The sequence below is a fragment of the Notolabrus celidotus genome, chromosome 14 (assembly GCF_009762535.1).
Source record: "Notolabrus celidotus isolate fNotCel1 chromosome 14, fNotCel1.pri, whole genome shotgun sequence".
Lineage (NCBI taxonomy): Eukaryota > Metazoa > Chordata > Actinopteri > Labriformes > Labridae > Notolabrus > Notolabrus celidotus.
Window position 1 is genome coordinate 320676 of NC_048285.1, and position 56783 is coordinate 377458.

A 56783-nucleotide genomic window follows, 5' to 3' on the forward strand; every position below is an offset into this window, starting at 1 on the left:
GGAGTCAGGAGTTAGGAGTCAGGAGTTAATAGTCAGGAGTCAGGAGTTAGGAGTTAGAAGTTAGGAGTTAGAAGGCAGGAGTCAGGAGTCAGGAGTTAGGAGTCAGGAGTTAGGAGTCAGGAGTCAGGAGTTAGGAGTCAGGAGTCAGGAGTTAGGAGTCAGGAGCTAGGAGTTAGGAGTTAGGAGTCAGGAATTAGGAGTCAGGAGTTAGGAGTCAGGAGTCAGGAATTAGGAGTCAGGAGTTAGGAGTTAGGCGTCAGGAGTCAGGAGTCAGGAGTTAGGAGTCAGGAGTCAAGAGTCAGGAGTCAGGAGTTAGGAGTTAGGAGTCAGGAGTCAGGAGTTAGGAGTCAGGAGTTAGGAGTCAGGAGTCAGGAGTTAGGAGTCAGAAGTTAGGAGTTAGAAGGCAGGAGTCAGGAGTCAGGAGTTAGGAGTCCGGAGTTAGGAGTCAGGAGTTAGGAGTCAGGAGTTAGGAGTCAGGAGTCAGGAGTTAGGAGTCAGGAGCTAGGAGTTAGGAGTCAGGAGTTAGGAGTCAGGAATTAGGAGTCAGGAGTTAGGAGTCAGGAGTTAATAGTCAGGAGTCAGGAGTTAGGAGTTAGAAGTTAGGAGTTAGAAGGCAGGAGTCAGGAGTCAGGAGTTAGGAGTCAGGAGTTAGGAGTCAGGAGTCAGGAGTTAGGAGTCAGGAGTCAGGAGTTAGGAGTCAGGAGCTAGGAGTTAGGAGTCAGGAGTTAGGAGTCAGGAATTAGGAGTCAGGAGTTAGGAGTCAGGAGTCAGGAATTAGGAGTCAGGAGTTAGGAGTTAGGCGTCAGGAGTCAGGAGTCAGGAGTTAGGAGTCAGGAGTCAAGAGTTAGGAGTTAGGAGTCAGGAGTTAGGAGTTAGGAGTCAGGAGTTAGGAGTCAGGAGTCAGGAGTTAGGAGTCAGAAGTTAGGAGTTAGAAGGCAGGAGTCAGGAGTTAGGAGTCCGGAGTTAGGAGTCAGGAGTTAGGAGTCAGGAGTTAGGAGTCAGGAGTCAGGAGTTAGGAGTCAGGAGCTAGGAGTTAGGAGTCAGGAGTTAGGAGTCAGGAATTAGGAGTCAGGAGTCAGGAATTAGGAGTCAGGAGTTAGGAGTGAGGCGTCAGGAGTCAGGAGTTAGGAGTTAGGAGAGTCTGTTGAAGGTAGCAGAGGGCGAATCATGTGCATCTCATGGAGCTGTCACCAAAACCCCCGAAGGATCTCCATGCCCAGGGTTTCTCTGAGATGCCTAGATTCAGCTGTGTGTGTGTGTGTGTGTGTGTGCATGTGCATGTGTGTGTGTGTGTGATTGAGTGTGTGTGTGTGTGTGTGATTGAGTGTGTGCGTGTGCGTGCGTGTGCGTGTGCATGTGCGTGTGTGCGTGTAATGGAGATTGATCCCTGTGTTGTCTGTACCCTGCCATCTGTGCAGAGAGGGGAACCAGGCGTTCAGGGAGGCCATGGCCGTTCTGGAGAACCATTCTCGAGTCCGGGGTCTGTCCTTCACCTCGTTCCTCATCCTTCCTTTCCAGAGGATCACCAGGCTGAAGCTGCTCATTCAGGTACAACACAAGAGAGTTCCTTTACCGTCAGCACGCAATACTAAGCATGTCCACACATTTAAAACTACAAAGTGCTCTGCTCAAGGTGGATCAAGATCAGACTGAGTCCTGTCTGTAAGATGGGACTGGATCTGATCGGGTCTTGATGTTGGGTCTTTGTTAATAATAGAACATAGAGGATGGTCTAGACCTGCTCTGTTTGGAAAGAGTCTGAGGATCATATTTGTTGGATTATAAATAAAGACTGATAAGAGAGAGGAACAGATTCAGGACGACCGGGTAAATAAAGAGTTAATAAAGACTTCTGAACTTCTGCTGTGTCTGAATGTTCCCACAGACACGTAGCACAGTGAGCAGCATACATACTCAGGTATGTTTGGAATGAAGACATTAAGCTTTATGAATATAACTGTAATTATAGAGTGCTGATTGATCCTTTTCATAATGTTGTCAGACACAGGCTGCTCACACATGACCTGCAGAGAAACTCTGCTAATGGTTTTATCCACAGGTAAACACTCTGCTTCATTCTGCGGAGCTCCTCAGCTTCATTCTGCAGAGCTCCTCAGCTTCATTCTGCAGAGCTCCTCAGCTTCATTCTGCAGAGCTCCTCAGCTTCATTCTGCAGAGCTCCTCAGCTTCATTCTGCTGAGCTCCTCAGCTTCATTCTGCAGAGCTCCTCAGCTTCATTCTGCAGAGCTCCTCAGCTCATCTATCTCTGAGCACGCTGCTGCTGACCTCTCAAACAGCGTCAGGACGTCGGGAGAGTCTCCTAGAGCGCCCCCCGTCTTCAACTTTACACACATGGTGAAAAATAAGATGGATGGTACTGAGACTGTGAACTAAAACATAAAGTCCATAAGGTTCAAGTTTTATCAGGACTGCACATAGTTTTCAGATTTATTCATGAACATTAAAGTATGAAGCTGAGATCAGCTGCGGTCAGTCAGAGGTCTGCTCTCAGTAAATACGCAGGAGCTGTTTGTGTTCCTTTAACACTGAAAAATACAATAACAAGGCCAACACTGCGTCTGCTGCTGCATCTGAGGGAACAGCATCATGACATTTCTTATTCTGTGCTCCACTGTGAGAGCAGCTGGAGCCTCCAGGCTCCTACGAGAGAGCAGAGTGACGGTCTGAGCCGGACAGACACTTTGATGGACCAACACATCACATACATGTTGCAGCCCTCATTTCATGGCTGCAGGCTGAACCGGTCCGCTCACACTATCCTCAAACTGTGTTCTAATTTGTTCCCTGACGTGTATAGATAGAGCCTGGGTCATGATTTTATGGATGTTTCCACCAGAGGGCAGCAGATCTCAGACCTCCTCCACAGTCTCAAATCCTCTGGTGTGTCAGAGCACTGGTGAAAGTTGAGGTCTGGTTGTACTGAAGAAGCTTTTCCTCTCTCAACAGAATATCCTGAAAAAGGCAGAGGAGAACTCGGAGAGAGAAGCTAATGCTATAAAAGCCCATCAGCAGCTGGAGCAGGTAAGGCTCAGCTGGGTGTCAGAGTGTGGGAAGGGTTCACAGATCAGGCGCGTAGGTGTCTCCGTGTCACTCTCTAGTTCAGAGCAAGCGGCAACCTCCGGTCTCAAACGATGAAGCCTATGCGGAAGTGTTATAAACTGCAATACATCAAGAATCTGCTTGAGGCTGGCTGCAGAAACACCAGAAACCACATAGACATGAATGGGAAAAAGACGATCTTTGCAGCATTAATAAACATGTTTACAGTCTGGTTCAAAAAACGGCTTGGCCCTGCAAAGCTAATCTCTCTATCAGCACACACTGTACGGGGGTGAATTTTTTTCTAACGTGACGGTTCAGAAGATATTAAGATTTTAGTTTTTGCCCAAACAAGGACATGACTGACGTGACTCCCAGTCGGGAACACATAGCTGTTGGCTAGGAGGCTCACACTACGTCACACTCTGCCTGGTTGAGTTTTATTAATAATAATAATAATAATAATAATAATAATAATAATAATAATAATAATAATAACAATAATAACAACAAATTTTATTTATAACGCATTTTATAACACATCTCAAAGTGCTACAGGCACACAGTAAAAACAAACTGGAACATTTTTTAAACAAAAGCTGCACAATATATGGTAACAATTGACTCCAACCTAAATTTTAAGAAACATGTAAAAAATGTCAGCAGAAATGTAAGAGCCAGCCTTATGAACTTCAGACATGTCAGGCATCAGTTACCTTTGGCCGCTGCTAAACTGTACATGCACTCAATGATTTTTTCTCATTTGTCTTATTGTGCCACGAGCTGGTCTCAGGCTGGAGCAACCACTCTAAAACCATTATACACCCTCTACAAACAGTCACTGAAAACTCTAGATAAAAAACCAAGGAAGTACCACCACTGTAAAATCATTACGAAATATAACTTAATGACCCTTGACAGTTTTCTTTGTTATGTAGATATGTGTCTGATGTATAAACTAATTAATGATCAGGCCCCACCACCACTTAAACAATGTGTGTTACTCTGCAGGAACAATCTTAGGGAGACCAGGGCATCAGCAAGAGGGGACTGTTCAGCTAAACGTAGGAAGACTGCATTTGGACAGTCTGCATTTTCAGTCAGAGCAGCAGGAAAATGGAACTCAATCCTGACCCACATTAGAGACTGTACAAGCCTCAGTGTTTTTAAAAGTACACTGAAATTATGGCTCAAGGAAAAACAATCATGTGATCATCTGAATGCATCAAATTAGAGACAATGAAATGTAATTTTAAATGTGTTGTTATTAGTGATGGACTGTGTTGAGTAGTCTATGTATTGTTTTAAATGCTAGTATGTTTTTTTCGTTAGTATTGTACATTTGTTTACATCTTCCTGCCCAGGGACCACAGATGAAAATTAGCTTATAGCTAACTCTGGCTTGACAGTTTTTGTTTTGCATGGCCCCTGTCAAATAAACTAATAAATAAAAATATTTCTGAGGAGACGTGGGAAAAATATTGTGAACTGCAATGGAAGATAACAAGCTCAGTCTCATGGAGGTTTTTGGGATGGAAATGTCTTATCCGATATTTTATAACACCACTTCAGAAATGACACCACACAGGTTCTTCCAGCTGTTGGAGGAACTGTGGCAGTCAGCAAGCAAATCATGATCACCTGTTTTGGTCCTGTCCCAAAATACACCCTTTTTGGTTTGATATACAAAAAGAACTAAGGGAGGTGTTTGAAACAAATGTGACTTTTAGCTGGGACCAGCTCTTTGTTGGACACCTCCACACATCCAATAATAGAAAAAGTATTTCTTTATTTGGAATATTGAGCATAGCTGCTAGGGAAAGCAATAACCAGAAAATGGCTTAAACCTGCCCCACCATCTATCGGTGACTGGTGTATAATTTATGACATTTTTATTTTTTTTGACAAATATTTTTATTGCATTTTCTCGAAACGCAAAACACACAGAACTGCTCAGACACGACAGAAAAGAGAAATGTGGGTACAGTAAATAGAAAATAATTATGAAAATAAAAATAAATGACAGTGGGCACATTCTCCATCCAGCCCCTTTCATTCTCCTGCAGCAAGACAGGGTAGCTTCCAGATGACAATCAATACAGAGCATACACACATAGCAAGGCTAGAAGGTGTTTGTCAAGTAGTGAGCACTTAAAACAAAGTCACAAAGACAGGCTAGGCTGATCTGGGAAATCCACGAAGCAAAGAGGATGACAGCGTGGGCCTAATATGCTGCAAGTAAGGGTCCCAGACCTTATAGAAAGCATCTATTTTGGAGTGGAGCATGCATGTGATGTATTCACTAGGAATGCAGTCCATAACAATGTTGTGCCATGATTTTTTTGTTGGAGCAACATTCTTGATCCAGAAGAGTAGAATGTTCTTTCTAGCAGCAAAAGTCAGTATATTGAAAAGTCTCCTGTGTTTGCCGTCAGTGATCTGATCATCCGGGAGACCAAGTATCAGGCACATAGGGTCCATCCGTATTGAGACACCAAAGATAGCAGTCAGTTCATTCACAATACTAGACCAATACCTTTGTAACTTCACACATGACCAGAGGCAATGAACATAATTACCAGTCTCAGAATTGCATTTCCAGCAAAGCGGGGAATTATTAGCGTCCATTTTGTTCTTGACAACAGGTGTTATATGCGTGCGATGTACAATTCTGAACTGTATGGATTTGGTGCGGTTACACACAGAAATGTTCATGGCCTGAGACCAGACTTCCTGCCAGTCAGCATCATCTATAGCAACTTTATGACATTTTTAAAATGGAACGGATTATCTTTTCTTTGAAGCTTCAGAGAGACAAGTTTGAAGTGTGGAGTAAGTGGATGTCTTCTACAAAAGACCTTCTTTTGTTTAAGGTATTCAAACTTACTTCTGTGACTCAAAGTATTTGTATTTATTCTTTCCTTGTGAAACAGACACCCCACGTTCTGTCATTGTCCTTGTCCTTTTCTTTTTTGTTTGTTTTTGTTTTCATTGAGTTCTGTCTTGTAACATTAAAAAACAAGGTGGATCACTATAGATGATAAGTAACAAATGTAATTTGTACAATTGTGAACTCGTGATTCCAAAAAAAAAAAAAGAAAAAAAAAAAGCTGCACAACAAAATCTTGGATATCAAGACTATCAAAAAAGGCACAAACAGACAGGTCGCACAAAGAACTCAGCAGAATCTTTTTATACAACTAATCCCTGTAAGGTTTTCAGTGCCCTAAATGTTCAAACTAAACCCCCCAACATGGAGCCTCACTGGAGACAGAGGGTTTAAATGAACTTACTGTAAGACCAGCTTCTGCAGCATCAGGCCACACACAAAAACTCCCAGCATGCAACAGTGAACTCTGTAACACTTCTTGGCTCAGGCTGTGGTCACTCTTTCACCAGATTAAGGATTCCAACAGTTTCATACATCTACAATCCGACTAAAAGGAGGAATACAGGAACAGCATGTGATGTGTGGACAGTGAGGACTGATGGTGTGTCTGTTGGTCTCCCTCAGATTGTAAAGGAGTGTAATGAAGGGGTGAGAAAAATGAGTCGCACCGAGGAGCTGATCAGCATCGAGAAGACCCTGGAGTTTAAATCCAAGGTGAGAGTATCCTTCTAGCTTCACATTTACAAAATCAGTAAAGATGAACCTCACTGCTTTCAGGACCTTTCAGACTGACCTGTGACCAAGTGGCTCTCTCATCAACATGTTCATGTTATTTTTATTGTTCTGTTGAAAGGCTTAAAACAAAGATCGCTCTTACATTTGGAAACTCACCTTTAACCCTTTCACTGCTCTGCAGTCTGTGCCCATCATCTCTCACTCTCGCTGGCTGCTGAAGAAGGGTGAGGTGCAGCTGATGGCCGGACCCAAGAGCACCAGGACCATGCGGAGCCGCAAGCTGTACCAACCTGTGTTCTTATTCCTCTTTAACAACCTGCTGCTGGTCACCAAGCGCAGCTCAAGGTACGAGTCTGTTAGGTTATACTCCTTCTGTCATTTACATGGAGTGTTAATTCAGTCCATTTGTTACCAGCGGGGACAAGTTCCAGGTTCTGGACTCGTGCACTCGGGCCATGTTGAGGACTGAGGACCTGGAGGACCAGGGTCAGATGCTGGCCAACGTCTTTAATCTGAAGCTGCTGGAGAACCAGGAGGAGCGTCAGGTCAGCTACATGCTGAAGACCAGCAGCATGTGAGTATCTGACACAGGGTCCATGAAGGGATTAAACAGCAGCAGCTTTTTAAACTGGACCTTGAGACGGAGCAGATAGCGGGGAGAATGATGGATCACTTCTGGTGCTCTTAGCAGCAGCGGCCCGTTTTTAGTGAACTCCTCTAAGGGTATGAAACATGATGTCACTTGTACTCGTATACTGATCTCTTGCGTCCCGTACAGGAGTGACAAGCTTCGATGGGTGTGTGCTCTCACTCCAAACCGACGCACACGCTTCATGTCAACCAGTGCACACCAACCAGGTGAGACAGAGCTTCACTCCTCCAGAGTACAGCCTCCAACAAACAGACCAGAGCTGTGAACTTAAACTGTCTGCGACGTGTGTCAGACTCTCCTCAGGTGCAGTGCATTCAGTCATACTCGTCACAGGAGCCAGATGAACTCTCCATCGAGATGGCCGATGTTTTGAACCTTCTGGAGAGAACAGACGATGGTGAGTGGAGCTTCTGATCTGCTTTTGTTTTCCTTGAAACAAAGTCTCCCGTCTCTGAACATCTGGACGTCACTTCTGCTCTTTGTTTGTCTTCTGTCGTCCAGGTTGGATGATGGGTGAAAGGCTCCATGACGGCGAGAGGGGCTGGTTCCCAAGTCGAGTAGTGGAGGAGATCCATAGCAAAGAGGTTCGAGCTCAGAACCTGAGAGAGGCCTTCAGGATCCAGCTGGCCCAAGAAGGTGGGGGAGGTTCGCAAACTGGAACCAGGATCGGCTTAAGAGCTGGGCGACGCACGCCCAAAGTCTCCAGCCTCTCCAACACTTGGATCGATCAGATGGGGGAGAGCAGCGAAGCGAAGCAGTAACTGTGGGGAATGTGAACATTCAACACCATGTGCACTAAGAGAAAGATAATCAGGAAACATGTGACTTTGTTCTCAAACTATGACACTTTGATTTATGCTTAGTGGTGGGTGGTTTCTTAGAAATCCCCAGTCTCAGCGATCTGGGAGGCGTGATCAAAGAGCTTGAGTTGATAACCTTGTACAAGCAATGCTGCATGTCTCATAAACGTGTGTGATGCATGGAGGACAGCTCGTGTGTGGTTAAGAGCTGTGCGGGGGATGGTAGGAACCTGGAACCTTCTTGCAGAGGTTCTCTGGACATCCCTCAGCTGCATGGGCAAGTTTAAAACTTTAAATATTTTCATTTCATCGTGAAACACCTTGACACAGAGTTATAACCTGCAAACAGTTCAGTGTCTCACCAAATATAAATATATGGAGTGCTGTATGAAGACCAGCATTTATCATTTAAAGGTCTGTGTCTATAAATATTAAGATCAGAGCGTCAGCTAAAGTCCTCCAGAGTGAATCTTATGAGTGTAGAAAGACTCAGTGACGGAGAGCAGAGGCGGCGCTCAGCTCGGCTTCACGCTGTTTTCACAGCGTCTAATAATCAGTCCTAGTTAAACACATAATTTATGATTATTATCATTAATCTTCACTTCAGGACGTTCCAAAGAGCGTCCTCAGACGGGCACACACACTGTGTTTCTGACACTTTGTACGATATCTCTCAATCAGAGATCGCTGCATCAGAAAGGACTAACATCTGATGAAGTGAAAGGACACAGTTTGATGTCAGCTGCTGTGAAACAACAGAGCCTGTGTCAGATTAGATGTTTACAGACCTGTGTGCAAAGGAAGCACGTTACATTTATTCCAGAGAGGAATGTGACATCACAACTCCTGGAAACACCTGCTGACGATATTCATGACATCAGTTATCACAAACATTTAGATAAGGTCTGAATAATCTTGTTTAGGGTTTGTTGGGCCTGTCTAGTCTTCTGGTGCTTCACACTGCATGTCAACAAGTAGTGACACACGTAAACTGGGATTCAGTCTCATGTGAGGGGACACTTTGTTGTTGACATGCAGAGGATCAGACTGCAGATCATCGATCAATCAGCGGGCAGCCCAACCTGCGTCCTGAGCACAGTCCCTTTAGTGGATAGCTGCAGTGTTTCATGACTAAAAACATTCAATATTTAGATCTCCCGTACTATGCTGGCATGACCACAAACACAGAATGTAACTGAGTGACTCTGAGCAAAGCCAGTCGGTGCAGTCTCCCCATGTCCCGGTGAGAGAAGCCTTTAGTTTGATTAAACTGTGAAGTGGAGCCCAAACTGAGCGCAGCCTCTCCTCTCTGTCACAGAAAACTCTGAACCAGCAGCCATCACCAAACCTACAGTGGATAACACTCTGCACACACACACACACACACACACACACACACACACACGCACGCACACACACACACACACACACACACACACACACACACACACACACACACACACACACACACACACACACAAGCTTTGTGCCAAATGTCAAGTGTAAATTTCACAGGAATACAAACACACACAGAAATAATATATCTCAATAAAAAACAATTGAATGCCAAATAATTGCAGTATGTTGTAACTGTATAGACTGTACTGTGTCACCTCTATGAACAACTCTGGATCAGCATGATTGTAAACCTGTGTGTCTTTGAATACAGTGTACAGTATTGCAAACATCTGATGTTATAATTCTGAAATAATTGTTTTCATTTTGTAAACTGTAAATTATTGTTCATAAAAAAGCATTAATCACAGACGTGCCTGATTATATTTTTACCAAAAAATACAACAGCAGAAAAGACCCACAGATTTTTTTTTTTTTTGGCATCATGGTGAGATGGTCCCTCTCCATCTAAGTGTGTTAGGTCTCTCTCTCCTTCTCTCTCCCTGTCCCTTTGTATATCCTTATGTAATCTTTCTTTCACTTTCTCTTATTTTTTTTATTTTTTATTTTTTGGTCCACCTAGGTGTGCACGCCCTCTTTTACAGAACATGATATTAGCTGTCAATAAAAGATAGGCCAGAGTTCTAAGAGGGATGGTGATGGTCTCATGCACACAGTCACAAGCACAGAAGAAAAAGGTTTTCTTTCTTTTCTTTTGCTGCAAGAATAAATTGCATTAATATTTGACAGTTTGTGACAAACATGACACAAACCAGAAATATATATGCAGACAAGAGGAAAAAAAAACAAAAGAAGAAAAGAAACGAAAAAAAAAAAAAAAAAAAAAAAAAGAAAAGACAGAGGAGGTGGACTCTGCCTTCAGATCTGCCATGAAGTCCAGGTCCACAAAAACATATAGAAACAGGAGATTCAGCAAAAAATCTATTTAACCCAGACTTGATTGACTGAATTGTGATAGACCTGCTGTGCTTCACATGGAAATATATATTTCACCATACGATGGTTGGCTGGGTTCATGTTCATGTATGCGTGTGCGCGCCCGCACGAGAGAGAAGCAGAGCAGAGTTGTTCCGTGGTCCTGTAGCGCAGCTTTGTTAATAATGATGCTGGACTGGCTGATGTGTTTTTAAAGTGCGTTTATGCATTACTTGTGGTCTTGTACTGGATAGCGTTTCCTCTACTATTATATTGGGGGCGCACCCGTTGGAAGTCCACCACCCCCCAGCCACTGGTGGACACCCAGATTGCGGCAGGGTAATTCTCACACTGGTTGTGGGACAGATGTGAACCGCGGCTGAAGGGATTGGTGTCACCAGGCTAGGTATGAGGGGCTTGTGATCTAACAGCTGAGCTCTAACAAAATCTGGATTGTACTTCATTTAATGGGGACTGAGCTCTGGGGCTATCGGGCTAACCTTTGACGTTTACATCGATTCTATGATACATATGGTTCAGGCCTCAGCCGTTTGAGGTAGTTTCGTCATCGTATGAAGAGACTTCCTTTAGGTTTTATTATTACTTGGATACTTTCAACTGGTGGGACATACTGGGATACAAAGAAGTTCATTAAATAATAACTGCATTCCTCAACAGGCCGTGGAACAGCTTGGTACACTCAGAATAAGTCCACAAACACACCAGTGCACTCATCAGAGAAAAACTGATTGATAGAACATCCAAATATGCATACATCAAAAATATGTACAAATTTGGAAATGTCCAAAAGGACAATCGTAAAAAAATGAACAGGTCTGTGTTTGCTTCACACATCTGAGGACATGTTTAATGATAATCGAAGTTTGCACACAGAGACATTAAGACTCACTCTGAATCAGTCCATCTTCTACATATTGTGTAATTAATTATAAAGGGATGTTGAATTCTTCCTGCACTACTGCACTGTGACCAGTGGGATGTGCTGTCCAACCTCTCTTCCTTAAGGTTGAGGATGTAACCTCTGCCTGCATTGATGAGCTTTACAGGAGAGCTCGAGAGACCCAGGATCCATGAAACTGCTCTCGTAAAGGACAGTTTAGTGGCCACACTGTTAAGCTGGTAACTTTGAGGTGAGTGTAGGTATGATTATCAATTACAGTCTTATTTAAAGTGATATATATGAGCAGTGTTGACCAATGAACTAATAACAAAACCTGAATTTGAAGTGCTGAATAATATCTATTCAGTGAATACTCTTAATAATGAAGCCCCTCCGAGCTGCAGAGAAGCCAGAAAGCTTGGCACAATCGTGTGTGTGTGTGTGTGTGTGTGTGTGTGTGTGGCCACCATAGACTGTATAAAATATGGACGTAGTATCCGTGACGTCACCCATTTTGAGACCAATCGGCGGCCGCCGCCATATTGCTTCTGTGGAGCCAGTGTGACGTAAAGAGGCGGAGTTTGAGCCTTCTAGCCCAGCGGTTCTCAACCTTTTTGAGGCGCGACCCCCAATTTAACATGCACTGGTGTCCGCGACCCAGGTGTCCTGAATGCGGCGTGCCACAGTGTCATTTGAAAGGGGAATGGTTAAAAGAGTGTTAGATATTTTCTCTCCATGCAATGCTCTTGTCATCGCTACGGCTGCGGGGCGGATAAGACTCTCCGCGATCGTGTGAGCCTTTTTCGATTGAGCCACCAAATATGCCACCTCATATGAAGCTGCCAGGGCCTTAGCTTTTCCTTTTTGATAAAGCTTATAGTTAAGCTGGATCAGGCTTGGACCAGCTTTTGTCATGCTGCTATAGGCCTAGACTGCCGGGGGAACTGGCACACTGACACACTGGGATCATAGCTCACCTTCTTCCACCCAACCCCTTCATCACTTACTTTAACTCTGCCTGTCCCATTAAAGTTACTAACCATAGACCTTTCTGGAGTCCCTGAGCTCCCTTGTCTCGTAGATTCCTCTGAGCTGCCGTAGACGTCCTCCTGCTGTGGACGATCTGGACTCCAGCTGATACGGACGTGCTGGACTCCAGCGGCAACAGCTTCTACGACTCGTCTCATCACTATCACCTCTCTCTCTCTTACTCCTCTCTATCTGTCTTTCCAGACCCAACTCAGTCGAGGCATGATGTCTGTCTAACATGAGTCTGGTTCTGCCTGAGGTTTCTGCCTGTTAAAAGGAAGTTTTTCCTCACCACTGTAACTAGCTAAATACTGCGATGTGCAATGCTCATGATGGATTAAGGTGGGGTCAGACTGAGTCTTACCCTGTCTTGAAGTTGGGTCTCTGTTCATAATTTGACATAGTGTGGTCTAGACCTCCTATGTTTGTAAAGGCGTCTTGAGATAACGTTTGTTGTGATTTGGCGCTATACAAATAAAGATTGATTGATTGATTGATTGATTAGCTGGGACTGTAGCATAGTCACTGACCACCGTTTTTTGGCTCCTTAGTTCTTGCTCCCTGCGCCGAAAAAACTCAACTGGCTTGTCAATGAAGCCGCTGTGTTTTGTCTCCAAATGTCTCTTAAGTTTTACTGGTTTCAAGCTCTCGTTTGCCAGCACTTCAGAGCAAATGACACATTGTGGGTATTCTGCGTTGCTTTAAGTCATGTACGAAAATCCAAATTTAAGAAAGTTGGGCTGATATTTACGGAGCCTCGAAGCTCTGGAGTCAGCCGGTGTCGGCCCCAGTGCCTTCCGTTTCTCAGGGGGTGGTCCTGCTGTCAGACTGTCTGGTGACTGACTCTGAGACCCCTGCTGCTGACCCAAGTCTCGAGCTGGAACACTTTTTCTCTTAAGCCATCGCTCCATTTTACAGCATCAGAAAGCTAGCAAACTTGTTGCAAAATGTAGCGCGAGGTTAATGGTTTGTTTTTCTTTGTCTTTTTTCCCGCCGTGGGTCACGGAGCATGATCTCACGCGCACAGGTCAATTCATACAAATTTAGTTGATACAATGCATTTTGAAAAAGTAATGAAGCACAAAGCAACTAGAACAGCTCCCTGACTGAAATTCTGTAATATAATATTAGATATATTTTTCGAAAATTATTTGGCGACCCCCAGAAATCATCTCGCGAGCCCCATTGGGGTCGGGACCCCAGGGTTGAGAATGGCTGTTCTAGCCAACAGCTGCAGTGTTCCTGCAGGCAGCTGTGCCTCTCATTGGAAGACTAGTAATCTCAAAATCTTCGAAATTGCCGCGTTAGAAAAAAATTCACCCCCCTCACAGAGAGCACATCAAGAAATGATCTATCCAGACTACACTCATCTTTTGTACCAGGCTGTAAACATGTTTATTTCTGCTGTAAAGATCAGCTTTTCCCATTCATGTGTATGTGACTTCCAGTATCCAGGGCCAGTCTCAAGCAGATCCTCTATGAACTGTAGCTTTTAACACTTCCACATTGGACTCGTATTTTTAGACTGGAGGTTGCCGCTTGGTTGCCACATATTTTTGACCTGCTGTTGTATCTTTTACTGTTTTGATTTGTTGTGACACGCCTCTATTGGTTTTGAATCACTCAGCAGAATAAGCCATGCAAATGTGCTATGTGATCAACCAAGGTCAACATGTTTCACATTGTCATCAAGTTTATCTGTGAATGTGCATAAAACGCTTAGCAGCACTGTGGGGGAGTTTCAGCTCATGAGAGACGGATAATGACATGAAAAGCTGTTTCTTACATTTCATCCCATTCCTGAGTTGTTTTTTATCCTCCTTTTGTTTCTCAAGTGTCAACTGGCTTTGCATGAATGAGGTCCAGACTAAATTTTGATCACACAACGAATGGCCATCCATCCATTTCCATCCATTTCTCTGAGATATGGGTCACAGGGGCAGCAGTCTAAGCAATTCGACCCAGACATCCCTGTCCCCAAAGTTTTCCAGCAGACCATTTCTCTATACTATCCATGATCTCATTCTTTTGGTCCCCACCCAATAGCTTGGGACCATGGTAAAGGTTGGAACATAGACTGGTTAATAGAAAGCTTTGCCTTGCCACCATTCTGGTCCCAGGGAGAACCCCAACACAGGCCCCCAGCTGTGGGCTTGTGAGTATGACCAACCAGGGGTCTCATTTATAAAAGAGTGCGTAGAGTCCCTACTAAAAGAGTACGTACTCCGAAAACCCAGAAATGGCGTGCGCCAAAAATAATTCTGATTTGTAAAACCGTTCGCACACAAACTTGTTCCGTTTATAAATCACAAACCACCTGGAGATATGCTCACGTAGTTCAGCCTCTTATTCCGCCCTCTTCACGCCCACATTCAACCATATACGGTCAATGCAAAGAGCTTTATGAATGAACATGCAGACAAATGAGCCGGAAGATCAAAGGTTCTCACGGTGAACCACCACAACAACAGAGAGGAAGACAGAGAGCAAAAAGTCTCTGACACACAAACTGTGGTCTTCATGAATGAAGCGGAGGTCAGAGAGCACTAAGTGTTTGTTTCTTACAGCAGGAGGGACACAAAAGAAATACAAATAAAGAATAAACATTTTGAGTGACTGCACGTCACTGCAGCATTCATGTATCCGTCAGCAGTGCCAGAGCATCCATCATTCATCATTACGCTCAGACGGTCTTACTGCAGTGTTTCATGTTTACAGGACACACACTTTTATTTCACATTACAGAGAGCTCACATCCTTCAGAGATCTCCTCTCTCTGATATTATCTGACAGAAGTTTGAATATAAGTTTTAATGTGTTTCATCACAGACAGCTTGGCCTACGCTCTGACTGATTATGATGATATGTAAGATAATAACTGTGAGAACTGGTCATGGCTTTACTCCACACTGTTCTCATTAACACAGTAAACACATGCAGGTGAGGAAGATGTGATGAGAGTGTGAGGCAGCCGGGGCCATGTCTCTGCACTCCGTGTGCGCCGTACAGCGGTCTTTATTAAAGTATAACTACACTCAGTGACTCTGTACAGCAGTCTTTATTAAAGTATAACTACACTCAGTGACTCTGCACAGCAGTCTTTATTAAAGTATAACTACACTCAGTGACTCTGCACAGCAGTCTTTATTAAAGTATAACTACACTCAGTGACTCTGTACAGCAGTCTTTATTAAAGTATAACTACACTCAGTGACTCTGTACAGCAGTCTTTATTAAAGTATAACTACACTCAGTGACTCTGTACAGCAGTCTTTATTAAAGTATAACTACACTCAGTGACTCTGTACAGCAGTCTTTATTAAAGTATAACTACACTCAGTGACTCTGTACAGCAGTCTTTATTAAAGTATAACTACACTCAGTGACTCTGTACAGCAGTCTTTATTAAAGTATAACTACACTCAGTGACTCTTTACAGCAGTCTTTATTAAAGTATAACTACACTCAGTGACTCTGTACAGCAGTCTTTATTAAAAGTATAACTACACTCAGGGACTCTGTACAGCAGTCTTTATTAAAGTATAACTACACTCAGTGACTCTGTACAGCAGTCTTTATTAAAGTATAACTACACTCAGTGACTCTGTACAGCAGTCTTTATTAAAGTATAACTACACTCAGTGACTCTGTACAGCAGTCTTTATTAAAGTATAACTACACTCAGTGACTCTGTACAGCAGTCTTTATTAAAGTATAACTACACTCAGTGACTCTGTACAGCAGTCTTTATTAAAGTATAACTACACTCAGTGACTCTGTACAGCAGTCTTTATTAAAGTATAACTACACTCAGTGACTCTGTACAGCAGTCTTTATTAAAGTATAACTACACTCAGTGACTCTGTACAGCAGTCTTTATTAAAGTATAACTACACTCAGTGACTCTGTACAGCAGTCTTTATTAAAGTATAACTACACTCAGTGACTCTGTACAGCAGTCTTTATTAAAGTATAACTACACTCAGTGACTCTGTACAGCAGTCTTTATTCAAAGTATAACTACACTCAGTGACTCTGCACAGCAGTCTTTATTCAAAGTATAACTACACTCAGTGACTGTACAGCAGTCTTTATTCAAAGTATAACTACACTCAGTGACTCTGTACAGCAGTCTTTATTAAAGTATAACTACACTCAGTGACTCTGTACAGCAGTCTTTATTAAAGTATAACTACACTCAGTGACTCTGTACAGCAGTCTTTATTAAAGTATAACTACACTCAGTGACTCTGTACAGCAGTCTTTATTAAAGTATAACTACACTCAGTGACTCTGTACAGCAGTCTTTATTAAAGTATAACTACACTCAGTGACTCTGTACAGCAGTCTTTATTAAAGTATAACTACACTCAGTGACTCTGTACAGCAGTCTTTATGAAAGTATAACTACACTCTAACTCTGTACAGCAGTCTTTATTAAAAGTATAACTACACTCAGTGACTCTGTACAGCAGTCTTTATTTAAAGTATAACTACACTCAGTGACTCTGTACAGCAGTCTTTATTAAAGTATAACTACACTCAGTGACTCTGTACAGCAGTCTTTATTAAAGTATAACTACACTCAGTGACTCTGTACAGCAGTCTTTATGAAAGTATAACTACACTCTAACTCTGTACAGCAGTCTTTATTAAAGTATAACTACACTCAGTGACTCTGTACAGCAGTCTTTATTAAAGTATAACTACACTCAGTGACTCTGTACAGCAGTCTTTATTAAAAGTATAACTACACTCAGTGACTCTGTACAGCAGTCTTTATTTAAAGTATAACTACACTCAGTGACTCTGTACAGCAGTCTTTATTAAAGTATAACTACACTCAGTGACTCTGTACAGCAGTCTTTATTAAAGTATAACTACACTCAGTGACTCTGTACAGCAGTCTTTATTCAAAGTATAACTACACTCAGTGACTCTGCACAGCAGTCTTTATTCAAAGTATAACTACACTCAGTGACTGTACAGCAGTCTTTATTCAAAGTATAACTACACTCTGACTCTGTACAGCAGTCTTTATTAAAAGTATAACTACACTCAGTGACTCTGTACAGCAGTCTTTATTTAAAGTTTAACTACACTCAGTGACTCTGTACAGCAGTCTTTATTAAAGTATAACTACACTCAGGGACTCTGTACAGCAGTCTTTATTAAAGTATAACTACACTCAGTGACTCTGTACAGCAGTCTTTATTAAAGTATAACTACACTCAGTGACTCTGTACAGCAGTCTTTATTAAAAGTATAACTACACTCAGTGACTCTGTACAGCAGTCTTTATTAAAAGTATAACTACACTCAGTGACTCTGTACAGCAGTCTTTATTAAAGTATAACTACACTCAGTGACTCTGTACAGCAGTCTTTATTAAAGTATAACTACACTCAGTGACTCTGCACAGCAGTCTTTATTAAAAGTATAACTACACTCAGTGACTCTGTACAGCAGTCTTTATTAAAGTATAACTACACTCAGTGACTCTGCACAGCGTTAGAAACATTAAAACATGACTGTCACTTTGCTCCGCGGCTGGTTTACGTCTTCTGATGTTACCTTGGTTTTACCTCCAGACGAACACGTTAGGATACGGCCGTGTGTTTCCTCTACACTTTGGAGAAATGTGACGGTGAGACAAAGCTGATGAAATATTTGGTGAACTTTGAGTCACGCTTTTATCTTTTAATGACAACTTATTAGAAAGGACTCACCACAGACACACGTTCAAATAGAATATGTAGATTTTAGTGATGATGGTGACGCTGGTCTGTTAATGTTGTTATTCAATGAATGAAATGTGGAAAAGGCATTAGAATATAATCTGACTTCAGTTCTCCCTCTCACCAACTGCGTCGCCAATTTCCCCCTGCCTCTAAAATGTACGTACGCCTGGGTCAGTTTGCTTACCGATAGTCACATTTTCACGTCAAGTTTGTTTTTTATAAATCACAAACTTGGCGTGAAAACTGGCGTACGCCAATTTCAGGCCCGCTTTTTGCATAAGCAACGTTTATAAATGAGACCCCTGGCCTGCAACTCCATCAAGAGACACCTAGGGTGCATCTCAAAGCTCTAAACTGCAGTCTCCTCGCTCCTCGGTCGAACCGGAAGTAGTTGGTGATGCGCCATTTTAACTTGCGTCCCAAAGCTCTAAACGCTGCTGGAGGAGAGAGGAGAGAGGAGTTAGGAGACTGATCGGAGGAGGGATAATCGAGGAAACACAAGAGCAGACTTCATGGAAGTCTTTTCTCTGACAGACACGGCCCCTTATCGTATATCACTCACTTGATTGGACGCTGCAGCGGCTTGGACTTAACTGAAACTTAACATAAACTGAGTTAAAAAACAGAGAAAAGAGGGACCTGAAAACAGTCACTAAGGGTGCCCTGAAACAGATCATAAACACATGTTGGTTTCTAAACAGTCTGTATTTGATGAGCTGAGATTAAAAAGTGTTTGATGTGAGTTTTAAACACAAAATACTGATCGCAAAATCATAAATCAATATAACAGAGGATGGATGTTATATCTGATTGTTTTTGTCAGATTCACTGTCTAATGAAATAGAGTAATAGAGTCTAATATCATAGATAGAGTATATATATTAATGATCAGTTATTCCTCCTGTTAATGTCCCCGTAGTCTGACAGTAAAGTTTATCTGTTAGTAAAAACACTTGTTATATTTCCTGTCAGGTTAATAAAGTTTCATATGAGGCTGATCATTAATGAGCACAGGGTTTGAAAAGAGTTGCATGGTTTCTATTTTCCCTCATATTTTAATATTGAGGCATTTTACTGATGAATGGATCTGTGATGCTTCAGGACAGAATAAACAGAGAGCTGATTCTCTTCATGTGCAGGTGTGTGTTAAACATGTAAACACAGAGACAGAGCTCTGTTACTGTTTATATTGATCAGAGTTATTACAGTGAACATGTGTGTTAAACAGGTGTGTGTTAAACAGGTGTGTGTTAAACAGGTGTGTGTTAAACAGGTGTGTGTTAAACAGGTAAACACAGAGACAGAGCTCTGTTACTGTTTACATTGATCAGAGTTATTACAGTGAACATGTGTGCAGACACAAACAACTGTTAAAGCCGTCATCACAAACCGACGTCGCTTCATGTGACGCTCCGGAGGAGAGGACGTCTCATTTCTCTAAATACAAATCTCGTTCCTCTCTCCTCTCGTTTCAATCATCTGCAAAACAATGAAAATCGATCCCACAAGAACGCAAAATGTGACCCAGTGGTGCCAGGTACAATGAAAACAGCAGTGGTCCTGGGACAGACCCCTGAGGAACCCCATGCTTTACATCACAAGACTCAGAGACAATGTTATGAAATAAAACCTGCTGAGATCTTTCTGACAGGTAAGACCTCAACCACTGAATCACCTGACCTGAGATGCCAAAGTGTTTCTCCAGTCTGTCTAACAATATACCAGTTCATCCAGGAAGTTGCGATTTCGTGATCACAACTTTCAGCGCAAATTCAACCAATCGTCCACAGCTTCATTTGTTCCAGTTTGGTGAAACATCAGACACCTTCAGTAAGTTTTGATCAACTCAAAGTCATCAAAGATGCAGATTTGTTTCAGAGTGCCGTAAACTGACTGTCTGTGCCTCTGTCGCTGCGAGGTGCATTCAGGGACCGTCGTAAATGTGCAATATAGTCCTTTCATGGCATTTTTCTGTGAATCAAGAGAATCAAAATACAGTCAGTGGTCACATCAATAATGTTTTCTAAAAACAACTGTAATTTAGTGTATTTACTTGCCCCTGAGATGTTATTGGGGGAAAAAAGCAAAAAAAAAAAAAAAAGTGCAGCTTTCACGCAATTTTTTCAAAAAGCTGTCGCAAATTCAGGCTTTTTGGGCCGCAACAATCATTAAAATATCCCGCGAAATCCTGGAGGGACTGATATACAGTGGTCCCCTGTATCAAAGGCTGCACTAAGATCCAGTAACAATAAAACTGAAGTTGAGTCTGAGTCTACAGCCAACAGTAAATCATTCACCACCTTGCTCAGTGCTGTTACTGTGGAGTGATTCACTTGGAATGCAGACTGTAACGGCTCAAAGAGATTATGCAAAGATAGGTACTCTAGGAGCAGGTTTGATGCCACCTTCTCAAAAACCTTGGACAGAAAAGACAGGTTTGAGACCAGTCTGTAATTTGTGAGAGACTCTGCATCAAGGCCAGGTTTCTACAGCTGGAACTAGCTAAATGCTTCAAAGTGCTCTGCTCATGGTGGATTAAGATGAGATCAGACAGAGTCCTGTCTGTAAGATGGGTCTGGATCTGATCTAGTCTTGATGTTGGGTCTTTGTTAATAATTTAACATAAAGTGTGGTCTAGACCTGCTCTGTTTGTAATAGCGTCTTGAGATAACGTTTGTTGTGATTTGGTGCGATGCAAATAAAGATTGATTGACATGAAGAGATAAAGTGACAGAGGAGAGAGAGGGAAAGACAGGATCCCAGTCTGTCAGTTCCCCTGGCAGTCTAAGCTTATAACAGCATAACTAAGATCTGGTCCAAACCTGAGCCAGTTCAAACTATTAGCTTCTATCTAGCCATAACTTAGGAATTCATATTGTATGGCCATTCCTGCCAGCATACAGACTATTCTTAAATAAACAGCACCAACATCCCAGTGCTGAGGCCAAAAACAAGCTTGTTGTGAGAGTTCTTCAAAGTGTTTGTGTTTAAATCAGTGAAACGTCAATCACTTGTTGTCTCTGAAATATGTGAAACTAATGAGCTCCCTGGTTGAGGAGAGGCCAGCAAAGCAAATACAACCCCACAGAAACTGTCAGAGTACAGCCAGCGGTGATGAGTTCCCAGTTCTTACAGGTGTTAGACATCAGGAGAGAGGCTGCCTGCATCCCCACCAGGCCACCATTCACACCTCTAATTAATGTTTATGTTGCATCAGTCATAATAACAGATACAAGCTTCAAGGTCAAGCTTTGGACGCTTACATGTTTTTACTAATCAAACACACCAGCAAGACTTCACAAAAACTTTAAACAGGTCAGTCTCCATGGAAGAAAGTGTGTCTGACATGCAAACTGACTTTGTATTTGATGTTTTCTTTTCTAACAGGATGAGATCATAGTATGTATACATCCTATTCAGAGCAAAATAACATGTTCTGGAGAAGCCATTAGGTGCATCTCAAAGCTCTAAACTGCAGTCTCCACGCTCCTCTGCCGAACCAGAAGTAGTTACTGACATTTTAACTTGAGTCCCAAAGCTCTAAACACTGCTGGAGGAGAGGGGAGAGAGGAGCGAGGAGACTGATCGGAGGAGGGATAATCAAGGAAACACGAGAGCAGACTTCATGGAAGTCTTTTCTCTGACAGACACGCCCCCTTATCGAATATCAATCACTGATTGGACGCTGCAGCGGCTCAGACTTAACCGAAACTTAACATCAGCTGAGTTTAATAACAGAGAAAAGACGGACCTTAAAACAGTCACTAAGGGTGCCCTGAAACAGACCTTAAAACAGTCACTAAGGGTGCCCTGTAACAGACCTTAAAACAGTCACTAAGGGTGCCCTGAAACAGACCTTAAAACAGTCACTAAGGGTGCCCTGAAACAGACCTTAAAACAGTCATTAAGGGTGCCCTGAAACAGACCTTAAAACAGTCACTAAGGGTGCCCTGAAACAGACCTTAAAACAGTCACTAAGGGTGCCCTGAAACAGACCTTAAAACAGTCACTAAGGGTGCCCTGAAACAGACCTTAAAACAGTCACTAAGGGTGCCCTGAAACAGACCTTAAAACAGTCACTAAGGGTGCCCTGAAACAGACCTTAAAACAGTCATTAAGGGTGCCCTGAAACAGACCTTAAAACAGTCACTAAGGGTGCCCTGAAACAGACCTTAAAATAGTCACTAAGGGTGCCCTGAAACAGACCTTAAAACAGTCACTAAGGGTGCCCTGAAACAGACCTTAAAACAGTCACTAAGGGTGCCCTGTAACAGACCTTAAAATAGTCACTAAGGGTGCCCTGAAACAGACCTTAAAACAGTCACTAAGGGTGCCCTGAAACAGACCTTAAAACAGTCACTAAGGGTGCCCTGAAACAGACCTTAAAACAGTCACTAAGGGTGCCCTGAAACAGACCTTAAAACAGTCACTAAGGGTGCCCTGAAACAGACCTTAAAACAGTCACTAAGGGTGCCCTGAAACAGACCTTAAAACAGTCACTAAGGGTGCCATGAAACAGACCTTAAAACAGTCACTAAGGGTGCCCTGAAACAGACCTTAAAACCATCAGTAAGGGTGCCCTGAAACAGACCTTAAAACAGTCACTAAGGGTGCCCTGAAACAGACCTTAAAACAGTCACTAAGGGTGCCCTGAAACAGACCTTAAAACAGTCACTAAGGGTGCCCTGAAACAGACCTTAAAACAGTCACTAAGGGTGCCCTGAAACAGACCTTAAAACAGTCACTAAGGGTGCCATGAAACAGACCTTAAAACAGTCACTAAGGGTGCCCTGAAACAGACCTTAAAACCATCAGTAAGGGTGCCCTGAAACAGACCTTAAAACAGTCACTAAGGGTGCCCTGAAACAGACCTTAAAACAGTCACTAAGGGTGCCCTGAAACAGACCTTAAAACAGTCACTAAGGGTGCCCTGAAACAGACCTTAAAACAGTCACTAAGGGTGCCCTGAAACAGACCTTAAAACAATCAGTAAGGGCGCCCTGAAACAGACCTTAAAACAGTCACTAAGGGTGCCCTGAAACAGACCTTAAAACAATCACTAAGGGTGCCCTGAAACAGACCTTAAAACAGTCACTAAGGGTGCCCTGAAACAGACCTTAAAACAGTCACTAAGGGTGCCCTGAAACAGACCTTAAAACAGTCACTAAGGGTGCCCTGAAACAGACCTTAAAACAGTCACTAAGGGTGCCCTGAAACAGACCTTAAAACAGTCACTAAGGGTGCCCTGAAAAAGACCTTAAAACAATCAGTAAGGGTGCCCTGAAACAGACCTTAAAACAATCAGTAAGGGTGCCCTGAAACAGACCTTAAAACAGTCACTAAGGGTGCCCTGAAACAGACCTTAAAACAGTCACTAAGGGTGCCCTGAAACAGACCTTAAAACAGTCACTAAGGGTGCCCTGAAACAGACCTTAAAATAGTCACTAAGGGTGCCCTGAAACAGACCTTAAAACAGTCACTAAGGGTGCCCTGAAACAGACCTTAAAACAGTCACTAAGGGTGCCCTGTAACAGACCTTAAAATAGTCACTAAGGGTGCCCTGAAACAGACCTTAAAACAGTCACTAAGGGTGCCCTGAAACAGACCTTAAAACAGTCACTAAGGGTGCCCTGAAACAGACCTTAAAACAGTCACTAAGGGTGCCCTGAAACAGACCTTAAAACAGTCACTAAGGGTGCCCTGAAACAGACCTTAAAACAGTCACTAAGGGTGCCCTGAAACAGACCTTAAAACAGTCACTAAGGGTGCCATGAAACAGACCTTAAAACAGTCACTAAGGGTGCCCTGAAACAGACCTTAAAACCATCAGTAAGGGTGCCCTGAAACAGACCTTAAAACAGTCACTAAGGGTGCCCTGAAACAGACCTTAAAATAGTCACTAAGGGTGCCCTGAAACAGACCTTAAAACAGTCACTAAGGGTGCCCTGAAACAGACCTTAAAACAATCAGTAAGGGCGCCCTGAAACAGACCTTAAAACAGTCACTAAGGGTGCCCTGAAACAGACCTTAAAACAATCAGTAAGGGTGCCCTGAAACAGACCTTAAAACAGTCACTAAGGGTGCCCTGAAACAGACCTTAAAACAGTCACTAAGGGTGCCCTGAAACAGACCTTAAAACAATCAGTAAGGGCGCCCTGAAACAGACCTTAAAACAGTCACTAAGGGTGCCCTGAAACAGACCTTAAAACAGTCACTAAGGGTGCCCTGAAACAGACCTTAAAACAGTCACTAAGGGTGCCATGAAACAGACCTTAAAACAGTCACTAAGGGTGCCCTGAAACAGACCTTAAAACAGTCACTAAGGGTGCCCTGTAACAGACCTTAAAACAGTCACTAAGGGTGCCCTGTAACAGACCTTAAAACAGTCACTAAGGGTGCCCTGAAACAGACCTTAAAACAGTCACTAAGGGTGCCCTGTAACAGACCTTAAAACAGTCACTAAGGGTGCCCTGAAACAGACCTTAAAACAGTCACTAAGGGTGCCCTGAAACAGACCTTAAAACAGTCACTAAGGGTGCCCTGAAACAGACCTTAAAACAATCAGTAAGGGTGCCCTGAAACAGACCTTAAAACAGTCACTAAGGGTGCCCTGAAACAGACCTTAAAACAATCAGTAAGGGTGCCCTGAAACAGACCTTAAAACAGTCACTAAGGGTGCCCTGAAACAGACCTTAAAACAGTCACTAAGGGTGCCCTGAAACAGACCTTAAAACAGTCACTAAGGGTGCCCTGAAACAGACCTGAAAACAGTCACTAAGGGTGCCCTGAAACAGACCTGAAAACAGTCACTAAGGGTGCCCTGAAACAGACCTTAAAACAGTCACTAAGGGTGCCCCGAAACAGACCTTAAAACCATCAGTAAGGGTGCCCTGAAACAGACCTTAAAACAGTCACTAAGGGTGCCCTGAAACAGACCTTAAAACAGTCACTAAGGGTGCCCTGAAACAGACCTTAAAACAGTCACTAAGGGTGCCCTGAAACAGACCTTAAAACAGTCACTAAGGGTGCCATGAAACAGACCTTAAAACAGTCACTAAGGGTGCCCTGAAACAGACCTTAAAACCATCAGTAAGGGTGCCCTGAAACAGACCTTAAAACAGTCACTAAGGGTGCCCTGAAACAGACCTTAAAACAGTCACTAAGGGTGCCCTGAAACAGACCTTAAAACAGTCACTAAGGGTGCCCTGAAACAGACCTTAAAACAGTCACTAAGGGTGCCCTGAAACAGACCTTAAAACAATCAGTAAGGGCGCCCTGAAACAGACCTTAAAACAGTCACTAAGGGTGCCCTGAAACAGACCTTAAAACAATCAGTAAGGGTGCCCTGAAACAGACCTTAAAACAGTCACTAAGGGTGCCCTGAAACAGACCTTAAAACAGTCACTAAGGGTGCCCTGAAACAGACCTTAAAACAATCAGTAAGGGCGCCCTGAAACAGACCTTAAAACAGTCACTAAGGGTGCCCTGAAACAGACCTTAAAACAGTCACTAAGGGTGCCCTGAAACAGACCTTAAAACAGTCACTAAGGGTGCCATGAAACAGACCTTAAAACAGTCACTAAGGGTGCCCTGAAACAGACCTTAAAACAGTCACTAAGGGTGCCCTGTAACAGACCTTAAAACAGTCACTAAGGGTGCCCTGTAACAGACCTTAAAACAGTCACTAAGGGTGCCCTGAAACAGACCTTAAAACAGTCACTAAGGGTGCCCTGTAACAGACCTTAAAACAGTCACTAAGGGTGCCCTGAAACAGACCTTAAAACAGTCACTAAGGGTGCCCTGAAACAGACCTTAAAACAGTCACTAAGGGTGCCCTGAAACAGACCTTAAAACAATCAGTAAGGGTGCCCTGAAACAGACCTTAAAACAGTCACTAAGGGTGCCCTGAAACAGACCTTAAAACAATCAGTAAGGGTGCCCTGAAACAGACCTTAAAACAGTCACTAAGGGTGCCCTGAAACAGACCTTAAAACAGTCACTAAGGGTGCCCTGAAACAGACCTTAAAACAGTCACTAAGGGTGCCCTGAAACAGACCTGAAAACAGTCACTAAGGGTGCCCTGAAACAGACCTGAAAACAGTCACTAAGGGTGCCCTGAAACAGACCTTAAAACAGTCACTAAGGGTGCCCCGAAACAGACCTTAAAACCATCAGTAAGGGTGCCCTGAAACAGACCTTAAAACAGTCACTAAGGGTGCCCTGAAACAGACCTTAAAACAGTCACTAAGGGTGCCCTGAAACAGACCTTAAAACAGTCACTAAGGGTGCCCTGAAACAGACCTTAAAACAGTCACTAAGGGTGCCCTGAAACAGACCTTAAAACAGTCACTAAGGGTGCCCTGAAACAGACCTTAAAACAGTCACTAAGGGTGCCCTGAAACAGACCTTAAAACAATCAGTAAGGGCGCCCTGAAACAGACCTTAAAACAGTCACTAAGGGTGCCCTGAAACAGACCTTAAAACAATCAGTAAGGGTGCCCTGAAACAGACCTTAAAACAGTCACTAAGGGTGCCCTGAAACAGACCTTAAAACAGTCACTAAGGGTGCCCTGAAACAGACCTTAAAACAATCAGTAAGGGCGCCCTGAAACAGACCTTAAAACAGTCACTAAGGGTGCCCTGAAACAGACCTTAAAACAGTCACTAAGGGTGCCCTGAAACAGACCTTAAAACAGTCACTAAGGGTGCCCTGAAACAGACCTTAAAACAATCAGTAAGGGTGCCCTGAAACAGACCTTAAAACAGTCACTAAGGGTGCCCTGAAACAGACCTTAAAACAGTCACTAAGGGTGCCCTTAAACAGACCTTAAAACAGTCACTAAGGGTGCCCTGAAACAGACCTTAAAACAGTCACTAAGGGTGCCCTGAAACAGACCTTAAAACAGTCACTAAGGGTGCCCTGAAACAGACCTCAAAACAGTCACTAAGGGTGCCCTGAAACAGACCTTAAAACAGTCACTAAGGGTGCCCTGAAACAGACCTTAAAACAGTCACTAAGGGTGCCCTGAAACAGACCTTAAAACAGTCACTAAGGGTGCCCTGAAACAGACCTTAAAACAGTCACTAAGGGTGCCCTGAAACAGACCTTAAAACAGTCACTAAGGGTGCCCTGAAACAGACCTTAAAACAGTCACTAAGGGTGCCCTGTAACAGACCTTAAAATAGTCACTAAGGGTGCCCTGAAACAGACCTTAAAACAATCAGTAAGGGTGCCCTGAAACAGACCTTAAAACAGTCGCTAAGGGTGCCCTGAAACAGACCTTAAAACAATCAGTAAGGGTGCCCTGCAACAGACCTTAAAACAGTCACTAAGGGTGCCCTGAAACAGACCTTAAAACAGTCACTAAGGGTGCCCTGAAACAGACCTTAAAACAATCAGTAAGGGTGCCCTGAAATAGACCTTAAAACAGTCACTAAGGGTGCCCTGAAACAGACCTTAAAACAGTCACTAAGGGTGCCCTGAAACAGACCTTAAAACAGTCACTAAGGGTGCCCTGAAACAGACCTTAAAACAGTCACTAAGGGTGCCCTGAAACAGACCTTAAAACAGTCACTAAGGGTGCCCTGAAACAGACCTTAAAACAGTCACTAAGGGTGCCCTGAAAAAGACCTTAAAACAATCAGTAAGGGTGCCCTGAAACAGACCTTAAAACAATCAGTAAGGGTGCCCTGAAACAGACCTTAAAACAGTCACTAAGGGTGCCCTGAAAAAGACCTTAAAACAATCAGTAAGGGTGCCCTGAAACAGACCTTAAAACAATCAGTAAGGGTGCCCTGAAACAGACCTTAAAACAGTCACTAAGGGTGCCCTGAAACAGACCTTAAAACAGTCACTAAGGGTGCCCTGAAACAGACCTTAAAACAATCAGTAAAGGTGCCCTGAAAAAGACCTTAAAACAGTCACTAAGGGTGCCCTGAAACAGACCTTAAAACAGTCACTAAGGGTGCCATGAAACAGACCTTAAAACAGTCACTAAGGGTGCCCTGAAACAGACCTTAAAACAGTCACTAAGGGTGCCCTGAAACAGACCTTAAAACAGTCACTAAGGGTGCCCTGAAACAGACCTTAAAACAGTCACTAAGGGTGCCCTGAAACAGACCTTAAAACAGTCACTAAGGGTGCCCTGAAACAGACCTTAAAACAGTCACTAAGGGTGCCCTGAAACAGACCTTAAAACAATCAGTAAGGGCGCCCTGAAACAGACCTTAAAACAGTCACTAAGGGTGCCCTGAAACAGACCTTAAAACAGTCACTAAGGGTGCCCTGAAACAGACCTTAAAACAATCAGTAAGGGTGCCCTGAAACAGACCTTAAAACAGTCACTAAGGGTGCCCTGAAACAGACCTTAAAACAGTCACTAAGGGTGCCCTGAAACAGACCTTAAAACAGTCACTAAGGGTGCCCTGAAACAGACCTTAAAACAGTCACTAAGGGTGCCCTGAAACAGACCTTAAAACAGTCACTAAGGGTGCCCTGAAACAGACCTTAAAACAGTCACTAAGGGTGCCCTGAACAGACCTTAAAACAGTCACTAAGGGTGCCCTGAAACAGACCTTAAAACAGTCACTAAGGGTGCCCTGAAACAGACCTTAAAACAGTCACTAAGGGTGCCATGAAACAGACCTTAAAACAGTCACTAAGGGTGCCATGAAACAGACCTTAAAACAGTCACTAAGGGTGCCCTGTAACAGACCTTAAAATAGTCACTAAGGGTGCCCTGAAACAGACCTTAAAACAGTCACTAAGGGTGCCCTGAAACAGACCTTAAAACAGTCAGTAAGGGTGCCCTGAAACAGACCTTAAAACAGTTACTAAGGGTTCCCTGAAACAGACCTTAAAACAGTCACTAAGGGTGCCCTGAAACAGACCTTAAAACAGTCACTAAGGGTGCCATGAAACAGACCTTAAAACAGTCACTAAGGGTGCCCTGAAACAGACCTTAACAGTCACTAAGGGTGCCCTGAAACAGACCTTAAAATAGTCACTAAGGGTGCCCTGAAACAGACCTTAAAACAATCAGTAAGGGTGCCCTGAAACAGACCTTAAAACAGTTACTAAGGGTGCCCTGAAACAGACCTTAAAACAGTCACTAAGGGTGCCATGAAACAGACCTTAAAACAGTCACTAAGGGTGCCCTGAAACGGATCATAAACATACGTTGGTTTCTAAACAGTCTGTATTTGATGAGCTGAGATTGAAAAGTATTTGATGTGAGTTTTAAACACAAAATACTTAACTCAAAATCATAAATTCAATGTAACAGAGGGTGGATTATTTTATATCTGATTCACTGTCTAATGAAATAGAGTAATAGAGTCTAATATCATAGATAGAGTATATATATTAATGATCAGTTATTCCTCCTGTTAGTTTCCCTGTTTGTTCTCGTTCTCTTCATGAAGAGAAGTCTGACAGTAAAGTTTGTCTGTTAGTAAAAACACTTGTTATATTTCCTGTCAGGTTAATAAAGTTTCATATGAGGCTGATCATTAATGAGCACAGGGTTTGAAAAGAGTTGCATGGTTTCTATTTTCCCTTAAGGTAATAAATAATTTAATAATGAGGCATTTTACTGGTGAATCGATCCGTGATGCTTCAGGACAGAATAAACAGAGAGCTGATTCTCTTCATGTGCAGGTGTGTGTTAAACATGTAAACACAGAGACAGAGCTCTGTCACTGTTTATATTGATCAGAGTTATTACAGTGAACATGTGTGTTAAACAGGTGTGTGTTAAACAGGTGTGTGTTAAACAGGTAAACACAGAGACAGAGCTCTGTTACTGTTTATATTGATCAGAGTTATTACAGTGAACATGTGTGCAGACACAAACAACTGTTAAAGCCGTCATCACAAACCGACATCGCTTCACGGGACGCTCCAGAGGAGAGGACGTCTCATTTCTCTAAATACAAATCTCCTCTCTCCTCTCTCCTCTGGTTTCAGTTCCTCGCATCTCTGGTGGGCGGGACTAAGACACGAGGAAGAGACGCGAGGAAATGACGCGAGGATGGACGTTTAGAGCTTTGAGATGCACCCATAGTCAAAGAGACTGCTGCTCCTTCAGATCCGTTTAACTCCTTAACACAGAAGTTTGTTTCTTTAGATACTATTCTACCAACCCTGTCCCAAAAGACCTTTTCAAACCAGACTGCACTCTGCTCCTTGCATTTTTGACTTGATTTAGAACATAGGAGTTTTGGCATCAAGGTAAAATAAAAAGTGAGAAAAACACCCATTACTGAGAAGATGTAATCAAAAGTTTTGTCTCTGTGTTTTTTTAAAATAAGTAGCTTGAGCCAAACTTGATGTAAGACCACACTGGAAAAAATGCCCCTCCAAAATTCTTATTTTAAGGTACTTTTTACCTTGAATTAAGCAAACAAATCTGCCAATAGAACAAGTGAAAATTTGCTTGCTAAGATTTCTGAAAATAAGACAGGGAAACCTTAAGCAATATTTTACCAGTATTTTAAAGCTTCGTGTCTCAGAATAAGACAGGAATTATATCAATTAGTACTTTTTCACTCAAAAAAATATTTTTGGAGTAATACTTTTCATGTCAACTTCTTCATTTGAGATATATTCACCTTCATTTGAGTTGTATTGCTCCAATTTCACTTGTTAAGGAAATGTATCTAAAATCAAGTGAGATAAGACATTTAACCTAAAAATGAGACAATTTCACTTGGTAAGATTTTGAGTTTTTGCAGTGCAAAAATGATTCAAATAGTCTTCATTTCTTTAACATCAGAACAGATACTTCAAATCTAATTTTTGAACTTTGGAATATGTTTGTTATGATACGTGCGTCTGAACAGTGTTTGACCTCCTGGCATCAGCGTTTTTAACTGACCCGCTCCATAACAAAGAAGGCCATTTTCATTTACAGCAGGATTGAACAACTGCAGCCCTGGACCAGATATACTGCCAAGTTTTAGAGAACGCTTTCCAACAGAAGAGGATTTGATATCCAGTTTACTTTTCATATTGGCTTGAAAGGCGATAAAATACATGATAGACCAGAGAAAGGGTGAAGGAGTTGAGATATCATGTAGGAGCTGGAGGTGCAGCCGAAGGAGCCTGTGGAGGAAGACTGATGATGGGATCAGGAGTTTTCTTGATGAAAGGTTTTATAGCTAAGAAACAAAACGAATGGACGGTAGTAGTACGTTACAAAGCAAATGGAAAGGGCTTTCTTTGCATAAACACTTGAGTAAATATTTGAATACTTCTGTCTACATTGTAAATCTGAGAATGTGTTAAGATTGTTATGCTGATGACACTCAGCTCTATTTATCAGTGAAGCCAGAAGAAACCAATCAGTTATCTAAATTAGAAGCTTGTCTAAAAGACATAAAGACCTGGATGACCAGAAATTTCTTACTGCTAAACTCAGGAAAAACTGAAGTGATTGTTATCGGCCCCAAACACCTCAGAGAGACTTTTTCTAATAATATAAGTACCTTAGACGGCATTAGTCTGGCATCCAGCACCTCGGCTAGGAATCTAGGAGTCCTATTTGATCAAGATTTATCCTTCAAGTCCAAAATTCAGCAAATCTCAATGTCAGCCTATTTTCACTTGCGCAATATTTCTAAAATTAGACACTTCCTATCTCAGAGCGACGCAGAAAAACTAGTCCATGCATTTGTTACCTCCAGGTTAGATTACTGTAACTCCCTCTTATCAGGCTGCCCCAATAAGTCTCTAAAGACTCTTCAGCTAGTTCAAAACGCTGCAGCTCGAGTATTGACTAAAACTAGGAAGAGGGAGCACATTTCTCCAGTGTTAGCTTCTCTACACTGGCTCCCAATAAAATGTAGAATAGAGTTTAAAATCCTTCTTTTAACCTACAAAGCCCTTAAAAATCAGGCACCCTCGTATCTTAAAGAGCTCATAGTGCCCTATTACTCCTCTAGAACTCTACGCTCCCAACATGCAGGCTTGCTAGCTGTACCTAAAATCTCTAAAAGTAGTATGGGAGGTAGAACCTTCAGTTATCAGGCCCCTCTCCTTTGGAATCATCTACCAGTCAGGGTCCGGGAGGCAGACACCCTCTCCACTTTTAAGAGTAGACTTAAAACTTTCCTTTTTGATAAAGCTTATAGTTAAGCTGGATCAGGCTTGGACCAGCTTTTGTCATGCTGCTATAGGCCTAGACTGCCGGGGGAACTGGCACACTGACACACTGGGATCCTAGCTCACCTTCTTCCCCCCAACCCCCTCATCACTTACTTTAACTCTACCTGTCCCATTAAAGTTACTAACCATAGACCTTTCTGGAGTCCCTGAGCTCCATTGTCTCGTAGGTTCCTCTGAGCTGTCGTAGACGTCCTCCTGCTGTGGACGATCTGGACTCCAGCTGATACGGACGTGCTGGACTCCAGCGGCAACAGCTTCTACGACTCGTCTCATTACTATCACTTCTCTCTCTTACTCCCCTCTATCTGTCTTTCCAGACCCAACTCAGTCGAGGCATGATGTCTGTCTAACATGAGTCTGGTTCTGCCTGAGGTTTCTGCCTGTTAAAAGGAAGTTTTTCCTCACCACTGTAACTAGCTAAATACTGCGATGTGCAATGCTCATGGTGGATTAAGGTGGGGTCAGACTGAGTCTTACCCTGTCTTGAAGTTGGGTCTCTGTTCATAATTTGACATAGTGTGGTCTAGACCTCCTATGTTTGTAAAAGCGTCTTGAGATAACGTTTGTTGTGATTTGGCGCTATACAAATAAAGATTGATTGATTGATTGATGATTCAAGTGTTCCGCAAAGGGATGTTTACCTCGTACTTTGCTGTCCTGCTGTGTCCTCTGGGACTGACTGTTGGACTTTATTCCCTGAAGATCTGAGATCGACCGTCTGACGAGGTTTACTGGAGAGCTCTTAAGAACAAGAATCTCTGGCACTGATCCATGAGACACCAGCTGTGTGGTGGACCGGCCAGCTGTATGGTGAGTGTCAGGACTGACGTGCAGCTTTGTGTGAGATGGTTAGAGGAATCACTGATGACTGTTTTATTTTAAAGATACTGTCAGTTTTTTATTTTTATCGAAACTGCTCATTTTAAAAATGCTGGCTTATAGCTCATAACACATCTAATGAATGGACTGTTGTGACTTTAAGTTGTTTGCATGTTTTTATATAATCTGGGGAAATTCAAATATTTCCGAAGCTCATCCAGGGGGTGGGGATGTATTTTTAAATTTCTCATTGAAGATATACAGCACTGTTGAGCACTCATCACAAAGGAGATGAGAACCTGCTTATGATAATGTTTTCTCTCATGGATGAGACAGTGGGAATACACTACAAAGAAAATTACTATGAAATAAAGCCAAAGCATCCCCTATAGAAGAAACCACAATACAACAATAGAGCAGCAATTTCATTATATCGTCTGTCTCATCACTTTTGGTCCAGGTGAAGACATTGTGTCATTAAAAGGTTTTGTTTCTAACATTGATCTGTTTCTGAATCTTGTTTCAGATGGAGCCAGTGTTTTGCTATGAGTCCAGTAACACTTCATGCCTGAGGACTATTTATCCCATACACCTGCGTGTGGCCCTGTACATCATTCTAGGGGTCACAGTCATTCTGACAGTGTGTGGAAACCTTTTGGTGACTTTCTCAGTTGCTTATTTTAAGCAGCTCCATACTCCAACCAACTACCTGATTGTCTCTCTGGCTGTGTCTGACCTGCTCTTAGGGTTGTTAGTCATGTTCCCCAGTATGATCCTAACCATAGAGTCCTGTTGGTACTTTGGTGACTTCTTCTGTAAAGTCTACATGAGCTCGGATGTCACGTTGTGTACAGCCTCAATTCTGAACCTGTTATCCATATCAGTGGACAGATACTATGCTGTTTGCCAACCTCTGCTTTACAGAAGCAGAATAACTGATAATGTAGTGCTGATCATGATCCTGCTCACTTGGAGTATTTCAGTTTTTATTGGCTTTGGGATGATTTTTCTGAAACTAAATATTTTGGGTGTTGAGGAGTTTTATTATAACCATGTTGTGTGTAAAGGAGGGTGTGTTTTGTTTCAGAGTGGACCTTCGAGTGTAATCTCATCCCTTCTTTCCTTTTACATGCCAGGTGTTATAATGCTTGCTGTGTATCTGAAGGTTTTGCTGGTGGCACAGAAACAGTTCCGCAGCATACAGAGGGCAGGCTGTGTGAGCTCAGTGAAAACATCAAGCCAGACTAAAGCCACTAAAACTCTGGCTGTTGTAATGGGAGCCTTTCTTTCTTTTTGGACTCCTTTCTTTGTCTGTTATGTCATTGATCCTTTCATTAGTTACTCAGTACCCCCACAACTGTTTGAAGTACTTGCATGGATGTGCTATTTCAATTCTACAGTGAACCCTATGATATATGCATTTTTTTACAGGTGGTTCAGAAAGGCATTTCAGTTATTAACCTCAGGTAATATCTTTAAATCTGACATGTCAGAGACAACACTCTTCACTGAATAAAATAACAAAAACAAGAATGGACATGAGTACATGTTCAAATATGATGTAGTAAAAACAGGTCCAAAGAGTGCTGTGTCAGTATTTTGCAAAACAAAATAAGTTGACCAACAGGGATAAATTAATTTTAAACAGAATCTAATAAGAAACCTATCCTGTCTACTCCACCTGTGCAGTAACCAAGGAGAGCACATGTCTGATAAGAGTCTACTGTGTCCAACTTAAACACCTCTTTCACCTTCTTAATGACCTAACCTCATGTTGTAGCCAGCATTCACTTGCTAGTTTAGAAAGAAGGAGGAATGTGCACTGTATTTGGGGATTAGATCCCATTGTGACGTCCTTTTGTACTTTAAAGGGGAGAGAGACACAAGGATGGAAAACAGAAACATGAAGTGAAGGAAGGAAGAAACATCATAAACCCTCACTCCCACTACCCTAAGCCTAACAGCATACCAACAATATTGTAAGAGGAAATAAAAAGTACAGACATGGAGTAGCACCCATTTTTATTGAGCCATGATTGGCAATACATAGTTGAAGTCTCGACTGACCTTTGATTTTCCACAACTGGCATTACATGATAATGCCACGATCAACCCTCGATTGTACCAGGATGAACAATTCCTAATTAAAGTCAGGTATCTTTTCATGTGCCTACCTGGCTGTGAGTGAATAAGGTCAGGTTTGATCTTAAATGGTAGCAGAATTGGCCATGCACAGCTGAAATCACAAATGACCTTCACCTGTCCCTCAATTGGCTGAGCTTAAATAAAGTCACATTGTACCTTTGGTGGTACAACTGGCTGTTCATGAGTGAGTTTGATCCTTAATTGTCCCAAAAATGGACTCTTGATTGCACCAGGTATAAATGAGGCAACAATTGTCCTGTGATATAAGTGTCAACTGGCTGTGCATGAATGAGGTCCAGACTAACTGTTGATCGCACAACAAATGGTCATCCATCCATCCATCCATTTCCATCCACTTATCTGAGATAGGGTCACGGGGGCAGCAGTCTGAGCAAGTCGGCCCAGTCATCCCTGTCCCCAACGTGTTCCAGCGGCTCCTAGGGGATCCCGAGGCGTTCCTTTATATAATCTCTCCAAAAAGCTCTGCGTCTACCCAGAGGCCTCCTCCTAGGTGGACACACCTCAAAGGAGGCATCAAGGAGACACCGTAACAAATGTCTGACCCACCTCAACTGACTCCTTTTGATGCAAAGGAGCAGCCTCTCTACTCTAAGCTCCCTCCAGATACCCAAGCTTCAGACCATTTCTCTGTCCTATCCATGATCTCATTCTTTCGGTCACCACCAATAGCTTGGGACCATGGTGAGGGTTGGAACATAGCTTGACTGGTAAATAGAAAGCTTTGCCTTGCCACCATGGTAGTCTGGCACAACGCTCTCATTACTGCTGACACCACCAATCCGCCTGTCAGTCTCACAATCTATTTTACTCTCACTGAACCAGACCCGAGACATTTGACGGCTTCCCTCACCACTGGGTTCTAGGTTTACCTCCACAACAGGCACCAGTGGCCTTCAGTCCACAACCTCTGGTAGCCACTTCTACAATGAATGCTTTGAACATGGTCAGGTCAGATTCCATGTGTCCTCAACCTCCCCTGGGATGCACAAGAAATCATATCAGAGGAGGGAGCTAAACATTTTGCAGATAGGGGGCCTCCAGAACATATGGCCACAGATCACGTGAGACAACAACAAAGTCGATCATAAATCTTTGGCCTAGGATGGTCTGGTACCAAGTACACTACTGAACCACCCTATGTTGGAACATGGTGTTTGTATGGTGAATCCATAGCTAGTAGAAAAATCCAATAACAAGGCACTGCTCAGGTTAGTTCGAGCAGGCTGTTCCTCCCAATCGCACCCCTCCTGGTGCCTCCATCATTGCCCGTGTGGGTAAATAAGTCCCTCAGAAGAGCTATATAGATCCCAGTTGGAATTCCTTCATGAACCCCACCCAAAGATTCCAAGAGAACCAGGTATTCCAAACTGCTAATTGATGCGTAAGCACAAACGAGTCAGAACCTTGCGATGACCCTCTTGTTTCCCAGGGAGAACCCCAACACAGGCCCTCAGCTGTGGGCTTGTGAGTATAACCAACCAGGCCTGCAACTCTATCAAGAGACACCTACCCTAATCTAACCCAGAGGGCTACCTCCTTCTTCAGTGACAGCTCCATTCAACATAGGCCAAAGGGTAAGGGTAGGCTGTGCCAAGAATTTTTGAAATACATTTGTTATTATAAGTGTGTCTGAACAATGTTTGACCTCTTTGCATCAGCGTTTTTACATGACAGCCCTGGACCACATACAGTGGGTACGGAAAGTATTCAGACCCCTTCACTTTTTTTTTTACATTTTGTTGTGTTACAGCCTTATTCCAAAATGGATTACATTCATTTTTTCCCTCAACATTCTACTCACAATACTCCATAATGACAAAGTGAAAAATGTTTTGTAGACATTTTTGCAAATTTATTAAAAATAAAACACTCAAATATCACATGTACATAAGTATTCAGACCCTTTACTCAATACTCTGTTGAAGCACCTTTGGCAGTGATTACAGCCTCCAGTCTTCTCAGGTATGATGCTACAAGCTTGGATTTGGGGAGTTTCTCCCATTCTTCTTTGTACATCCTCTCAAGCTTGATGAGGTTGGATGGGGAGTGTCAGCACACAGCTATTTTCAGGTCTTTCCAGAAATGTTCAATCAGGTTTAAGTCCGGGCTCTGGCTGGGCCATTCAATGACATTCAGAGGCTTGTCCTGAAGCCACTCCTTTGTTATCTTGGCTGTGTGCTGAGGATTGTTGTCCTGTTGGAATGTGAACCTTTGCTGCAGTCTGAGGTCCAGAGCGCTCTGGAGCAGGTTTTCATCATGGATCTCTCTGTACTTTGCTGCATTCATCTTTCCCTCGATCCTGACTAGTCTCCCAGTTCCTGCCGCTGAAAAACGTCCCTACAGCATGATGCTGCCACCACCACCATGCTTCACTGTAGGGATGGTATTGGCCAGGTGATGAGCGGTGCCTGGTTTCCTCCAGACATTCAGGCAAAAGAGTTCAATCTAGGTTTCATCAAACCAGAGAATGTTGTTTCTCATGGTCTGAGAGTCCTTTAGGTCCCTTTTGGCAAACTTTAATGTGCTTTGTGCTGAGGACTGGCTTCTGTCCGGCCTCTCTATCATAAAGGACTGATTTGTGGAGTGCTGCAGGGATGGTTGTCCTTCTGGAAGGTTCTCTCATCTCCACAGAAGAATGCTGGAGGTCTGTCAGAGTGACCGTTTGGTTCTTGGTCACCTCCCTGAGCAAGGTCCTTCTCCCCCAATCGTTCATTTTGGCCAGGCGGCCAGCTCTAGGGAGAGCCTGGTGATTTCAACTTCTTTCATTTCCGTATGATGGACACCACTGAGCTCTTTGGGACCTTCAATGCAGCAGAAATTTTGTCTGTGCCGTTCCCCAGATCTGTGCCTCGATACAATCCTGTCTCAGAGGTCTACAGACAATTCCTTTGACTTCATGTCTTGGTTGGTGCTCTGACATGCACTGTCAACTGTGGGATCTTATATAGACAGGTGTGTGCCTTTCCAAATCACGTCCAATCAATTGAATTTACCACAGGTGGACTCCAATCAGGTTGTAGAAACATTTCAAGGACGGTCAGAGGAAACAGGACGCACCTGAGCTCTATTTTGAGTTTCAAAGCAAAGGGTCTGAATACTTATGCACATGCGATATTAGAGTGTTTTATTTTTAATTAATTTGCAAAGATTTCTACAAAACATTTTTCACTTTTTTATTATGGAGTATTGTGTGTAGATTGATGAGTGAAAAAAACAATTTAATCCATTTTGGAATAAGGCTGTAACATAACAAAATGTAAAAAAAGTGAAGGAGTCTGAACACCTACTGTATACTGCCACGTTTTAGAGAACACCCTCCAAGAGGATCTGATATCCAGTTAACTTTTCATATTGGCTGACTGACTGTTGGACTTTATTCCCTGAAGATCTGAGATCGACCGTCTGACGAGGTTTACTGGAGAGCTCTTAAGAACAAGAGTCTCTGACACTGATCCATGAGACACCAGCTGTGTGGTGGACCGGCCAGCTGTATGGTGAGTGTCAGGACTGATATGCAGCATGTGAGATAATTAGAGGAATAATGATGACTGTTTTATTTTAAAGATACTGTCAGTTTTATTAATGAGCAATTTTGATATTTCCAATATGGCATTTTTATTTTTGCTGAAGCTTGTATGATATACCATTTTTTAAAGAGAATTTAAAATGCTTTAGAAGCTCATCCAGGGGGTGGGGATGTATTTTTAAATCTCTCATTGAAGATATACAGCACTGTTGAGCACTCATCACAAAGGAGATGAGAACCTGCTTATGATAATGTTTTCTCTCATGGATGAGACAGTGGGAATACACTACAAAGAAAATTACTATGAAATAAAGCCAAAGCATCCCCTATAGAAGAAACCACAATACAACAATAGAGCAGCAATTTCATTATATCGTCTGTCTCATCACTTTTGGTCCAGGTGAAGACATTGTGTCATTAAAAGGTTTTGTTTCTAACATTGATCTGTTTCTGAATCTTGTTTCAGATGGAGCCAGTGTTTTGCTATGAGTCCAGTAACACTTCATGCCTGAGGACTATTTATCCCATACACCGGCGTGTGGCCCTGTACATCATTCTAGGGGTCACAGTCATTCTGACAGTGTGTGGAAACCTTTTGGTGACTTTCTCAGTTGCTTATTTTAAGCAGCTCCATACTCCAACCAACTACCTGATTGTCTCTCTGGCTGTGTCTGACCTGCTCTTAGGGTTGTTAGTCATGTTCCCCAGTATGATCCTAACCATAGAGTCCTGTTGGTACTTTGGTGACTTCTTCTGTAAAGTCTACATGAGCTCGGATGTCACGTTGTGTACAGCCTCAATTCTGAATCTGTCATTCATATCAGTGGACAGATACTATGCTGTTTGCCAACCTCTGCTTTACAGAAGCAGAATAACTGATAATGTAGTGCTGATCATGATCCTGCTCACTTGGAGTATTTCAGTTTTTATTGGCTTTGGGATGATATTTCTGAAACTAAATATTTTGGGTGTTGAGGAGTTTTATTATAACCATGTTGTGTGTAAAGGAGGGTGTGTTTTGTTTCAGAGTGGACCTTCGAGTGTAATCTCATCCGTTCTTTCCTTTTACATGCCAGGTGTTATAATGCTTGCTGTGTATCTGAAGGTTTTGCTGGTGGCACAGAAACAGTTCCGCAGCATACAGAGGGCAGGCTGTGTGAGCTCAGTGAAAACATCAAGCCAGACTAAAGCCACTAAAACTCTGGCTGTTGTAATGGGAGCCTTTCTTTCTTTTTGGACTCCTTTCTTTGTCTGCAACATCATCGACCCTTTCATTAGTTACTCAGTACCTCCACAACTGTTTGAAGTACTTGTGTGGTTGGGATACTTGAACTCTACAGTGAACCCTATCATATATGCATTTTTTTACAGGTGGTTCAGAAAGGCATTTCAGTTATTAACCTCAGGTGATATCTTTAAATCTGACATTTCAGGGACAACACTCTTCACTGAATAAAATAACAAAAACAAGAATGGACATGAGTACATGTTCAAATATGTTGTTATCACTATTAAACATGAACAAGGAAAAGTACCTAAAGGCCAAAACAAGCCTGGACCAACAAAGGGACAATAAGGAGAAGTCTCTGTATTCGGCTTCAACTAACACTGTTATCTCTTTCCAAGGTTTGAGTTTATAAAAGTCTATATAGTAGTATTTTGAATTGCACAATATTGTCATGTCCGTTTATGTTGTTGATAGAGAGCACTGCGCTGACACTGAAGCATCTTTGTTAAGAACACAACAGCACCTGTGAACTGATACTGGTCACAGTGAATGTTTCAGCATCAGTGATTCAGTTTTCTGTCTGATCTAAAGATCAGAGATTTTCCTTTTTACATTATGGACTATTCCAACTAGTCCTCAGTATTATACACACCACAGTGTGCCACATCAAACTTTATGGTGTCATCAGGGCAGATTACAGTTCAACAAGGTGTGAGAGTGAAAACATTACAAATATTACATTAGGCAAAGATTGCAATTATAAATCCATGTCATGACAGGTTTTTAGGGCCTGTAGGACCTGTATTAGGTAGAGGTCAGAGAGCGAATATGTGTAGATGTTTTATTGTTTAAAATCAGCTGTTTTGGACTTTCAGAGGAAGATAGAGTTTAGTTGAATCTCAGCCCTGGAACACACCAACGTCTGAGGCAGAAGGCTGAAAATGATGTCTCCAAGAGCCTCACCCCTTCTGACTTCTAAATGTACTTGATTTTTTTGGTATGCTTTTAGAATATTTGCATGCATCCAAGTCTTTTTGTGGGTCAGCCTTGTATATTTAAACCTTGTTCCATAAAATAAAGATAGTAAAAACAGGTCCAAAGAGTGCTGTGTCAGTATTTTGCAAAACAAAATAAGTTGACCAACAGGGATAAATTAATTTTAAACAGAATCTAATAAGAAACCTATCCTGTCTACTCCACCTGTGCAGTAACCAAGGAGAGCACATGTCTGATAAGAGTCTACTGTGTCCAACTTAAACACCTCTTTCACCTTCTTAATGACCTAACCTCATGTTGTAGCCAGCATTCACTTGCTAGTTTAGAAAGAAGGAGGAATGTGCACTGTATTTGGGGATTAGATCCCATTGTGACGTCCTTTTGTACTTTAAAGGGGAGAGAGACACAATGATGGAAAACAGAAACATGAAGTGAAGGAAGGAAGAAACATCATAAACCCTCACTCCCACTACCCTAAGCCTAACAGCATACCAACAATATTGTAAGAGGAAATAAAAAGTACAGACATGGAGTAGCACCCATTTTTATTGAGCCATGATTGGCAATACATAGTTGAAGTCTCGACTGACCTTTGATTTTCCACAACTGGCATTACATGATAATGCCACGATCAACCCTCGATTGTACCAGGATGAACAATTCCTAATTAAAGTCAGGTATCTTTTCATGTGCCTACCTGGCTGTGAGTGAATAAGGTCAGGTTTGATCTTAAATGGTAGCAGAATTGGCCATGCACAGCTGAAATCACAAATGACCTTCACCTGTCCCTCAATTGGCTGAGCTTAAATAAAGTCACATTGTACCTTTGGTGGTACAACTGGCTGTTCATGAGTGAGTTTGATCCTTAATTGTCCCAAAAATGGACTCTTGATTTCACCAGGTATAAATGAGGCAACAATTGTCCTGTGATATAAGTGTCAACTGGCTGTGCATGAATGAGGTCCAGACTAACTGTTGATCGCACAACAAATGGTCATCCATCCATCCATCCATCCATTTCCATCCACTTATCTGAGATGGGGTCACGGGGGCAGCAGTCTGAGCAAGTCGGCCCAGTCATCCCTGTCCCCAACGTGTTCCAGCGGCTCCTGGGGGATCCCGAGGCGTTCCTTTATATAATCCCTCCAATAAGCTCTGCGTCTACCCAGAGGCCTCCTCCTAGGTGGACACACCTCAAAGGAGGCATCAAGGAGGCACCGTAACAAATGTCTGACCCACCTCAACTGACTCCTTTTGATGCAAAGGAGCAGCCTCTCTACTCTAAGCTCCCTCCAGATGCCCAAGCTTCAGACCATTTCTCTGTCCTATCCATGATCTCATTCTTTTAGTCACCACCAATAGCTTGGGACCATGGTGAGGGTTGGAACATAGCTTGACTGGTAAATAGAAAGCTTTGCCTTGCCACCATGGTAGTCTGGCGCAACGCTCTCATTACTGCTGACATCACCGATCCGCCTGTCAGTCTCACAATCTATTTTACTCTCACTGAACCAGACCCGAGTCACTTGAAGGCTTCCCTCACCACTGGGTTCTAGGTTTACCTCCACAACAGGCACCAGTGGCCTTCAGTCCACAACCTCTGGTAGCCACTTCTACGATGAATGCTTTGAACATGGTCAGGTCAGATTCCGTGTCCTCAACCTCCCCTGGGATGCACAAGAAATCATATCAGAGGAGGGAGCTAAACATTTTGCAGATAGGGGGCCTCCAGAACATATGGCCACAGATCACGTGTGACAACAACAAAGTCGATCATAAATCTTTGGCCTAGGATGGTCTGGTACCAAGTCAGTCCCTCCAGGAAGTTGCGATCAACGCAAATTCAACCAATAAGCACGATTTTTGGACGGCCTTGCAATTTTATACAATCACTGCAACTTTCCTGCAAATTTGACCAATTACCTCAATCTCAGCCCCTGTACGTCATCGGTTTCATTCTCCCTGCCTCCATGCATCTGTCTCATCTTCATTGAGAATTTTTACCCTGGGTGTGTGTTAGTGACAAAAACACAACCGGGGGATGTCTGCTTACTATTTGAGGTTTGACTTTGTTGCCGCCATTACCATAAAAAGCTCGGCGTCTACAGCTTGATTTAATCCAGTTTGGTGAAACATCAGACACCTTCAGTAAGTTTTGATCAACTCCTTGTTGAAAGATGCAGATGCATTTCAGAGTGCCGTGAACTGTCTGTCAAGGGCCTCTGTCACTGCGAGGTGCATTCAGGGACCATCGTAAATGTGCAATACAGTCCTTTCATGGCATTTTTCTGTGAACCAAGAGAATCAAAATACAGCAATTTCACCACAATTTTTTCAAAAAGCTGATGTAAAATCAGGTTTTTTTTTGGCCGCAACAATCATAAAAAAATCCTGTGAAATCCTGGAGGGACTGCCAAGTACACTACTGAACCACCCTATGTTGGAACATGGTGTTTGTATGGTGAATCCATAGCTAGCAGAAAAATCCAATAACAAGGCTCCACTCAGACTATTCCTCCCAATCGCACCCCTCTTGGTGCCTCCATCATTGCCCATGTGGGTAAATAAGTCCCTCAGAAGAGCTATATAGATCCCAGTTGGAATTCCTTCATGAACCCCACCCAAAGATTCCAAGAGAACCAGGTATTCCCAACTGCTAATTGATGCGTAAGCACAAACGAGTCAGAACCTTGCGATGACCCTCTTGTTTCCCAGGGAGAACCCCAACATAGGCCCTCAGTTGTGGGCTTGTGAGTATAACCAACCAGGCCTGCAACTCTATCAAGAGACACCTACCCTAATCTAACCCAGAGGGCTACCTCCTTCTTCAATGACAGCTCCATTCAACATAGGCCAAAGAGTAAGGGTAGGCTGTGCCAAGAATTTTTGAAACATATCGGTTATGATAAGTGCGCCTGAACAGTGTTTGACCTCCTGGCATCAGCGTTTTTACATGACAGCCCTGGACTAGATATCAATCAATCAATCAATCAATCAATCAATCAATCAATCAATCAATCAGTCTTTATTTGTATAGCGCCAAATCACAACAAACGTTATCTCAAGACTCTTTTACAAACATAGGAGGTCTAGACCACTCTATGTCAAATTATGAACAGAGACCCAACTTCAAGACTTGGTAAGACTCAGTCTGACCCCACCTTAATCCATCATGAGCATTGCACATCGCAGTATTTAGCTAGTTACAGTGGTGAGGAAATACTTCCTTTTAACAGGCAGAAACCTCAGGCAGAACCAGACTCATGTTAGACAGCCATCTGCCTCGACCAAGTTGGGTCTGGAAAGACAGATAGAGGGGAGTAAGAGAGAGAGGTGATAGTGATGAGACGAGTCGTAGAAGCTGTTGCCGCTGGAGTCCAGCACGTCCGTATCAGCTGGAGTCCAGATCATCCGCAGCAGGAGGACGTCTACGACAGCTCAGAGGAATCTACGAGACAATGGAGCTCAGGGACTCCAGAAAGGTCTATGGTTAGTAACTTTAATGGGACAGGCAGAGTTAAAGTAAGTGATGAAGGGGTTGGGGGGAAGAAGGTGAGCTAGGATCCCAGTGTGTCAGTGCGCCAGTTCCCCCGGTAGTCTAGGCCTATAGCAGCATAACAAAAGCTGGTCCAAGCCTGATCCAGCTCTAACTATAAGCTTTATCAAAAAGGAAAGTTTTAAGTCTACTCTTAAAAGTGGAGAGGGTGTCTGCCTCCTGGACCCTGACTGGTAGATGATTCCAAAGGAGAGGGGCCTGATAACTGAAGGTTCTACCTCCCATACTACTTTTAGAGATTTTAGGTACAACTAGCAAGCCTGCATGTTGGGAGCGTAGAGTTCTAGAGGGGTAATAGGGCACTATGAGCTCTTTAAGATACGAAGGTGCCTGATTTTTAAGGGCTTTGTAGGTTAAAAGAAGGATTTTAAATTCTATTCTACATTTTATTTGGAGCCAGTGTAGAGAAGCTAACACTGGAGAAATGTGCTCTCTCTTCCTAGTTTTAGTCAATACTCGAGCTGCAGTGTTTTGAACTAGCTGAAGAATCTTTAGAGACTTATTGGGGCAGCCTGATAAGAGGGAGTTACAGTAATCTAACCTGGAGGTAACAAATGCATGGACTAGTTTTTCTGCGTCGCTCTGAGATAGGAAGTGTCTAATTTTAGAAATATTGCGCAAGTGAAGATAGGCTGACTTTGAGATTTACAAGAGATTTGAAAATTAATTGAGTGTTTCCTCATGATGTTACCTAGAGGAAGCATATAGAAGGTGAAAAGAATTGGTCCTAGCACTGATCCTTGTGGAACTCCCTGACTAACCCTGGTCTGCACTGAGGACTTTTCATTTACGTGAACAAATTGAGATCGATCTGTTAGGTATGATTTAAACCAAGCTAAAGCAGTCCCTGTAATGACGATTAGTTGCTCTAATCTCTGTAACAGGATTTGATGGTCAATCGTATCGAATGCAGCGCTAAGATCTAATAAAACAAGTACAGAAAGAAGACCACTGTCTGAGGCCATTAGTAGATCATTGGTTACTTTTAACAGTGCAGTCTCTGTGCTATGGTGGGCTCTAAACCCCGACTGAAAGTCCTCAAACAAACTGTTGCTCTTAAGAAAGTCCCAGAGCTGAACTGACACCACTTTCTCCAGGATTTTAGAGATAAAGGGGAGGTTAGATATCGGTCTATAGTTAGATAAGGAGCCTGAATCAAGAGTGGGCTTTTTAAGGAGAGGTTTAATTACAGCTACTTTAAATGATTGAGGTACATAGCCTGTCAGTAAAGACATATTAATCATACTTAGTAAAGAACTGCTAACTAGTGGAATTACTTCTTTTAGCAGCTGAGTTGGGATTGGGTCTAAAAGACAGGTCGATGGTTTAGCTGAAGAAACTGTTGAAACCAGTTCAGGAAGGTCAATGGGTGAAAAACAGTCTAGGTATAAATCTGGCTTTAACGCCGTTTCAATGATCCCGCTGTTGGTAAAGGGTCCTACACTAGTTAAAGGTAAGAGGTTACTAATTTGATCTCTAATCTTTAAGATTTTATCATTAAAGAAGCTCATAAAGTCATCACTGCTGAGGGCTAAAGGAATACATGGCTCAGTGGAGCTATGACTGTCTGTCAGCCTGGCTACAGTGCTGAAGAGGAACCTAGGGTTGTTTTTATTCTCTTCTATTAGAGAGGAGTAATAGGCAGCTCGAGCATGCTGCAGGGCCTTCCTATATTTATTAAGACTATCCTTCCAAAGTGAGCAGGTTTCAGTTGTTTTATTGGAGCACCATAATCTTTCTAGTTTTCTAGAGTTTTGTTTTAGTTCACGGGTTTGAGCATTATACCACGGAGCTAGCCTCTGTCGTCTAATAGTCTTCTGTTTAAGAGGAGCGATTAGGTCTAGGGTAACCTGCAGAGAACCTGTAGTATCATCTACAAACTGATCTAGCTGAGAGGAACTGGAGCTAGTATACAAGCTTTGAGCTAAGGTTGGACTAGATACTGAGTTTAAAGCAGCAGGGATAGCCTCTTTGAACTTAGCTACGGCACTATCAGACAAATTCCTGGTTATTACGTTTTTATTACCTTGAGTAGAACCTACTAGGAGGAAATCAAACGTTACTAAACAGTGATCTGATAAAAGTGGATTTTGTGGGAAGACTAATAAGTCCTCAATTTCAAGACCATAAGCCAGAACAAGATGGAGGGTGTGATTGAAACGGTGAGTAGGTTTGTTAACAACCTGTGAGAAGCCAATTGAGTCCAGCAGGGACATAAACACAATGCTAAGGCTGTCATTATCAACGTCTACATGAATATTAAAGTCACCTACTATGACTATTTGATCTGAGCTGAGGACTAAATTAGATAAAAACTCTGAAAATTCAGTTAAAAATTCAGAGTACGGGCCAGGAGGGCGGTAAATTATGACGAATAAGATTGGTCGCACTGTTTTAGAAACTGGATTGGGAAAGCTGAGAACTGGGCCTTCAAAGGAGCAACAGCCCAGTTGGGGTCTAGGGTTAATCTGAAAACTAGAATTGAAAATAGCTGCCACTCCACCACCTCGGCCAGTTACTCCAGGGTTTTGAGCATTAAGGTGACTAGGAGGAGTGGCTTCATTTAAACTAAGGTATTCATTCTCACCCAGCCATGTTTCAGTTAGTGAGAATATATCAAAGAGATTATCTGATATAATCTCGTTTATTAAAACAGCTTTAGCAGACAGTGATCTAACATTCAGTAAACCACATTTAATTTTAATATTATTCTGTTCAGCTGCATTCGAGGTTCTAATTTTAATCAGATTGTTGTGATTTACTCCTTTGATGTTTGGATTGTTTAACAAGAAGCGTCTCAGTCGGGGGACAGACACAGTCTCTATGTGATATAAACAGTGGCTGGGAGACGGCCCCAAAGGAAGCGCAGAGGAGCGTGTAGGACTGCAGCTCTGCTTCCTGGTCTGCACTCTGGGTTGTCACTTTTCTAAACTAATAAAATCTGCCATGTTTCTAGTTAAACGGACGGCACCATCCGAAGTAGGATGAATGCCATCTCGGCTAATCAGACCAGGTTTGCCCCAAAACGATCTCCAGTTATCAATGAAACCCACGCCGTTCTGCGGACACCAACCCGACAGCCAGCGGCTGAGTGATGAGGTGCGGCTAAACAACTCATCACCGGACTGAGTAGGAAGGGGTCCAGAGAAAATGACTGAGTCAGACATCGTTTTAGCTAAAGCACACACCGATCCCACATTAAGCTTAGTTATTTCTGACTCGCGTCGCCGGGAGTCGTTAACGCCGACATGAATTACGATCTTTCTGAATCTATGTTTAGCCTTTGCCAGCAGTTTTAAATTTGCCTCGATGTCACCCGCTCTGGCCCCAAGGAGACATTTGACTAACACCGCTGGCCTTGCTAAGTTCACGTTTCTGACTATGGAGTCTCCAATGACCAGAGTGTTAGCCTTCTGAGGCTTTACAGTCTTAGCAGGTGTGTTGCTAAGTGGGGCAAATCTGTTAGGAACGTGAACCGGTTGGTAGTCTGACGTGGGATTCTTTAGCTTACGGCTATGCTTTCCCCCTAGCACTGTAACCCAGCCACTGCATCCCTGCTGCTCGGGATCGGCCGGGGGGGAAGCTAAGCTAACTGAGCTAGGTAGGCTAGGTTGCCCTGCACCGAATACAGGGGGCTGGTTAACTGCCTCTGCCTTGGTGCGGAGCCGCGACTCTAACTCACTAACCCTCACCTCCAGGGCTATGAATCTGCTACACTTCCAACATTTACCATTATCAGTAAAGGAGGACGACGTATAACTGAACATCTGGCACATCGTGCAGCACCGTGCAGGAGAGGAGACAGACTGAGTGGCCATAGTGCACCGTGCTAACAGGCTAATGGCTAAGCTAAGCTACGAGCTAAGCTACATCCAAGATGGCGCCACGGACGGTCACCCTGGTACTGCGCTCTCTCGTACTTGTTGCGTTTTTCTCTTTTCTTGTATCTTTATGCTCCGCTTCTCTGGTTTCTTTTACCAGAGAAGAACTTGTTAACACTGGACAGTCCTCTGCCGAACTTTTTACACCGGTTTTCATTGAACCTGGAAGTTACACAGAGATTCTTGCTGGTGGAGCTGCAGCTCTCTATGGTCTTTGCCGGAGACGCCGGCGCCGGGGCAAGCGAGCAGGCGCGCTCGTCAGACTGAGACAGCGGGGGTTACGCAGTGCGCTCCCGTCCATTCACCTGGCGAATGTCCGCTCCCTGGCAAACAAGATGGATGAACTGCTGCTCCTCAACTCATGAAACACGGACTTTTGCAGATCCGCCGCCCTGTGTTTCACTGAAACCTGGCTCAGTGAACACATCCCAGACAGCTCGCTGCACTTACCGGACTTTCAGCTCCACAGAGCGGACCGCGTAAAGGAACTCTCTGGGAAGACGAGAGGAGGCGGAATCTGTTTCTACATAAACGAAGGTTGGTGTACAGATACCACAGTGTTGAAGAAGTCATGCAGTCCAAATCTGGAGACTATTTTCATAAACTGTAAACCCTTCTATTCGCCGCGGGAGTTCTCCTCCTTTATTCTGGTCGGCGTCTACATCCCACCTCAGGCCTGCGTAACGGAGGCGTTACAGCACCTGGCTGACCAGATTACAGACGTGGAGAAAAAACATCCTGACTCTCTGCTCATCATTCTCGGGGATTTTAACAGAGCAAATTTAACCCACGAACTACCTAAATACAGACAGCATATTAAGTGTCCCACCAGGGAGTCTAACACTCTGGACCACTGCTACACAGTAATAAAGGACTCATACCGCTCTGTCCCCCGTGCAGCATTAGGACTATCTGATCACTGTCTGATTCATCTCATCCCGACCTACAGGCAGAAGTTAAAAACGGCTAAGCCTGTAGTTAGGACTGTGAAGAAGTGGACGGAGGAGTCAAAGCAGGAGTTACAAGCCTGCTTTGATTGCACTGATTGGAGTGTTTTTGAAGCTGCATCAGGAAACCTCAATGAACTCACTGACACTGTGACTTCATACATCAACTTCTGTGAGGACATGTGTGTGCAGACCAGGACCTTCCGCACATACAACAACAACAAGCCCTGGTTCACACCTCAACTGAGGAAGCTGCGTCAGGCCAAAGAAGAGGCCTACAGGAGTGGGGACCGGGACCTGTTCAAGCAGGCCAGAAACAAACTGATGAGGGGGATCAAGGTAGCTAAGAGGAGCTACACTGAGAAGTTAAAACAGAGCTTCTCTGCCAACGACCCCTCAGAAGTTTGGAGAGGCCTGCGTGAAGTTACAAGCTACAGGAGACCCTCCCCCCACCCTGAAGGTAACAAAAGACTAGCTGACGACCTGAACAGCTTCTACTGCAGGTTTTCACACCCCACACCCGAACACTCGGATCTACCTGGTCCCCCCACAAGCCCCTCCCCACCCCCCTCTGACCCCCCACCTGCGCTGATGATCTGTGAAGATGAGGTAATCCAGCTCTTCCAGAGAAAAAAGACCAAGAAGGCTCCAGGACCAGACGGCGTGTCCCCCTCCTGCCTGAGAGTCTGTGCTGAGCAGCTGGCCCCCATCTTCACAAAGATCTTCAACACATCGCTGGAGCTGTGTGAAGTGCCCTCATGCTTCAAAAGCTCCACCATCATCCCAGTCCCAAAGAAACCCACCATCACAGGACTCAATGACTACAGGCCCGTTGCCCTGACGTCTGTGGTCATGAAGTCCTTCGAGAGACTGGTGTTGAGCCACCTGAAGGACATCACAGGCCCCCTGCTGGACCCCCTGCAGTTAGCCTACCGGGCAAACAGGTCGGTGGAGGATGCAGTCAACATGGGTCTGAACTACATCCTGCATCACCTGGACTCCCCAAAGGGCCTATGCTAGGATCCTGTTTGTGGACTTCAGCTCTGCGTTCAACACTATCATCCCGGACATCCTGCACCAGAAACTCACCCAGCTCACAGTGCCGGCCTCCATCTGTCAGTGGATCACCAACTTCCTGACTGACAGGAGACAGCAGGTGAGGCTGGGGAGCATCAAATCCAGCACCCGGACCATCAGCACTGGCGCCCCACAGGGATGTGTTCTCTCCCCACTGCTCTTCTCCCTCTACACCAATGACTGCACCTCAGGGGACCCCTCGGTGAAAGTCCTGAAGTTCGCAGACGACACCACTGTCATCGGTCTCATCCAGGACGGAGACGAGTCTGCTTACAGACAGGAGGTGGAACAGCTAGCACTCTGGTGTAGTCAGAACTATCTGGAGCTGAACCCGCTCAAGACGGTAGAGATGACAGTGGACTTCAGGAGAAGCCCCCCCCCACTCCCCCCCCTCACCATCCTGAACAGCACTGTGTCCACTGTGGACTCTTTCAGGTTCCTGGGATCCACTATCTCCCGGGACCTGAGGTGGACCTCCCACATAGACACAATCAGAAAAAAGGCCCAGCAGAGGATGTACTTCCTGCATCAGCTCAGGAAGTTCAACCTGCCCCAGGAGCTGCTGATCATGTTCTACACCTCCATCATCCAGTCTGTTCTGTGTACCTCCATCACTGTCTGGTTTGGCTCTGCAACCAAACTAGACAAACACAGACTGCAACGGACTATAAGGACTGCAGAGAAAATCATCGGTGTCGACCTGCCCCCCATCCAGGACTTGTACCGGTCCCGGGCCAGGAAACGGGCAGGTAGCATCACTGCTGACCCCTCACACCCTGGACACAAATTCTTCAAACTCCTCCCCTCCGGCAGGCGCTACAGATCACTGTGCGCCAAAACAACCCGCCATAAGAACAGTTTCTTCCCCCAGGCTGTCACTCTGATGAACACTAAACCATAACAGTGTCATACCTGTCAGATAAACACTCTCTGTAAATATACATGTAGATATACAATGCAACAATTCTCAAAGCAGAATTCCATATTTCTATTTTTTGTATTATTTAACTTCTATTTTATAATGTAAAACTACCTCTGCTACTCACCACTGCACTTTATCATATTATTTTAGCCTGTACATATTAGTCAAGCTATTTGTTGTTTCTTTGTATTTATAGCTAAGGTTATTGTTATTATATTTTTATTTTATTTTATTTTTTATTGTAGTTCTTATTCTTATTCTTATGCCTTGTACAAAGAGAGCACAGTTTACTAAAGTCAAATTCCTTGTGTGTTCAAGCATACCTGGCGAATAAAGCTGATTCTGATTCTGAAGCTACGAGTAGACAAATCACCACTAAAGAGCTTACTAGTCAAATAAAAGAGAGAGAGAGTGCTTGGTGAGGACTAACTTAAGTTAGTGGAAGAGTAAGTAAATGTGAATTACAAGAGATTTAGAGTGAGAGCTGAGGGCTAACTGCAGCTACGTGCAACAGAATGGAAGAGGAAAATGGAAATGATGCAACACGCTCACCTGACATACGTAGTACGACCGGATATACCGCCACGTTTTAGAGAACACCCTCCAAGAGGATCTGATATCCAGTTAACTTTTCATATTGGCTGACTGACTGTTGGACTTTATTCCCTGAAGATCTGAGAGCGACCGTCTGACGAGGTTTACTGGAGAGCTCTTAAGAACAAGAGTCTCTGACACTGATCCATGAGACACCAGCTGTGTGGTGGACCGGCCAGCTGTATGGTGAGTGTCAGGACTGATATGCAGCATGTGAGATAATTAGAGGAATAACTGATGACTGTTTTATTTTAAAGATACTGTCAGTTTTATTAATGAACAATTTTGATATTTCAAATATGGCATTTTTATTTTTGCTGAAGCTTGTATGATATACCATTTTTTAAAGAGAATTTAAAATGCTTTAGAAGCTCATCCAGGGGGTGGGGATGTATTTTTAAATCTCTCATTGAAGATATACAGCACTGTTGAGCACTCATCACAAAGGAGATGAGAACCTGCTTATGATAATGTTTTCTCTCATGGATGAGACAGTGGGAATACACTACAAAGAAAATTACTATGAAATAAAGCCAAAGCATCCCCTATAGAAGAAACCACAATACAACAATAGAGCAGCAATTTCATTATATCGTCTGTCTCATCACTTTTGGTCCAGGTGAAGACATTGTGTCATTAAAAGGTTTTGTTTCTAACATTGATCTGTTTCTGAATCTTGTTTCAGATGGAGCCAGTGTTTTGCTATGAGTCCAGTAACACTTCATGCCTGAGGACTATTTATCCCATACACCGGCGTGTGGCCCTGTACATCATTCTAGGGGTCACAGTCATTTTGACAGTGTGTGGAAACCTTTTGGTGACTTTCTCAGTTGCTTATTTTAAGCAGCTCCATACTCCAACCAACTACCTGATTGTCTCTCTGGCTGTGTCTGACCTGCTCTTAGGGTTGTTAGTCATGTTCCCCAGTATGATCCTAACCATAGAGTCCTGTTGGTACTTTGGTGACTTCTTCTGTAAAGTCTACATGAGCTCGGATGTCACGTTGTGTACAGCCTCAATTCTGAACCTGTCATTCATATCAGTGGACAGATACTATGCTGTTTGCCAACCTCTGCTTTACAGAAGCAGAATAACTGATAATGTAGTGCTAATCATGATCCTGCTCACTTGGAGTATTTCAGTTTTTATTGGCTTTGGGATGATATTTCTGAAACTAAATATTTTGGGTGTTGAGGAGTTTTATTATAACCATGTTGTGTGTAAAGGAGGGTGTGTTTTGTTTCAGAGTGGACCTTCGAGTGTAATCTCATCCGTTCTTTCCTTTTACATGCCAGGTGTTATAATGCTTGCTGTGTACCTGAAGGTTTTGCTGGTGGCACAGAAACAGTTCCGCAGCATACAGAGGGCAGGCTGTGTGAGCTCAGTGAAAACATCAAGCCAGACTAAAGCCACTAAAACTCTGGCTGTTGTAATGGGAGCCTTTCTTTCTTTTTGGACTCCTTTCTTTGTCTGCAACATCATCGACCCTTTCATTAGTTACTCAGTACCTCCACAACTGTTTGAAGTACTTGTTTGGTTGGGATACTTGAACTCTACAGTAAACCCTATGATATATGCATTTTTTTACAGGTGGTTCAGAAAGGCATTTCAGTTATTAACCTCAGGTGATATCTTTAAATCTGACATTTCAGGGAAAACACTCTTCACTGAATAAAATAACAAAAACAAGAATGGACATGAGTACATGTTCAAATATGTTGTTATCACTATCAAACATGAACAAGGAAAAGTACCTAAAGGCCAAAACAAGCCTAGACCAACAAAGGGACAATAAGGAGAAGTCTCTGTATTCGGCTTCAACTAACACTGTTATCTCTTTCCAAGGTTTGAGTTTATAAAAGTCTATATAGTAGTATTTTGAATTGCACAATATTGTCATGTCTGTTTATGTTGTTGATAGAGAGCACTGCGCTGACACTGAAGCATCTTTGTTAAGAACACAACAGCACCTGTGAACTGATACTGGTCACAGTGAATGTTTCAGCATCAGTGATTCAGTTTTCTGTCTTATCTAAAGATCAGAGATTTTCCTTTTTACATTATGGACTATTCCAACTAGTCCTCAGTATTATACACACCACAGTGTGCCACATCAAACTTTATGGTGTCATCAGGGCAGATTACAGTTCAACAAGGTGTGAGAGTGAAAACATTACAAATATTACATTAGGCAAAGATTGCAATTATAAATCCATGTCATGACAGGTTTTTAGGGCCTGTAGGACCTGTATTAGGTAGAGGTCAGAGAGCGAATATGTGTAGATGTTTTATTGTTTAAAATCAGCTGTTTTGGACTTTCAGAGGAAGATAGAGTTTAGTTGAATCTCAGCCCTGGAACACACCAACGTCTGAGGCAGAAGGCTGAAAATGATGTCTCCAAGAGCCTCACCCCTTCTGACTTCTAAATGTACTTGATTTTTTTGGTATGCTTTTAGAATATTTGCATGCATCCAAGTCTTTTTGTGGGTCAGCCTTGTATATTTAAACCTTGTTCCATAAAATAAAGATAGTAAAAACAGGTCCAAAGAGTGCTGTGTCAGTATTTTGCAAAACAAAATAAGTTGACCAACAGGGATAAATTAATTTTAAACAGAATCTAATAAGAAACCTATCCTGTCTACTCCACCTGCGCAGTAACCAAGGAGAGCACATGTCTGATAAGAGTCTACTGTGTCCAACTTAAACACCTCTTTCACCTTCTTAATGACCTAACCTCATGTTGTAGCCAGCATTCACTTGCTAGTTTAGAAAGAAGGAGGAATGTGCACTGTATTTGGGGATTAGATCCCATTGTGACGTCCTTTTGTACTTTAAAGGGGAGAGAGACACAAGGATGGAAAACAGAAACATGAAGTGAAGGAAGGAAGAAACATCATAAACCCTCACTCCCACTACCCTAAGCCTAACAGCATGCCAACAATATTGTAAGAGGAAATAAAAAGTACAGACATGGAGTAGCACCCATTTTTATTGAGCCATGATTGGCAATACATAGTTGAGGTCTCGACTGACCTTTGATTTTCCACAACTGGCATTACATGATAATGCCACGATCAACCCTCGATTGTACCAGGATGAACAATTCCTAATTAAAGTCAGGTATCTTTTCATGTGCCTACCTGGCTGTGAGTAAATAAGGTCAGGTTTGATCCTAAATGGTAGCAGAATTGGCCATGCACAGCTGAAATCACAAATGACCTTCACCTGTCCCTCAATTGGCTGAGCTTAAATAAAGTCACATTGTACCTTTGGTGGTACAACTGGCTGTTCATGAGTGAGTTTGATCCTTAATTGTGCCAAAAATGGACTCTTGATTTCACCAGGTATAAATGAGGCAACAATTGTCCTGTGATATAAGTGTCAACTGGCTGTGCATGAATGAGGTCCAGACTAACTGTTGATTGCACAACAAATGGTCATCCATCCATCCATCCATCCATTTCCATCCACTTATCTGAGATAGGGTCACGGGGGCAGCAGTCTGAGCAAGTCGGCCCAGTCATCCCTGTCCCCAACGTGTTCCAGCGGCTCCTGGGGGATCCCGAGGCGTTCCTTTATATAATCTCTCCAAAAAGCTCTGCGTCTACCCAGAGGCCTCCTCCTAGGTGGACACACCTCAAAGGAGGCATCAAGGAGACACTGTAACAAATGTCTGACCCAATTCAACTGACTCCTTTTGATGCAAAGGAGCAGCCACTCTACTCTAAGCTCCCTCCAGATGCCCAAGCTTCAGACCATTTCTCTGTCCTATCCATGATCTCATTCTTTCGGTCACCACCAATAGCTTGGGACCATGGTGAGGGTTGGAACATAGCTTGACTGGTAAATAGAAAGCTTTGCCTTGCCACCATGGTAGTCTGGCGCAACGCTCTCATTACTGCTGACACCACCGATCCGCCTGTCAGTCTCACAATCTATTTTACTCTCACTGAACCAGACCCAGGTCACTTGAAGGCTTCCCTCACCACTGGGTTCTAGGTTTACCTCCACAACAGGCACCAGTGGCCTTCAGTCCACAACCTCTGGTAGCCACTTCTACAATGAATGCTTTGAACATGGTCAGGTCAGATTCTGTGTCCTCAACCTCCCCTGGGATGCACAAGAAATCAAATCAGAGGAGGGAGCTAAACATTTTGCAGATAGGGGGGCCTCCAGAACATATGGCCACAGATCACGTGAGACAACAACAAAGTCGATCATAAATCTTTGGCCTAGGATGGTCTGGTACCAAGTCAGTCCCTCCAGGAAGTTGCGATCAACGCAAATTCAACCAATAAGCACGATTTTTGGACGGCCTTGCAATTTTATACAATCACCGCAACTTTCCTGCAAATTTGACCAATTACCTCAATCTCAGCCCCTGTACGTCATCGGTTTCATCATCAATTTAACTTCCTTTGAACATAAACGTAAGTCCTCATTTGATTGGCACTTTTCAACAACAAAACACGCACGGAGAATGGGTGAAAAGCGAGTACCGCAGGCAGGACAAGTGACAATTACATCGTTGTTATTTACAGATACTGCAGTTATTATTTGAAGGGCACAGTGTTTGCTTGGTCACCTACCTGCACTAGGTGTGCTGTGTGAACAAGCTCTCCCCGCCTCCATGCATCTGTCTCATCTTCATTGAGAATTTTTACCCTGGGTGTGTGTTAGTGACAAAAACACAACCGGGGGACGTCTGCTTACTATTTGAGGTTTGACTTTGTTGCCGCCATTACCGTAAAAAGCTCCGCGTCTA

General features: G+C 43.2%; 4 protein-coding genes across 5 annotated transcripts in view; all 4 read left to right on the top strand.

Annotated features, from left to right (window-relative positions):
* ngef (neuronal guanine nucleotide exchange factor) overlaps positions 1-9902 on the top strand; it is a 48292-nt gene extending 38390 nt beyond the window's left edge. For both annotated transcript variants that reach the window (XM_034700973.1, XM_034700974.1), the window contains 8 exons: positions 1419-1548; positions 2968-3042; positions 6575-6664; positions 6867-7030; positions 7101-7259; positions 7464-7543; positions 7630-7734; positions 7839-9902. In XM_034700973.1, the coding sequence (XP_034556864.1) occupies positions 1419-1548; positions 2968-3042; positions 6575-6664; positions 6867-7030; positions 7101-7259; positions 7464-7543; positions 7630-7734; positions 7839-8098 (1063 nt within the window). In that variant the 3' untranslated portion in view covers positions 8099-9902. The remainder of the gene's footprint in view (positions 1-1418; positions 1549-2967; positions 3043-6574; positions 6665-6866; positions 7031-7100; positions 7260-7463; positions 7544-7629; positions 7735-7838) is intronic.
* A 23175-nt stretch (positions 9903-33077) lies between these two features.
* On the top strand, positions 33078-34641 carry LOC117825611 (trace amine-associated receptor 1-like). Its single transcript, XM_034701525.1, has 2 exons — positions 33078-33116; positions 33652-34641. The coding sequence occupies exons 1-2, from the start codon at positions 33078-33080 to the stop codon at positions 34639-34641; spliced, it is 1029 nt and encodes a 342-aa protein (XP_034557416.1).
* A 2163-nt stretch (positions 34642-36804) lies between these two features.
* Positions 36805-40273, top strand: LOC117825612 (trace amine-associated receptor 1-like). The gene is made up of 3 exons (XM_034701526.1): positions 36805-36865; positions 38678-38785; positions 39284-40273. The coding sequence occupies exons 2-3, from the start codon at positions 38747-38749 to the stop codon at positions 40271-40273; spliced, it is 1029 nt and encodes a 342-aa protein (XP_034557417.1). The 5' UTR covers positions 36805-36865; positions 38678-38746.
* An 11817-nt stretch (positions 40274-52090) lies between these two features.
* LOC117825613 (trace amine-associated receptor 1-like) lies at positions 52091-53693 on the top strand. Its single transcript, XM_034701527.1, has 2 exons — positions 52091-52204; positions 52704-53693. The coding sequence occupies exons 1-2, from the start codon at positions 52166-52168 to the stop codon at positions 53691-53693; spliced, it is 1029 nt and encodes a 342-aa protein (XP_034557418.1). The 5' UTR covers positions 52091-52165.
* Positions 53694-56783: the final 3090 nt, after the last annotated feature.

Bases quoted from the DNA above. Each gene is read 5' to 3' on its own strand.
- LOC117825611 (XM_034701525.1), top strand. From the start codon at position 33,078: ATGAGACACCAGCTGTGTGGTGGACCGGCCAGCTGTATG. The intron at 33,117-33,651 runs GTGAGTGTCAGG...ATCTTGTTTCAG, and splicing joins GTGGACCGGCCAGCTGTATG to ATGGAGCCAGTGTTTTGCTA.
- LOC117825612 (XM_034701526.1), top strand. From the start codon at position 38,747: ATGAGACACCAGCTGTGTGGTGGACCGGCCAGCTGTATG. The intron at 38,786-39,283 runs GTGAGTGTCAGG...ATCTTGTTTCAG, and splicing joins GTGGACCGGCCAGCTGTATG to ATGGAGCCAGTGTTTTGCTA.
- LOC117825613 (XM_034701527.1), top strand. From the start codon at position 52,166: ATGAGACACCAGCTGTGTGGTGGACCGGCCAGCTGTATG. The intron at 52,205-52,703 runs GTGAGTGTCAGG...ATCTTGTTTCAG, and splicing joins GTGGACCGGCCAGCTGTATG to ATGGAGCCAGTGTTTTGCTA.